At 36.5% G+C, this 69,740-nt stretch overlaps 10 protein-coding genes and 2 pseudogenes across 11 annotated transcripts; 7 read left to right on the top strand and 5 right to left on the bottom strand.

Moving 5' to 3' along the window:
* Positions 1-6,914: 6,914 nt before the first annotated feature.
* LOC125220692 (protein SRC2-like) lies at positions 6,915-7,391 on the bottom strand. Its single transcript, XM_048122842.1, has one exon. It carries the CDS (start codon positions 7,389-7,391, stop codon positions 6,915-6,917), a length of 477 nt encoding a protein of 158 aa, XP_047978799.1.
* A 3,741-nt stretch (positions 7,392-11,132) lies between these two features.
* On the top strand, positions 11,133-15,374 carry LOC125224184 (chaperone protein dnaJ A7A, chloroplastic-like). The gene is made up of 8 exons (XM_048127545.2): positions 11,133-11,251; positions 11,640-11,754; positions 12,684-12,816; positions 12,888-12,945; positions 13,607-13,649; positions 14,014-14,062; positions 14,159-14,239; positions 14,359-15,374. The coding sequence occupies exons 2-8, from the start codon at positions 11,648-11,650 to the stop codon at positions 15,199-15,201; spliced, it is 1,314 nt and encodes a 437-aa protein (XP_047983502.1). The 5' UTR covers positions 11,133-11,251; positions 11,640-11,647; the 3' UTR covers positions 15,202-15,374.
* LOC125224185 (thaumatin-like protein) lies at positions 14,851-16,511 on the bottom strand (annotated as a pseudogene). Its single transcript, XR_016134650.1, has 2 exons — positions 16,335-16,511; positions 14,851-16,239 (listed from the first exon to the last, which is right to left on the bottom strand). The product of XR_016134650.1 is annotated as a thaumatin-like protein (transcript).
* A 3,412-nt stretch (positions 16,512-19,923) lies between these two features.
* LOC125224186 (cold shock protein 2 pseudogene) lies at positions 19,924-20,861 on the top strand (annotated as a pseudogene).
* A 308-nt stretch (positions 20,862-21,169) lies between these two features.
* On the bottom strand, positions 21,170-24,545 carry LOC125224183 (S-locus lectin protein kinase family protein). The gene has a single exon (XM_048127544.2). The coding sequence runs from the start codon at positions 23,869-23,871 to the stop codon at positions 21,277-21,279; it is 2,595 nt and encodes an 864-aa protein (XP_047983501.1). The 5' UTR covers positions 23,872-24,545; the 3' UTR covers positions 21,170-21,276.
* Positions 24,546-27,173: 2,628 nt separating this feature from the next.
* Positions 27,174-28,305, top strand: LOC125185280 (peamaclein). Its single transcript, XM_048081791.1, has 2 exons — positions 27,174-27,266; positions 27,865-28,305. The coding sequence occupies exon 2, from the start codon at positions 27,891-27,893 to the stop codon at positions 28,155-28,157; it is 267 nt and encodes an 88-aa protein (XP_047937748.1). The 5' UTR covers positions 27,174-27,266; positions 27,865-27,890; the 3' UTR covers positions 28,158-28,305.
* A 471-nt stretch (positions 28,306-28,776) lies between these two features.
* On the top strand, positions 28,777-31,490 carry LOC125222677 (Ribosomal protein S18). Its single transcript, XM_048125419.2, has 6 exons — positions 28,777-28,932; positions 29,021-29,128; positions 29,455-29,765; positions 30,200-30,295; positions 30,871-30,930; positions 31,015-31,490. The coding sequence occupies exons 2-6, from the start codon at positions 29,026-29,028 to the stop codon at positions 31,207-31,209; spliced, it is 765 nt and encodes a 254-aa protein (XP_047981376.1). The 5' UTR covers positions 28,777-28,932; positions 29,021-29,025; the 3' UTR covers positions 31,210-31,490.
* A 103-nt stretch (positions 31,491-31,593) lies between these two features.
* On the bottom strand, positions 31,594-33,871 carry ACD11 (Glycolipid transfer protein (GLTP) family protein). The gene is made up of 4 exons (XM_048125420.2): positions 33,559-33,871; positions 32,803-32,975; positions 32,132-32,277; positions 31,594-31,893 (listed from the first exon to the last, which is right to left on the bottom strand). Exons 1-4 carry the CDS (start codon positions 33,751-33,753, stop codon positions 31,787-31,789), a joined length of 621 nt encoding a protein of 206 aa, XP_047981377.1. The 5' UTR covers positions 33,754-33,871; the 3' UTR covers positions 31,594-31,786.
* A 3,128-nt stretch (positions 33,872-36,999) lies between these two features.
* LOC125219556 (uncharacterized) lies at positions 37,000-40,156 on the bottom strand. Its single transcript, XM_048121566.2, has 7 exons — positions 39,520-40,156; positions 39,314-39,416; positions 38,773-39,236; positions 38,588-38,690; positions 37,734-38,494; positions 37,440-37,544; positions 37,000-37,282 (listed from the first exon to the last, which is right to left on the bottom strand). The coding sequence occupies exons 1-7, from the start codon at positions 40,033-40,035 to the stop codon at positions 37,238-37,240; spliced, it is 2,097 nt and encodes a 698-aa protein (XP_047977523.1). The 5' UTR covers positions 40,036-40,156; the 3' UTR covers positions 37,000-37,237.
* A 1,092-nt stretch (positions 40,157-41,248) lies between these two features.
* LOC125221765 (Ribonuclease II/R family protein) lies at positions 41,249-46,608 on the top strand. Its single transcript, XM_048124005.2, has 7 exons — positions 41,249-41,684; positions 42,090-42,433; positions 42,521-42,574; positions 42,673-42,741; positions 43,389-45,614; positions 45,753-45,824; positions 45,938-46,608. Exons 1-7 carry the CDS (start codon positions 41,558-41,560, stop codon positions 46,271-46,273), a joined length of 3,228 nt encoding a protein of 1,075 aa, XP_047979962.2. The 5' UTR covers positions 41,249-41,557; the 3' UTR covers positions 46,274-46,608.
* Positions 46,609-47,452: 844 nt separating this feature from the next.
* LOC125224165 (uncharacterized) lies at positions 47,453-49,861 on the top strand. The gene is made up of 2 exons (XM_048127524.2): positions 47,453-47,778; positions 48,621-49,861. Exons 1-2 carry the CDS (start codon positions 47,539-47,541, stop codon positions 49,773-49,775), a joined length of 1,395 nt encoding a protein of 464 aa, XP_047983481.1. The 5' UTR covers positions 47,453-47,538; the 3' UTR covers positions 49,776-49,861.
* A 2,618-nt stretch (positions 49,862-52,479) lies between these two features.
* LOC125224178 (Histone H3 K4-specific methyltransferase SET7/9 family protein) lies at positions 52,480-55,207 on the top strand. Its single transcript, XM_048127537.2, has 3 exons — positions 52,480-53,467; positions 54,277-54,505; positions 54,661-55,207. The coding sequence occupies exons 1-3, from the start codon at positions 52,611-52,613 to the stop codon at positions 54,823-54,825; spliced, it is 1,251 nt and encodes a 416-aa protein (XP_047983494.2). The 5' UTR covers positions 52,480-52,610; the 3' UTR covers positions 54,826-55,207.
* Positions 55,208-69,740: the final 14,533 nt, after the last annotated feature.

The raw sequence follows: 69,740 nt of genomic DNA, 5'->3' as shown, positions 1-69,740 counted from the left end.
GTATCCACATAAAATCAAATATTCTAAACTCAGCTTATCATGTACGAGTGAAAAGGGCTTTTTTTTAATAAAAATTTGCAATATAAACTTTACAATCATCCATCTTATATTTACCTAAGTCGAGAATTCTCCAAGAAGAATTGGACAAAACCAGCAAACAGTGTATGCAACTGCCGACAACCTTGATAATGTGATAAGCATTTTTTGCCCCTCTCAAATATAAGTCTCTCAACCACAAACCAACCATATAATATTAATTTATTTTTGTGAATAATATCTAACTACTACTCCATAACCCATTTAACAAAACAAGTGGGAGTAGGGATTTGGTCGGTATTTTTGTTGTCTCGTCTAATCAGTGGCAAAATTGAACTATAAATATTTTCTATATTTATTTAAAGATTATATTGATAGGAATTTTTGCATAATGATTTTATATAAAAGTTAAATAAATTTTAAAATTCTATGAAAGAATTCTTTTAAAAAATAAATGTAGGCGAAAGTTCCGTGGGCTCTTTATTTGGGTCAGCCTATGAATATTTCTTGTTCGACATGAGATTAATCTTATGACTAATTCATTTCTCGTTCTTTACTAAAATAAGACTTTTGGAGATACGTTAATTTTTTATAAATTGAGTTTGAGTTTTGTTTATTTTTTTTTAAATTCTCTGTTGAGAAAATTGTAAAATATTTTCTTGAAGCCTCTGACGTCATATGTCTGATTATGTCATTAAGTATTATTGTAATTCGTACTGGTGAAAATGATGTAGGGTTCAATGTTGGCAACTTGCTCATCCACCACTGAGACAACATGTTTAAGACAACCTTATGCTAATCAAAATTTGATGGACCCCTTATCTTAATTTTAAGATCTCACAATCTTACTTTTTGGTAGGACAAAATACCCCATGCATCATAGTACTTGCCATAGACTAGTTGTTGGATCATAATGCAAAGTAAGAATCTTTAATTTTGAATCAACACATTCTTCTTGAAACCTTCCCAAGTCACATCTACAACAAAATTTAATCACCGAATTGATCGACAAATGTTTCGTCGAAATCTAGTAAAGAATAGTCGAAACAACTTTATACAACGTGACAGATTCAAAGACAACACACAACACACAACCGACACGACAGGCAGGCAGACAACATTAATGGATAGAAAAGGAAAGGAAACTACTGCATTATTGAGAAGTGAGTTCTAAGCCACTCATAGGCATGTCTATAATTAATAGTAGGATTTGAATGATTATTCTTAATTAATTAAAGTAGGAAATGGTTATTCTTAATTAATCAAAGTAGGAAATAATGAGGTATAACTAAACCTTGGTAAAGAAACCATCAACTGTAAATCACATATATAAATCTAGCATTATTGACGATCCGATCTTTCAAGTTTCCTCTTGGTAGACTTAGGCACAAAACACACCCCACACATTTTAAATAACATTGCTTGTAAGATTCCTAGAACTATGTCAAGTTGTTTGATACCTAATTAACGAGTGTGAGGTGCTTTTATACGTTAGGAGTAAGTCATTTTGTCTTCGATGAGAATACATCAATCCGAGAGCACTAGTTGTAGCGTGATCTATCTTGCTCGATTGGCTTAAAATTGATTTGTTTTATTATGTTCTTTGTAATTTCCATTTCGTTCTGACTTGTTCATTTTCTTCAGTTGTAATAGTCAGAGTACCATATGTATACATTATACAGTTTGAGTTTCTTTTCTATATTTCCAACATATATTTATATGTCACTGTTAGAAATACAAGGACAAAATCTTGAGTCGTATACATGTGACTAGCTATTTAAATCGAAGCAAAGAAACAAAATACAGTACTAGCCAGAAAAAAAAAATCACAACTCATAAAAAACAAACTAATTGTTGAGTCGAGGAAAACCTTTTTCTCAAAAACTATATACGCTCCGAATAATGTTTATTAGTTAACATACTACTGTCCAAAAGATAAAATGACTCATTCTAGCACGCAGAAGCATCTCAAACTTACCCAGCATAGACGAAGTAGAACGTAATTCCAATAATTGAGCAAACAAACTTCTAAAAAATGAAAAAAGATAGCTTCCTTTGTGATAATATTGTTATAGTCATCGACTCTTCCAACACTCATATAACATTGAATTAGAAATTGAACTACATGCATGTGACATGGTTTCCATTCAGTTGTGACAGTTGCATGCAAGAGAACAAATATTATCTGTGTCTCTATAAGCATGACGTGATGTCCATTAATAAAAGAGATCACAAGAAAGAGGTGTTAGTTGTTTTCAGCTTTCGCATTGGAAAGTGTTTCATCACTTTGCATCACCAAAACTATGAAACTTCAGATTCTAAGCTCTTTAACTAACATTGCTTGCCAATTGGAGTTCAATTTCAAAACAAAGTCACGAGGGCATCCGTAGTATAGTAAGTAATTCATTTTCAGCCACAATTAATTCACTAATTTTATCATTTTTAGTTTTATTTTATTTTAAAAAAAATTCAGCCACGAGGGAATTTCAAAAAATGGAAACACGTCGATGGGTCCGCGATTTGTACCTGTGTTGTGAATGGCCTGACCACATCAACCTTTTATATGGAGAAAAGAGTACACCACAACTTCGCAAAAGAGCAATAGAAGACAAAGACCATCTAATATAAAAAAACACACAATAATAGCATGTCCGTCTATCTTCTTTAGCAAAAGTATTGATCTGCAGTATATTCAAAAAAAAAAAACAAAGGAAAAAAAAGAATATTAAGATGACACATAATAAACCAAAACTTTAAACTACGCCAAGTTTCGAGCATTTAAATAAATGGTCAATACTTGCCAACTTTCAAGTAATTTTTTTTGCACGTGATTAAGTAAACTAGAGGGTGTTTGAAAAATTAAGATAAAAGGTGTTATATTTTACTTGAAAACCAAATACATTAACAAAATATATAATTAGCCAAAACCATGAATTTTAACATGACTAGAATTATGGCCCAAAGTTTTAAAACCCGAATGGACTATTGATTGAACATATAGATTCGAGAAAAATGATGGCCCAAGATTTATTATGCTACTGTATTTCTGAATAAAGTTTTTGTGATTTTTTGTTGATTTGATTTCGATATCTTTAGCTTGATTAGATAGAGTTATTTATGATAAATCATAGTATATGGAGTAGTAAAGAGTGATTTATAAAACTATCAATTAATTAGAAAGTAATAAAAAATAAATTATATTATTACCTACTCAAATAAAGACTAATTTACGAATAGATTGCGTGACAGACTTGGTTTCAGATTTTAATATTTAAGTGAAATTATTACATAAATAGTCATAATCCTATTTAGTATCTTTTGAATATTTACAATAATTTCGGTACAATAAGGGCTGGGTTAGGTATGGATTGGGGCATTTAATCTATTCTAAACCTATGTTTTGTACTATGGATAATTTTTGGGAAAGCCCGACGGGCCTATCGAATTTTATCTAGGCCCGGCGTAAACAGTGCCAAATTCCACTGTTACTCTTGGGAAAAAAGTCCACCAAAAATTATTGGATTATTCACTGTTTTAATAGGTTTCCTCTTTACCTTTCAATTTTTTCCCCTCCAATCTCTCTCTCTGCCATCAGCGCCTTCAATTTCTTCCACTCCACTCTCTCTCTGCCATCAACAAACCATATTTGTTCTGTCTCTTGAGCACTCCTCTCCGTCAACATCTATTCCATGAACCTTGGACCTCTATTCCATGGCCGCCGTCGTTCGCCACCTAGCGATAGTGGCGGCGCCCGACGTCGTTTGGTTTCGGACTCTACGCCCTCTGTATTATGCTGGAAAACATTGCAGGGGAGGGATTGGTGGAGTACTTGCTGTAAATCTAGATCCAAATTCATAATAATTTCTGCAATTTAGTCTTCTTGTAGTGGATTTCTGTATGTTTGGGGCATATTTGTTCTTCCGATTTTTGTATTTTGGTTTTTTTTTTGTTTTATCAAATTATGGATGAATTTCTAGGTTTGGTGTCGATGTGGTATCGATTTCTATTTATTCAGATCATGAAACTCTCAATTTTGGAATTAGATTCTTGATTTTGGACTCAAACTCATCTTCAATACATAGATTTTCGATTCTGGAAGTATTCGTCGATTTTTGAATTGTTGATGACATTCAAAATAATCAATATTTCTGGAAAATTATCCATGCTACAAAACAATACTAACATAAAAATCTAATCCAAGTTCTATCCTGCTTTAGGCCCGAAATTTTATCCCAGGTTCACTATCATGGTATATTCCAGTCCATGCTACAAAACGAGCCCTAACTATTTTGCATATTAAAATATTTTAAACTATAAATAAAACTAAATTTGTCATGTATCATCAACATGCATCAACTAACACTATGTGAATTTTTAAAATAAATTAAAAAATAGACACCTTAACGGTTACCAACTTAGTCAAACTTGAAGAGTTGACCTGTCTTTTCTTGACTTGAAACTCTGAAAGCATATCGATCGATAACACAATTGGCTGCTGGAGTTTCTAACTAAAATATCAAGGTACGAATCTCATACTATATATAGTTTAATCATAATATCAAGTTAAATTATAAACAATGTTATTATATTTTTCGATAATGTGAATCAAATATGTGTATATATTGAAAAAGTTGAATTAATTATAAATACGAGATACTGTGAGAAATATAGTTTAAGTGAGATTAAAATTGTAGATATGGGTCTAATAAAACTCTAATTTCTCCTTTTTAAAAGATTACCTATAGTTAATTCATCCATCTCTCATTAATTGTACACCATTTGATTCGACTCAGGTTTTAAGAAATATAGTAGTAGTAGAAAGTAAGTGAAAAAAAGGTAAAATGTGAGTCCTACTTTTATACTCCATATGTTCCATGGTAGTTAAGTCGTATTTGTTTTTAGTTTGTCTTAAGATAGTTGAGTCATTTTCTCTTTTGGTAAAAACTTTATTCCCTATCGTACTTTACTCTTTCTTCACCTTTTTTACTTTATTTTCTTTATTTGAATATTTAATAAATTAATTTCTTAAATTTCGTGCACAAATTATAAGAACTGCTTCCGTAACTTTAGTACGGAGGAAATATATTAATTTTATAATAAAATATATATATTATGAGTTCTAATTTTCATTTCCAAAAGTATAAAGATGAACTAAAACTAAAACTATCATTTTCATAATCGACCGTAATATTTCACCTCTGTGTATAGATCGATACACAAAAATTTATTTAAAGCATATATTTTGTGATCGAGAAATCAGAATTCAGAAGTAATTGTTCGATTTTGAATAATTGACCATAATTAATATATTTTCTTTAACAATCTCAGAATATATTTTATTAGAAGTCTACTTGGAATCTAGCTTAACCACAAATTTCTTGAGATTGATCTGATAACGATATAAACAATTATATACGTGTACGGAGAAAAGTCTAAATATAAACTTAAGACTTCCAAAATTTTATTTAATGCAACAAAAACCAATTAAGTTGGATCATTTGTGTCATTCCTCTTAGGTTCATTAATATTTTATTTAAGCCTACTAGTATTATTTTGAGTTACAACTTACTACAATCTAATGCTAGTAGTATTAATTAATTTAGTTCAAAATTCTAGTTAGAATATTACTATGTCATACAGAAAACATTTTGTAGTATCAACCTTCAAACGGTTTGCAAAAAATCATCAAGAAATTTAAAATTTTGTTGTAACATTATTTCTATATACACATAACTATTGATCCCTACCAACCGATTTCATTTTTCGTTTTCTGAAAATTTTTTATGTTAATTAGAGTCAGAAACTCAATGATTGATGTCTATCTATAGCGATTGCCAGCTAATTATCAACTTAATTTTCCTTTTCGAACAAAAAGAATCAAATTGTGGTCCATAATTAATTAATATTATACTAACTCGGTGACAAAATGATTGAAATATTTTAGCTAAACGTAGATATAAAAAAAAAGAAAAAAAAAGAAGAGAGATAAAAGGTATACAAAAATGGGAAAAGTGGTGAATCATAGTACTAAAGATGCAAAAGTAGCTCATTTTTATTGACTAGCAAAATTAATTAATTAATAATACAATTAATTATGGACGAAAGTATATTTGCTTAGATGCAATTGACCTATACAACATCAAAACTGTCTAAAGATTATTAATTGAGTGGCTCTCTCTAACCAAGTATTGTACTACAAATTAGTGAGTGACAAACACAAAAGTTATTAAGCTCATTAAAACTCATCACTCGAATTAATTCCATCACTCTGACGTCTTTTGATTTGTATAATCCATTCTCGCATATATAATTCATACTCTCCAATTAATTCCTTCACTCTAACATCTTTTGATTTATATAATCCATTCTTACATAAATAATTCATACTCTCGAATTAATTCCATCACTCTAACATCTTTTGATTTGTATAATCCATTCTCACATATATCATTCATACTCTCAAATTAATTCCATCACTCTAACATCTTTTAATTTGTATAATCCATTCTCACATATATCAATCATACACTCATAAATATGTGGTTTCGAGCAGGCTTGACCGACCCATGGTTAGTCAATAAGTCATCATGATATATGATCAGAACGGAAAAATGTAATATCATGATGAAATATCTACCAAATAGTAAAACTAAAAGCTTCCTTAGCACAAACAACGACACGCGATGAAAATAAGCGGCGACGACCTTCTTCAACCGTCGAATTTCAACCTCTTCCCCTTTCCCGATATTTACATTCATCAACATTCTACTTTCCTATCTAACTTTAGTAAAGTATTTCGATCAAATGATCAATAAAATACGAGACTGAAACGCAAAAACAAAGCCCCAAATTCCTATCTACGAACTTCTTCACCGCAATCAAGCGAGATTCAAGCCGGCGATGCTCTCAGCCAGCAGCAGCTCATCGATCGTGATCCTCTCCCCAAATTTGTACGAAAATCTCAGCATCCCCTGCGAATTGACGCAGCCTTTCTGCACCGGAAAACAGACGACGGCGCTGCCGCCGCTGCTCCGGGCGAAGTCGAAGAGCTCCTTGACCGGCGTGTGGATCTCGCCGACGTAGCGGTCGCCGAGCTTCCGCTTGCAGTAGAGCTTGACGACGAGCATGGTGTTGCAGTTCTCCAACATCGACTCGCTGATTGCGAAGCGCATCGTGTAATTCCACGCCGGATTCGTCTCGCCGTGCTTGTCCGTCGGCGAGCGCTTCTCGATTCCGTTGGCGGCGCCGCCGCCGCTGAGGGAGACGCGCGCGTGGACCTTCATCTTGCCGAGCACGCGCACGTTTTCGAGATCGGTGGCGGAAATTAGGGTGATTACGAATTTTCTGCAGTCCATATTTGGGGGAAATTGAGATCAGTGTGTGTGGGTGTGTGTTTTATAGTGTTTGTTTATTTGAAGGTGGAAGGAAATAGGAGTATAATAAGTAGGAGACTTGTGGAGGTTGGATAGGACTCAGTATGCATGGTACAATGAAGCAACCAAGAAGAAGAGGGAGTGATTAATATATACATATATTTTGAAAATGAAATATTATATTATTAGCTTCTTTTTTTTTTAATTGTTATTATCTGTGTAAAAAACGACGACTTTGGTTGATTCTAAAAAATGTCTCATATCCGTTTATTAATTAATTTTATAATGAAATGTGAGTGTAATGAACTGGTGGAAAGTGAGGTCCATTTATCAAAAATGAAAAACTGGAAAACATTTCATGGACGGAGGGAGTATTGTTTTGGACATCGCAAAAAGACGTTGTTATGTAGACAATCGCAAGACATAAAAAGCTGAAACCGAAATCTCAAAGAAGATCGCTCAATGAAATAACATTGTTTTAGATACCCTTAAATTAAATGATCAATTTTAGCAGATATAGTCTATGGAAATTTTTTTTAGGTCCAAAAAATGAAATAGCAATAATGTCTAAAATGCTGTAAAATGACATCTAATATGATTATCATTTAGAAATTATTTATGATATTTAAATTCACCGGGAATAAGAAATGTTAAACTTCAATTATCAAGGAATTATGTTTCGCTCTAAAAAATAGAGGGTTGAACAAAATGATATTGAGATGGTTATGTGCATAGTCGTACTATCAAAAATCTCTTGCTGGCTACGAAAAATGGATTTAGGATCAAACTATAAATCTCTGATTAGAGATTTTGAATCTTGATGCCTCATTTTTTTTGACTTTATAAACATGTAATTTACACTTACTTTATAGCCAATAAATTCTCTGACACTCATTGACATATCACACAATAAAATGCAGGAAAAAGTCATGGTTTTCTCTATTTTTTTATTGTAAATATTTTAGAACAAAAGTCAATATGAAGTTAATATCTACAAGAAGTAGAATGACATGTGTATATTTCGATCTTTGTCTTCTACTTTCATTTGTATTTAAATATTTCATTCCAAGTACTAGGATATATTAATGGTGCATCTTCATCTTAATTATTTTCAAACATTGCCCTATTATTAAATATGCAAACAATATTATATGAGTTTCGTCAAAGTTTAATTTCTAAAACCAAAATGCTGCACATTTAATTGTTGGATTATTTTCTTAATTTGTTAGTGAGTATATTCTTATCTTCTGTTGATAACCAAATTGCTAGAGGCTTCAAAGATTAACCAGTAGTGAAATTGCATAAATAAATAGTAAATAATAAAGAAATTTGTCTGCAAAAAATGAGTTTGAGAAGAAATATAATCATATGGAGTAGTATATACTAGTACTATACTAATATAAGCGGAAAAAATAGGTTTAATAAGAGTAATACTTATAATTTTTTCTGCATCCACTACATTAATAATGACATCATAATTCATGACGAAGCATGATATAATTACTATCATAGGAGTAATTAAAAGTAAATTAAAATCTCGACAACAAGATTTGTCTTATTGCAATTAACTAAAGCAAAGAATTGTCAACTTGTGGAATAAAATAACAAAATTAATTAATTACATATCGAGACGAAGACCTTGAACAGTCTTGGTCTTAGCATCAAAGTACATTCGCAGTAATTTACTCATAGGAGGTTAATTTGTTAGATAACACAAAAATAAATCATTTCTTGTTAATTTTTTAAAGTTTTTGGATTGTTGCAATTATCGTTGGAATTTATGATTAAAAGCCAAACTTGCGTGGATTAATTAATTAATGTCACTTTCTTGGATTGAGGTGGTGATAAAGTGCAAACTTATATATTGTACAAACCAAAAACTCATTAACACAGCTTCAACACAGTTTCAATACAATATCAACACAGTGTAAAATTTCAAGATTTTAATGTCAACACAGTATCAACACAATATCAATACAATATCAATACAACATCAATCATTGACTATCATTGAAATTCTGTTGGCATTTTCCTGTTGATGCTTTTTTGTGATTTGTTGACATTTTTCAATGGTCCAAATCATAGTTGAATTTGTAAAATATTTAGAGTTTTCATTTGATTACATTCCTCCTTGAATATATACGCGTTCACTGAATAAGTTGCTGCCAGAAAAATTGCGAAATTTTCCATTATTCAAATTACCTGAAAATCAGCGTATTTCTGTTGATAATTTCAAACAATAAGCATTTGAATAGTAGTATAATGTTTTCACACGTTCGTCAACTTCAGTTTATAGTAGTACATTAAGACAGATTCACAATAAATGCTAGTCGCCGTTGGTAAGGAGATTCATTCAACAAGTCAACCCAAATTCAAAGTTTAAAAATAAAAAACTGCAAGAAATATAGGATATGATGTGGAAATTAAGACAAACTAGCATTAAGTTGGGTCGAGAAAACCCTCTTTCCGTCAGATAAATTACATATTTGTTGGTGCTATCAGATTGACACACTGTCTTTAGCGTGCAAGCACCTCAAACTCACCATACACCAACGACGAACTTAATTGGATTCTGATAGTCGAACAAACCAATGCTTCTAGTGATGGATGCAATTGCACGTAGAAATACGATTGTGGTGTGTAAATATATATGTCTCTTTTCTAAAGCTCACGCTTAGAAGGACTTGAAAAGGCTTCATCATCATGGCGCCTCATCAACACATCAACTTTTACAACAGCTAAAAGACCAAAACCTTCGACCAACAAACATTTTATGACCGTTACCAAAAAACACTTCAAAGAGAAGATAGAATTAATTATGCAAGTGAATACGTTGAATTACCGACGATCACTAGTAGTGTTTGGCGCATAAACAAAGCCCTATAAACACTTCCAACATTATCGATGGATTAGTAATACCTACTTATGCTTATCTTTGCAAATGTAGCATAGTGTATTATATAAACAGCTCATGTTATCTTGATCCTATTCCATATAATATGGTGTTGGCCTGTTGGGAGTGTGTATAAAATATATGTAAGCGTGGGTGTTTGGTTCTTTTGAAGTAAGTGGGAAGAATCTCGAATCTTCATGTATGATGAACTAGTATAGTCAATTAATTGGCTTCTTGTCTTAATCTTAATGCATGATGAACTAATTATTCAAACAAATTGGCTTCTTCTCTCATACTACTATTCAAACCACATGGTTCTCCTATCTGGATCAATTAGGAATTCGCGCCACACACACAAAACATGATTCACACATAAATATATAGATACGTTAAAATTTAATTCAATTTAAGTTCACACTACATGATAATAACCCAACACATGATTCACACATATAACAAATGCGTCACAAACTGATAATAATATGACTCAATTTAAGTTCACACTACATGATAATAATAAAAATATACACAGTAAAAGTCTTATTCCACAGAATTATACAAAAGTAATACTACTAAAATAAACTATAACTCAGCAAAATAAAAATTAAATAAATCCACACAATCATAGTACTAACATAAATCATAACCCACAAATAAATTTAAATAAATTAATTAATAAAAATACTCCAACATTAATGATACACATGTTAAGCAACATAACCTGAATTTTCATCTTAAAGATTCGGAGCATCCATGAATCCGAACCGACCCATTTTCTAGAATCTTGAACCGGGTCGGATCCAGACCCGCTCCGTGAGTATATAAGAAAATGAAAACGATTAGCCCTATGCTGAAGCTCCCGTTTCTGGTTAAGCCAACTTCTTCTCTACAAGCTTCTGGTTTTCTCCAATTTCCTCACCTCTTCGACGCGGTATATCCACTCAAAAAGGTGAATAAAAATTCAATCTTTCATTTCCAATCTCCTAATTTATCAGAGCTCAGTGAATTTCCCCGTTGAATTCTTCATATGTGTTTTGAGATATCGAACTAATTTTAGTTAGGTTGCCTAATTCAGTGAGCTTGGATTCCATTACTGTTTTCTCTAAATGATTTTGTGAGATGTTTGAATCGGAGTTGGAAAATGGCCGCTAAGGTCTGGTGTCTCAAAAAAGATTCTATGAGGGCATGTGATGTTTGTTTTTCAATTAAGGTTTTATCTTTTTCTGCTTTTGGAATTAGGGATGGGTGAGAATGGGAAAGAAAATACGATAGAGTGATAAAGTTTAATTTTTTTTGCTTAATTGAGGTTTTCGTTGTTGTTTGGTCCAAATGAGCAGGGCATTGGATGGCTGGCATTACTTGTGGAAGTATGCGGGTTGTGATGTGGGGAGTTCAGCCTCAGCTCGTATTCGGATCCTCTGCTGTAGTTCGAGCATCGTTGTCGACTCATTGGTAGGTTGTTTAATTGTTAATTTTGGAAAATTTAGGTTTAATGTATTTAGTGCCATCTTTAGTTCGTTGAGTAACTGCAGTTCGTGGTGCTTAAGGTTTTTACGATGTTTGAGCTCAAGCATTTTTTGGTTATTGATGCTTGTTTAGAGGCATCTTTTATCGGTTAAATAGCTGCAGTTGGTTATGCTAGTATTTTATGATCCTGGCATAAGAATTTGGTTATTGATGCTTTTATTTGTTTGTGCTGGGAAAAATTTGGTGCTCATTAATGGCTTCCCCCTTTCTTTTTGTCCTAAAGCTAGTAGTACTTGCTTTAAGTGCACTCGTTTTTTATTCTCATTTTCGTTAGCATGTTGAGGTTTAGGATAAGACTAATTAATAGAATGTGAGACGTAGAATCCTCAGATCCCCACTTCCAAATGGATGATTAGTAATAGGTCATAGTTATACTCCCTGTTTTGCAATAAATATTGTTTTTGTCTTACTAATACCTTTCCGTGTCACTTTTCCTTTCTTTCCCTATGCACACGCCTGTCACGCTATTGACACATGTATGTTTTTGTCTGAGCTCACTTTTGACAATGCCGTGTTTATTATTTTCCCTCTTTTACTTTGCTGTGCCTTGCAAATGTGCACCCTAACCGCCCATCGTCCAACGACCATGAGCATCAATATGTTTTGTCTCTTTCTCTTTCTCTTTCTCTTTCATTTAGTTTAGTCACATCACAAGGATACTGGAACATTCTCCGATCTCTTTTGTGCTGATTATATGTTTTTGACGTTTTGTGGAGTTCTTTCTATCATTGCCTGTACATTCATAAATTAGTATTTTAGGCTCCGATTTTTCCTCTCATTGCTCAAATTACCATAAAGGACATGATATCCTGTTCGCAGAATCTCTCGTTCACCTTGTTCTCTATTGTGTGCAGTTTGTCCAAAAGGGCCCCATCGCTAAGTTCAACAATTTTCTCTCAGAAACCCTTGGGTGAACTTTTTGGTTCAGCATCATACATCAAACCACGCCAGAGTAGAGGCGCGCGCCTTGTTGTTCGAGCTGAAAAAGTGAGTTTGCAACTGTATCTGGTTTATGTATCCCCACACATATACTCACGAGTGACTTTTTTTCCGTGCAGGATTTCTACTCTGTCCTTGGTGTCTCTAAAAATGCAAACAAGTCTGAGATCAAAAGTGGTTAGTGTTAGCTGGACTCTTTTTTGCTTATCCGTAAAATCTGTTGCCCGAGCACTGAGAAGAATATATTGATTCAATATTGAATATGGTTCAATAATGTTCTGCGTCACATTTAAGCATGTTTTTCTATTTTTTTTTACCTCCACCATTTGCGTAAGGCATTGATTAATCTTACCTAAATCAGTTGATCGACAACCTAATTTAGTCTAGTTGTGCTAATCGGTCTTGCCCAAATGACTTAATCGACGAATTAATTTCAGTCAATTTACTCTGTTTACATCAGATTTCTAATTCCTGCCATGTATCACTTCTCTGCCGACTTCTCATTTTGGGAATTAACGTAAAGATGTTTCCTTTGAACATTGTGCATCATCACTGTATTATCCTCTCAATTTAGTAGTAAATGTTTTTATAACACGTTCCTTCATTATTTGCAATCCTCCACATTTAGAAATCTTCGCGTTTTGAGTTTTTGAAAATCTGAATGATAAATGTGCATCCTCCTAATACCTGTTTTAATTAGTCAAATCTGCATCCTAGTAATGCCATCGAACTAGTCGATATTTTTTCTTAAACTACGCTTACTGCTTCTATGTTGGAGATTATTCTTATGCAGCATAGGCTTTGATCTATATCTCATTTGTTTCACTTTCTTTTTCAGCATATCGAAAGCTTGCTCGGAACTATCACCCTGATGTGAACAAGTAAGTCATGATGCAACCTTTGGTTTTTATTGGCTTCTAGCCTTCCATTACTTCCTTCCTTCTCTTTGTATATTTATTACTCGTATTTATAAGTTTCTTTGGTGTTCATGTTCAAATTAGCATTTCTTTTACTTGTTCGTATTTTCTGGGACCTTTTCGAGGAATGAGCTATGAAACTGATATGTAAATAAAATACTAAAATTGCTGGCATTAAATATTTAAGCTGATATTAAGAACCATTAACATGGCAATTTTGTTGCTGAAGGATGTTTGTTTTGTGGTTGTTATGTTTGAGGTTTTCTTTAATGATACAAAACTTCAAAAACTTGAAACATTATTCTTAAGATATACATCTGAACTACAGAGAACCGGGAGCGGAAGACAAGTTTAAGGAGATCAGTAATGCTTACGAGGTAGGAATCCGATCCTTATAAAATATACTATGCACTTCACATTTTTTTCTTGAGCATTTGATGTGTAAATTTTCTAAATCATGATTTCTGTGACAGGTTTTATCAGATGATGAGAAACGTTCCATATATGACAAGTATGGTGAGGCTGGGCTTAAAGGTGCCGGCATGGGAATGGGGGTAAGTCGAGGAACGGAAAATAATGATAGGGCGAAATGTCTCAATGTTTTTATTTGTCGGTAACTTGATGGTTTGTTCATGTTACAATTATTCTAACATTTGTCTACTTTCAATGGCAGGATTTCAACAACCCATTTGATATATTCGAGTCGTTATTCGAAGGCATGGGTGGTATGGGTGGTATGGGAGGAAGGGGATCCCGCAGCCGAGCCACTGAAGGCGAAGATCAGGTCTACAATTTGATCCTCAACTTCAAAGATGCAGTGTTTGGCATTGAGAAGGAGATTGAAATAACCCGTCTCGAGAGCTGCAGCACCTGTAATGGTTCGGGGGCGAAACCGGGAACAACTCCAACCAAGTGCAGCACTTGCGGAGGCCAAGGGCAAGTTGTAGCATCCACGAGGACGCCACTAGGTGTCTTCCAACAGGTCATGACTTGTTCGACTTGTGGCGGAGAGGGAGAAGTGTCAACTCCTTGCAACACATGTGGGGGCGAAGGCCGAGTAAGAAAGTCGAAGCGTATCAGCTTGAAAGTTCCGGCCGGGGTGGATTCTGGAAGCCGTTTGAGGGTGCGTAACGAGGGAAATGCCGGACGTAAAGGGGGACCCCCGGGAGATCTCTTTGTCACCATTGATGTCCTCCCCGACCCCGTTCTGAGAAGGGACGACACCAACATTCTCTATACGTGCAAGGTTTCTTATATAGATGCCATCTTAGGAACGACGACCCAGGTGCCAACCGTCGATGGAATGGTGGACCTCAAAATTCCGTCGGGCACGCAACCGGGGACGACCTTGGTCATGGCAAAGAAAGGCGTTCCGCTTCTCAACAAGAGGAACATGAGGGGCGACCAGCTCGTGAAAGTGCAAGTCGAGATCCCGAAGCGACTGAGTGGCGACGAGAGGAAGCTCATCGAGCAACTCGCTGGCCTGAAGAAGGAGAAGGCTCCCAGTGTGAGGTAACTATATTTGCAATATTTATCAAACTTTAGTGATAGATGTTGTATTTGTAGAATTATAGCCATTTATAAGGCACATTGCTACCTCAGTGAATCTACATGAGAAAAAAGAATTCTTGAAATTTTGGCATTAGTTTGGTGTTTTGCCATTGGAATAAGGTATTCCTACTTCGAATCTCTCCCTTTTACTTTTACATCAATTGTATTGTGATGGAATTGGGCTTGGCCTGTTGTATGGTGGCCCGGCCCGAGCTTGCTGAGCCATTCGAACAAAGCTCATTGGGCCAAAAATTAGTTTGGTGTGCTACCTTCTCTTTTTGTTGGTAATAAGAGTCTCGTTTCACTTTTTATTATAAATAGTAAGTTCACTATATATATAATCGGAAAAGATTGTACTAGTTATTTGGAGGAGCAGAAGGAGACAACGTAATCTGTGGCCACGCACGCCAAAATACTGCTAGGATCGTCGTAGGGGTAGCTGTACGCAATCGGGCAGGCTTTCTTAAAGATCGTCGAATACGAATGTCGGTCGGCAGGTCACCGGATTCGCATACGCCCCTTTGCAGCAATACTTGTCCTTTTTGAAAACGTCGCACGCGCTCCTGCATCCCACCACACGCCCCCCGCTCCTTCGGGCAGCTCGGCCTGACGTTGCCGCCGTTGCAGCCCGCGGCGCTGCAATTGCCTTGGCTGCCGTTTATCGGCATCACCGTCACCGGCAAGTTGAAGCCTTCGGTTAGGCTGACGTCGTAGAAGTCCAGCGAAGCCAGGGTGAACTCTGCTAGCGACGCTGGAGTGTCGCCGGTGGCATCGCCGCACTTGAGGTTGGAGCCGCAGCTGCCGGTCTCACACCAGCCGTTGCCGCTGCGGTTGAACTTGCGGCCGGACCAGTTCACGGGGGCGGTGAAGGTGTGGCTTTTGCCGGTTTTTAGGGCAAAGCCGCTGCCGCTGAAATTTTCGCCTGGATATACCGCCGGCCATATCGTTTCCCGGCAGTAGTTGACGATGGTGAAAACTCTTGCACCATCGGAAGGTTTTGGCCCTGCAAAAAATCATTCGAATTAATTAGAAAAAATCTCTCGAGAAAAAGAAAATATTAAATCAAAAAATGTAGCTGTACATATACATAAATATTACCTGATGTGAAAAGAATTGAAACAAAAAATAATGGAAAATAAAGAATTTTGAAGAGTTCCATAATTTCTCCAAATTTTGTTTCTACAGTTAGGATGTGTGAAGATTAATGTGGACGATAAACATAATTCATTTATGAACTGAATTTATAGGTGAAAAAAATTATAGTACATGTACTAAAGAATGAGAAGCACTAGAAGTTGTGAAAATATTTATTAAAATAGAATAATTTTTTTACTAATAGTGGTGCATCGAAGTTTAGCATATATTCAAAGTTATATAATATTTTCTATTCTTTCGACATTCTTATGAGTTTTAATGAGCATTATTGAACTTAGTCCGCCTAAAAAAAGTGAAGGTGCTTAGCACTAATTCTTGAAAATTCACAATTCGTGTAAATTAATTTTATGTTAATCGATGAATACAATTAAAAGTCCATATCTGATTGGATAGACAACACATAACCTAAGCATAATATTAAACGGATGAGACGACATATCAGTCATCACGCTACTTGATTGGACAATTAATCAAGTACGCATGCCGTCTCCAACTATTTACACCATACTCAAACTCATTTTGAGTATATGTCACACTAAAAAGTAATTTTATTCCAATCATTTACACCAAATTCAAAATTTACACCATTTTAGGTTATTGTCTTACAAAATTTTTGCAGTAACACCATATTTGGTGTTGTTTCACAAAAAACATAAAAAATGAGTTTGAGTTTGGTGTATGGTTGGAGAAGATTTCTACACCAAAATTCATTTATGGAGTACGGTTGGAGACGGTCTCATGTTAAGAAAATTTCTCAAACTCGAATACAAATCCGACATTATACATTCAAACCTCAACACAACATGCATAAGACATGGTGAATTCTCTTTAGTGGCGTTTTTTATACATGAGAACAATGACACTAAAGTCTAGACAACGAAACTCTCGTTTGTGACGTCTTGAAGATTGCACGAAATAATCTTTTGATTGCTTAAGATTACTTGTCCGAACTTGAATTATTCTTAGACAATCATACAACTTTTTAAACAAACACCACAAGAAAGGGGTGTTAGGCCATCCGCCACGCTGTCTCTTATCCGTCTCTTAACCGTCTCATCTCTTCACTATTCATGGGTCCCACTGTACTTTTCAGCTCATCTCTTAACTAAGAGACAGCACCTGCATCCCTCCATCTCTTAACCATCTCTTAACTATTCATTCAATTTCATTTTTTATTTTTAATTCCAACAAATTCAATTAATAAAAACACACTTCATTAAAATAAAATAAATATTACAATTTAAAAGCCTAAAAAATTAAAAAAATACATAATTTAAAATCCTAAAAAATAAAAAAAAATACATAATTAAAATACTCTAAATTAAACTATAAAAACTACTCCGCCGGCGAATCATCATCCCCCGAAGTCGGCGGTGCACCTATACCAAGTTGAGCTCTCATATACTCAATTCCGGCCATATGGGCTGAAACTTGGCCAGGAGTCATTTTTGAAAGGTCCGCCATCGTGGCGACCAGGTACATGGACATTAGGGTGTGCGAGCCCATGCCCGTGCCGGAGCCCGAGCCCTCGCCCGCCTGGCTTGATTCGCCGCGGCCCCTCCCTCTCCCTCTCCCTCTCCCCCTCGCTCTAGCCGCCTTCGCCGCCTTGGTCCCTTGCGGCCGACGTCGTGTACCGGAAGAAGACCCCCTGCATCATTGGTTGGCGTGCCCTCACGTGAGGTGTTGCCTTCACCGCCATCACTAGACGAGTAGTGGCCACGCGCCGTGCGCTTCGTGCGTTTCAAGCCCGACTCGACACCGCCAGCCCACCTTTCAAGGTGGTGGACTTGCGACCAAACATCGACAAGCTTGAAATCTTTGCAGACGTCGTCTTTGAAGACCCGCAACGCCGCTCTCAGAATGTCGACTCCACTGGCTCCTCTCTGATAATTCGCCTTTCTCCCCTGTATATCGCGCAAAAATTTTTGACATCTCTGTCGCATCGGTCCCAATGACTGCGGAGCATCTTCACGTTGCGGGGAACGGTATTCTTCGGCCTTCGTGCGTTGTAAACTTCAGTGACTTTTAGCCAAAAACACTTGTGGGTTTGTTGATTCCCGACGACAGGATCGTACGAGACGCTGATCCAAGCGTCGTACAGAGCCAACGTCTCGGCTTGGCTGTATGGATGACGGCTGCCGTCTCCCACAGCCTCTGCCTCCACTTCCTCCTCTTCCTCCTCTTACTTCTCGGCATTGACGCCGAGCCTGAGGCTGATCTTGCCGGAGCCGGAGCCTCCACCAATTGGCCAGTCGGGCAAACTGCGTTCAGGCGCCAAAAAATTCTCCGGAATTTGGGATAATCCCGGCGATTGCCCGTACCTCGGGGGGGGGGGGGGGGAGGGACGATAGTATGCATCCACATCAAAATGTGGTGTTTGGTACGCCGGCGGGGTGGTCGAGCCTTGGGTGCCCGGCGACGAACCGGGAGTACCCAAACAGTTGTACATGCTCGCCCAATCGTCGAACGAGTTCAAGTCGAACCCGCCGGAGCGCCGCCTACTGGAGCCGCCGCCGCCGCTGGAGTTTCCATCGCCGGACATTTTTTCAAACAATTTGAGAGTAGTGTTTGTGTGTAAAATGGTGAATGGAGTATATTTATAGAAGAATAAAAGAAAAAAAAATTTAAAAATTCGACCGTTTTGTTCCCAACGGTCATTTGACCGTTTGAATTTTTTTTTTTTTATTAAATTCGAATTTTTCGAATTTATAAAAAAAAAATTATTAGGTCATAATTACGACGCCCACTCGCGGGCCGGCGAGTGGGCGTCACGCAATGCTCCAGCGCGCGCCACGTGTCGCGCGACGAGATGTCTCGTCTCGTCGAGACGAGACGAGCCTCGCAACGCTGTCTCGATGCTGGCTCGTCTCGTCGAGACGAGACCGAGCCTACATCGAGTCAGCGATGCGGATGCTCTTAGGCAAACCGGACCCCAACATGTTCATAACACAGCATAAAACTATATTTTGTCTAAAAGTGATACATCCTCAACATAAAAAACATTAACAAGAGGATGAATTCGCCAATTAGAACAAGTCACCCGCCTACTATACACTTTTAGATAGCAAAACAGAAAACGTACATATAGACGATCCAAAAGTGCCAATCTCGACCAAAAACATTCATAGAGACAATCCAAAGAGGCTAGTCTCTGCCGAAAACATACATGGAGTCACGGAGATAAGACTCTAAAGTGACCAATCCCCCCACATGAAACATATACAAGGCCGACCCAAATTCAAAATGGTCAATCAGCACAAAAAACATACAAAAAAACAATCCAAAATGTTCTATTCCTACCGAAAACATAGATAGAAACGACTCTAAAGTGATCAAATCTCCACATATAAACAATATGTATGTGTATAACAAATTAATTTGAAAAAAAAAAGCAAAAGCAAAAAAGAGAAAAAATCAAAAAGAAAAAAAAGAGAGAGAATGCTTGATGTTAACGCAGTGTGTCGATCATGTAGGTCCATAATTAAAGCTTGAAGATGGATCATCTTCACAGATTAACACGTCAATTTTCCACAGCCAATCGAAAATCCTAATTATTTCATTTCACTTCAAAAATGGATAAATCTCTCCCAATCATCTTCATCCATAAAATGATTAAAATCTCATCTCTCCGCAGCTCACCTCAGCCATCGCTTAATTGATTCAATTCCTTTCTCATTTTCATGAATTGATTCTCCGATTAATGGCGGACGCGGCGAGATCGGCGGGGACCGTGAAGTGGTTCAGCGGCCAGAAAGGCTTCGGATTCGTCTCGCCGGACGCCGGCGGCGACGATCTCTTCGTGCACCAGACCGAGATCCGATCCGAGGGTTTCCGCACGCTGCGCGAGGGCCAGCGGGTGGAATTCGCCGTCGATTGCCGCGACGACGGCCGGAGCAAAGCCGTCGACGTCGCGATCGTCGCTAGGGATCTGAAATCCGGCGGCCGCGGACGCGGCAGAGGGAGAGGTAGGTTCGGTGATGGAGTGGAGTGCTATAACTGCGGGAGGATCGGCCACTTGGCTAGGGATTGCTATGGCGACGGCGGCGGTGGAGGTGGAGAATCTGGAGATGGTGGTTACCGTGGCTATGGACGCGGCGGCGACGATGGGGGAGGAGATAGTGGTTATCGTGGCTATGGACGCCGCGGGGGAGGCAGAGGTGGCGATGGGGGAGATGGTGGTTACCGTGGCTACGGACGCGGCGGTAGCGGAAGAGGTCGCGGCGGCGGTGGTGGAAGAGAGTGTTACAATTGTGGCGAAGAAGGGCACTTTGCGAGGGATTGCCAAAGTTGATTTTGTTGCAATTTTACTTTGAATTTGGGTGGAAACTTACATAAATCTTTCATTTGATTTCGATTTTAATAATTTCTTGTTGTACGGTTATACCAATGTATTTTTTTATCTCCAATTTCTGATTATGTATTCAACTTGTATCAAATTATTGATTTAATACAATTTTACAACCAATCAAATTCCTGAGTCTCTGACATAGTTAACATCTTACTTACATCACACTATCAAATTATTGATTACATTGGTAAACATCTTACTAACATGACACGATGAACAACCGATGAATATTGACGTCTTACTTAAGTAACACCATGAAACTACTAATTTGGTACTATGATTTTATAACCATCAAAATTCTAGAGTCTCGATTATTGACAATTTACTTATGTGACATTAACGTCAATGAAAATGAAGTAATATTGGACATAGAAACCGACTTACTAAATGATTTCATTTGCTAGGTAGCTTGAGAATTAATCTAGCAAAATCACACAAAAATAATACACTCTCTCTTATACATGTATATGCAACAAGAAACAAATTTACATCTTAGAAATGTGAATAACAAATATATAAATATGTAAGCTATATTCTTTATCTTGGACCAGAGATATTCTGGGATGAGATGAAAGAAAAAGCTGCAGTAGACATAGATACATTGCTACCATGTGAAACATTTGCATCTGGAAACACCATAACGTCACTAAGCGCTCCGGATTCCGGTGCAACAGATGACTCGACGAACCTTCGGCCGTAGAATCGCAAAAAGTTGAGCGCTTCGATCTCGACGGCGCCCAACGGTGTTTTTCCCTCGAGCATACCAACCACGCTCGTCATGGACGGCCTGAGCCCTGGCTCCTCCTGAACACAACACAACGCCACACGCACCAATTTCTCCACGTCCTGGCTCGTCACTCTACCAACTAATCTCGGGTCGACTAGCTCCGAATACCTCCCTTGCTCGTGCATCTCTAATGCGTAGAGTGGGAAGTAAACGAACTCGCATGGTGCGGTTCCTTGGGAGGAGTTGTCCTCGTCGAGGCTATGGCTCCTCGCCCTCGTCATACAATTTTTCCTCCCGCTAACAATTTCTAGTAGCACCATTCCGTAACTATACACATCAGTCTTGTCTGAGACTGTGGAGCTCGTAAGCCACTCCGGCGCCAGGTAGCCCCGAGTGCCTCTCATGGTCGTGAAGAGACTGGAGTCTTCACGACTGAGAAGCTTAGCAAGGCCAAAATCAGACAGTTTCGCCTGATTTTGGTCGTGCAGGAGTATGTTCTCTGGCTTCACGTCGCAATGAATGATCTTGTGCTCACACCCGCTGTGCAAGTAGGCGAGCCCCCGCGCGGCCCCGAGCGCGATCTCGACCCGCTCCTCCCACTCGAGAGGCGGGCCATTCCCGAACAGGGTCTTATCGAGCGAGCCGCGGTTCATATACTCGTACACCAAGAGCCATTGCCTCCTTTGAGTGCAATAGCCTCTCAATTTCACCAAATTGAGATGATGAATGCTTCCAATCACACCAATCTCAGTGCAAAAGTCACTCTTACCTCTCACTCCCAAATTAGTAATCCTCTTCACAGCAACAAGTGATTTGTCTTTAAGCATGCCTTTGTATACCGTTCCAAACCCACCGGTTCCAATCTTCGTCTTGAAATTCTCCGTTGCTCGTTCAATCTCCTCGTAGTCGAACCTCAGGGGTAGACCAGGGATTGAGAATTCGAGATCATCGAACGACATGGACTTCGAATAGGTCTTCGAATTGTTCACGAAGTCGACCTCGATTCGGCTATACTTTCTACACAGAAGAATGCCAATAACAAACAAAACAAAGAGTCCACTAGTAGGTAGTAGCACCACTGCAACTAAAGGTAGCCCCTCTTCATGGTCCGAACCACCAAAACCCGGCGGTGCGGATCGCACAACAACCTTGACGTACCCCACGCGGCTGCTCGTGGCCCTCATCATCATTGATCCGACCGCACCTTCAAGCCTGTAACACGAACCGGACGAATTTTCAAAGAAGAATCCCAAGCAAGAACAATCTTCTGAACAGAGGTTTTTACAATGCGACACATCCACCCCATAATTCTGAGGCGCGACGAACTCGTTCGCAAAGTAGTCTACACCGTGGCCGAGCTGCAAGTAGTTTGAATTCGAAGAATTTGAACTCTCCGGCAGATCAGACTGGCCGCAGGAAACATGTAACGAGTAAGCACTGTCAGATGGAACGCAAAAGGTCGAATTATTTGGAGTTGCTCGAAAGCCAGTGGGGCATGTGCAGACAGGACTGTCTGCAGATGCCCCACGGCTACACAATCCGTTCGTCCCACAGACGACCGGGACACGACACTTTTCAACAGGCATGACGAAATCCTTCTTCTGAGTTGCTCCTGAGTAGCTTAAGATGGAGAACTGGCCAGACTGGTCAATCCTGGCTAGTCTGAAGCCAGTGTCCGGTGGCAGACTCAGTCTGACCACAACGGAAGATCCGTCGTGGTCAGACAGGTAGACTCCCGACTGGTTCATCTCCATGAACCCGACCATCGCAAAGGAGTTCACATACACCGACACGTCCATCGACATCTTCCAATACGTCAGATTCCTCCACTGCAAGACGGCGTCAGAATCCGTCAGGACAAGTTTGTATCCGCCTGTCGATAGATCGTCGGCCGATATAGAACTCGAGAGAGTTGTCCCTATATGCAACCTCTGTCCCATCACAACCGTGTCTGTGGGAGAATTGAAGCTCTCCCACAGAGACGCGTTGAATTGGTCAAGGACCATGAGGTTTCCAGTCTCTGTCAACTGCAGGGCAAAGACTGGGGATTTGAAGGCCGGAGTGGACCACTTGACGCTCCCATGTTCGTCGGCCACGGCAAGGCCGTTTCTCGTTAGCATCATGCTCCCGGACTTCGACACGGGCGCGTCGTGGTTGGCGGACCAGGTGACAACGTTGGACGCGGCGTGGATGACGCAGAAGTAGAACCGGAGCTGCTGAGCCCCGGGGTTGAACATGGCGGCCTTGAACGTTCCATTCCGGGAGACGAGGAACGCGCCGGAGGAGTCGATGAATTTGAGATGTGTGGCTGTGAAATTTGGATATATGAACTCCGGGAAGAGAGCGGCGGATGCAAGAGAGAGATGGAGAGAGAGAAGAAGGAAGATGAGAGAGAGATCCATCATAATGAATGAACACAAGAATCAAAATCAAGAAGATCATAACTCAACTCATCTGTCTCCATCACAGAGTTGACTTATGGATTAGTTTTTCATTCTGTATCTTATAAAATCGGTTTTAGTATTAATTTCAAGAAATGTGAAAGAGAAAGATGAAGTGAATAGAAGCATAAAATAGAGGGATTTCGGCGAGGAGTGACGCAAACGTGGTGTAAATTAATCAAGAAAAGCTGCAACATGTCAACGGTAAGAGGGATGGGGAGTGTTAATTAGTTTAGTATTTATTGCAGCCGCCTGTCCAATAATGGGATGAGCTGACTTTGAACTGTATGTATCTTCTCTTGTGTGAGAGACAGAGAGACAGAGAGAGAAGCATAAAAAGATGAGATTTTTGGTCTAAACTAACAGAGAGTGCAAGATTAAAAAAATCCCGGATCGTTCAGACAAAGCATCAAACAGCTAGAGGGCGTGATACCTGTCTTGTTGTTGTGTGACTGTTTACCAAACTGAATAATGGAATGAGAAATTTATTTGAATATTGGAGTATATACCATGAATAGAACAAAGATGCTCTGCATTGCATCATACTACTGGGATTAGTGAGATACTGAGATTAATGAAACAATGCAAAAGTCTGAGATAGAAGATCTTGTGTGGTGGACTGGTGGGAGCTATTGTACGGAAAATGGGGAAAAAATGTACTGCATCAATGTGCAATTTCTTTACTAATTTACATATAATTCACATATGTTAATAGGTTTAGATTTTCAACAAACTCTTTTCAACATTTTAAACTAAGGAATTTGAAAAAATTACAAGACAATAACTTGACATTTTATATAATTTATTACTCTCAATAGCTTATAATGTTATAAATTATAATATAGTACTCCCTCCGTGTCGCCAAAAAGTAGTTAATATGGTAACAGTTGTCGTGTCAAACCACAAGTATCATAAAAATGGGATTACCGGGGTGTGGTGTATCACTGAATAGAGGCTAGAGCTAATGTTTAGAGCATCCGCAATGGTGCTTAGGCCAGCAATAGGCCAGCAATAGGCCAGCCATTCTCTCCCCTGCGACGTCAGCAACACTAAAAAATCTACCTGCCACATCAGATTTAGGCCAGCCATAGGCTAGCCGCAATAAAAATAATTCAAAATATACTACATTTACGGAATTAAAATTACGATTAAAATACGGAATTAAATTTACGAGACATATACGGGAAAATTCAATAATTTTATTTAAATTAAAAAAAGTACATTAACTAAAAATCATAAAAATAACATAATAAAAAAAATCTGGGCTTCCACACACGAGCCACCTTGAATCTGTTATAGTTTGCCGCTAGCCGAACGGGAAATTTAGAGATAGCGAAAATCGCGTTTATATAGTTTTTCAAAAATAAAAAAAAAAGAATTAAATTTTTTTTTTAAAAAAAAGAATTAAAAAAATTAAAAAAAAGAATTAAAAAAAAAACAAAATTCGGCGCTGGCCGATCGCTGGCCGATCGGGCCGCCACAATGGCGGCCAGCGCATCGGCCAGCGCCGAGCGATCGGCCAGCCCACCCCGATCGGCTCGCCGATTTCACGCTGGCCGACTCCAATGGTTCGGCTAGCCGATTGGCCAGCGCGACGAATCGGCTAGCCGGTCGCTAGCCGCCCATTGCGGATGCTATTAATGGGAAGTTGAGAATATTCTTCTTCACTACATTGGAGCCACCATAAAGGACTTCAAAGAATAGATCAAAGGGCAACTTGGTCATAAAGACGGTCATCAAGAAATGGTAAGAGATTCGTCAAGGAAATAATGTCGTCATAGTGGTTTTATTGCATTAAAAAAATTATACTCCCTCCGTCCCAAGATAAGTGACTTGTATTCCTTTTTGGGGTGTCCTACTATAAGTGACCTATTTCCATTTTTAGCAAAAAGTCAACTCTCTTACTTTATTCTCCACCTACTTTATTCTCTCTTCTCTCCTCTACTTCTCCCTCTCTCATACTTTACTCTCTCCACTTTAACTTATTTAAATACCATTCCTTAAACCCCGTGCTCAAAAGAAGTAGGTCACTTATCTTGGGATGGAGGAAGTATAAAAAAAGGCATATTCGGAATGAAATAGTAATTCCACAAAACCTACAAGTTGAAGAGAGAATGGTAAGAAAGTGCTTAAAGAATCTAAAACTACCTAACAATGATGGTTGAAATTTATAACATTTCCCTTTCAGTACATGTTTTCATTACTAATTTACTATGAATTAGATTATGAATGTTTATAGTATAGGGAACAAGGTAATGTGCATTTAAACACAAGAATAGCCTTTAGGAAAGGTGGGTTTTAGATATTTTTTAAAAAAATAATTAATAATGGTTTTAACCCTAAGATGACTTGAACACTTGGTGTTCGATCTGATGGATGCAAGGAGAAGCATCTTATTAACTGAACTGTGGTTCATTGTCTTTGGATGAGTTAGGGGGTATGACATTTATAGTAAATAAGTATGTTAATATGTCTTAAATCTGTATTGTTTGCCGCTAGCCAAACAGGGGTCCTGACGCTATGCTATGTTTCTGTTTTTGGGTCCTAATTGTTATATTGGGCCTAGCCCGTCTCGCGTGCCTATTTATATAGAAGCAGAACACATGAATCTGTAATCCGAAAACAATCTGAATACAATTTGTTCTAATTTTCTGCCTGTGGACGTAGTCAATACAACGTTGGTGAATCACGTGTCTCTTTACGTTTCTATTTGTCTCGATTACACAATTACTCTATTATGTCACAATAAAGTACTACTCCCTCTGTTCCACTTTAGGAGTCCCGGTTGAGTTCGGCACGGGTTTTAAGAAATACAAAGTAAAGTTGGTGAAAAAAAATAGTGGAATGTGAGTCCTACTTTTATATATTAGTTTTATAATAAAATGTGAGTGGAAAAGGGTTAGTGGAATGTGGGGCCTATTACCAATTATGGAATATTTCAACCGGAATTCCTAAAGTGGGACACCCAAAATTAGTAAACCGGGACTCCTAAAGTGGGACGGAGGGAGTAGTACGCAATCAAGTTGGAATGATCCAAAATGATAAAAAGAAGCTTATCAAAGTTAGGACAAAGGGAGTATTCAAAAGGAGAGACATGGTTTGGTAAGGTAACCATCTAGAGACAACATTTTCTAGAGGAATGTCGAAACGGTTTGAGATTACGTGAGCTTAAAGAAGACAGATGTCCAAAGCCAAGACAAAACAGTTAGTTATTACGTTTCAATGTCTTCAAATTTCATCAAGATTGCTCTCTATAAATAACCAACAATATCACTATGAAATTTCATATCTTCATAGCATATCTCTCTCTGCGTTTATTTAGCTCTTCTCCCTCTCGTTGTTATAATTAATTAAATCAGGTGCATGCCTACAAATATATATTCATGTTAATTATTTTTCTTATTTGCCTTTTTATCTCTTTCCTTCATGAAATCGGGTGCATGCCTACATATTAGTACGTTTCAATGTCTCCAAATTTGATCAAGATTGCTCTCTATAAATACCAACAATATCACTATTGAATTTCATCTCTTCATTGTATATATAAATAAGGTGCATGCCTACTATATTCATGACTTTTTTCTTATTTTCTTTTCCACTCTTTCCTTATTTTTGTGCTAGCTTGATTTCGTCTTGGTAAAGAGGGATAGACGTAGAATATTGTTTGAATGATCGAATTTGAAATTTTGAGATAATAATTTTCTTTTCTTTTTTGTGATGATAGGAGTTTTTGCATAACGATTCACATAAAATACTCGATGATTCGACTATGCTATATGAATAACAAGTAATTTTTTTTAGCTTAGTAGGAGCATTAGCTCTTTGTTAGATCAATGTGTGTCTGCTAATGCTCATAAATTATTTAAGCACATACAAATGGAAATGGAAAAGGGAAAAGAAAAAAAAAATGTGTTTTTATAGTATTCGTGAAATGCTAACCAAGTGACTTGTTTCTAGGCAATCGAAGCAAATTTAGGGCAAACATGAAACCTACAATTATTGCATTGGCCACCATTTTCCTCGTCCTAACCACCGCATTTGCGGACAAGGACGTCCATGGGTCGGGCTTTTGCGACTCCAAGTGCGCTGTTCGATGCTCAAAGGCTGGGCGACAAGACCGTTGCCTCAAGTATTGTGGGATATGTTGCGAGAAGTGTAATTGTGTCCCTTCGGGAACTTATGGAAACAAAGACGAGTGCCCTTGTTATAGGGACATAAAGAACTCTAAGGGCAATCCTAAGTGCCCTTAACTTATTAATATATGGAGTATTAGAAAATTTCAATATAAATGTTGAATGGTGGTAATTATAGGCCTATTAGTGCCTAAATTATGCATAAGAATAAGTTTTTGCATTTCAAGACATTTAAATAAAATTCTCTATAAGTAATTGGTATTTATTTATTAGAGCATTTTCAGAAATGGGATGTATGAGTTACTTTGAATTCATACGTATATTTGAGATTTGAACTTTCACCATATGCAGGTGTTACTCATACCAACAATATGCTATCTTTTTCTATATTATCTATCTTATAAAAACTTCACAATTAAGTTATATCAGTACAATAACAACAACTTAAGAATCTTTGTTGAGAAAAATGGATAAAAGCAGTGATATAAAATTTATAAAATTAGTAATATCAATGATAAAGATTTTAAAAATAAACTAAATTAATAAAAGAAAAAAAAATATTAATAATACTAATTCAAATTAAATTAGAACACAGAGTGCATGTTTGATAAAGTAGATAACATGTTTGATAAAGTAGATAACGCCACCTATAAATGAAATTATATAAATAAAAATACCATCCCTGGATCAATTTAATCAATCTCTTTATACATAACCAAAAGCAAAAATATTAATGAGTCATCCGGCCCGTATCCGGTGGGGTCAAATAGCTAACGGGTCGGATCTAAATCCATTTTCACAGCTTCAGCTGCTGAAGAACCAATCTCTAATTCTCACTCTCCCAATCCTTAAACCCTAATAATCCCCACTCTTCTTCGTTCATCAATTTCAGGTACTAATTGAAATGCAATTCTTTCACAAAATTGTTCAATTGATTCCATTTTTGATTTGTTGGACTTAAAAAATTTGTCCATGTGCAGGGAAAATGAGACTCCTTCGAAGCGCCCTGCGGTCTGCCAACGCCGCCTTGTCTCATCAATCCCAGACCCCTCGTGTTGTTCGAGCGTTTTCTGCTAACGCGTCTCCTCGTAAACATTTCTCAGCTTAAATGTGCTTTTGTCGATTTGATTTCTTGCTAGCGTTGTTAATTGTTGGTTGTGGAAATTGTGCTGTATTTGATGATTTCATGTGGAAAATTAGAGCAGCTTGAAACTCAGTAGGATAATAGAATAAGAAGATCAAAATAAATTAAGAAAGGAACATGATTTCTGCTTTTAGTATTGTATAGAATGTCTGACACTGTGCCTCTTCTATGATTTGTTTTCATTATTCCAATATAGGTGTTGAATTGATTGGTTTTTGTGAATCTGTTGATTATTGTTTTTGTAAAGTTTGATTTGTAATGCTTTAACAGTTAATGATGATTGGAGTGGATCAAACTGGTTTGGTTCATTTGGGGATTCTCAGCAAGACAATTCGGGTGATGGGAATGCGTCTAGTATGGCCGCCTTTTACAAGAAGCTTGAGAATGCTGAGAGGAAACATGATAGATTTGGGTTGCAAGGAGGTTTTGGTGACAGTATGAATTCATTGGCTGACGGGATGGAATATAAATTAAAGCAAGCGGCTTCCTACTTTGAGTTTGATCCACTCGAAGTGACTAGAGATGATTATACTTTCAGGCCTGATGTTAATTTCCAGAGTGGGATGTCTTATGATACCAAGGTATAAACTGTAAAGTGTGACCTGGTTGGTGCTATAGTTTGTATTTTGTAGTTCATACTTGTGTTTGATTGTCTGAACTACTATATACTTTTATGACAACTAGTATTTGTGACATCGCTCCCTCTAGTAATCCTGTCAGAGTTAAATCCTATTTCTGAAGACTGCATATTGTAAACAAGGTTAATGCAGCAATGCCTTTTTTATTCTCCGGATCTACTTTTTAGTTCAATTGCATTATTGTTTCCATGGGTATATATAGATTTGTATACTTTTTGTAATTATAGGATTGTATACTATATCTTTTGTTATTGAAGTTAGTTCCAGCAATCATCTGGCCTCGTTTGAAACAGTCTGACCTGCATATCTTGAGTTACTGATTCTTCCTCAGTTTATGACGCAGTTTTGCTTTAATAGCTTGCCTTTGTAATCTACAGGATCTTGATTTGAGAAAGCCTGGAGTGCGCAAGCCTACCAAAAGGATGGAGTTTGAAACAACGACTGAGGAAGTATTGCGAGAAGCTGATTTCAGGGTAAGTATATGTGCATCTGTCTAACAGTACCTTTATTTAAAGGCATAGTTCTCTGTTCAATTTATGTTGCATTATGGCATTTAGGAGATTCATTCTTCTAAAACTTTAAATACAAGTATAAACATTTTCAATAAAAGTATCTTGGCATATAAGAGTTGATATTGATTTAACTTTGATTATCTTCTGCAAATCCAATTGGCTCCACTTCTCAAAGTATGCATATGGATCACCCTTTTCATCTTTTCAAAAAATATTCGCACTTTTGCTGTTAATAACCCGAAGCATTTTCCTGAGCATTATGCTCTAAACATTCTTTGGGTACCGTCTTAATGTATTTGTAAAAAGCCTTGAAGAGCTGATTCTGTACATAAAAAACAGTTCTGTTAATTTAGATTATACCATCCAAATTTTTTAACCAAATGAGATTATTGCAATTGGCCATTCCTCAACTTTGAATATTGCTTAATTATGAGTTGTGCGACTGTGCAAACAGAAATTGCTGATACTCTTGTTACATTTTGTGTGAAAAAGTCGCTTGAACTTTCTTACTCACTGCTTGCTTGATTTCTCGGCAGAACGTGAAATTCCTTGCAAAGTTCATCACCGAAGCTGGTATTATCAACAAGAGGAGCAAGGTAAGAAACTGTAACACCACTCAACGATCCTGTGCTGTTAAATGACACGTGCTAGTTCTTAGTTGATGATTGTGTGTTGAGCAGACTGGAATCAGTGCTAAGGCTCAGAGGAAAGTTGCTCGTGAGATCAAGACGGCTCGCGCATTTGGATTGATGCCTTTCACCACAATGGGAACAAAACAGTTCAGGTACGGGGATACAATGGAAGACATGGACCGTGATTTCGAATTCGAGTCCACGTACGATCATAATTTTGTCGAGGAGGGGGCAGATGCCTGAAGCCTTCCCTGCTGCTATCACTGGTCCTTTTTTTTGGGAGAACAGCGACTTTCTCAACAGCCCTTGCTTTTGGCAGAGATGATCAGTTGCTTGAGATTACAATGTTGTTCCTTTTGTATGAAACTCTCTTACAAAAATTTCAAGCATTAGTTGTTACAGCAGACTAGCTTTTGTAAGCATTTACCAGCAACAAACCTAGTTGATGAACTACTTTTGTCTAGTTTCTGTGCTGTAATTCTTGAAATTCTTTTGGGAAATAATTTGTGAGATTGAAATATTCATTTCTAATTTTTATATTTTTTTGAATAACTAGCAGACCTAAGGAAAGGATAAGAGTGGTTTTCATAACTATACTTTTACCAAACAAAATTTCCAATTTGAAACTAAAGAATGAAACATCTGATTTTGATTTAACCAAAAGACCCCAATCAGTGTCCATGGTAATATCTCCAATACAACGAAGTAATGAAGTACTCTTATGTTTGACATATTGAAGATACAAATGGGATTAGATCAGTAAATACAGACATTAAGATAAATAGATCAGATGTTCAGAATTATACAAATCCCTCCATTTTCACCAATCAGTTCCCAATCCTCTCGAGATGAAGAGCTGGTCAATGTACTTAACGACTAGAGCTGCCGAGGCTACGAAGTTCTGCATCTGTATTCTTGCTGAAGTTTCTGAAAGAAGAAAAAATACTTTAGGACATTTTGAAAAGATAAAAGTCATGCAATTGGGAATTATATCGAAATAATTGGTTCTTTCATGTTCATGATTGTTAGCCGAATGGCTTATGTCGGCTGATCAGTCAACTTAGGATTCTTGGCGTGTGCTCTGGATGCGTGAGAAGACAAATGTATGTTCTTTGCTAACATATGAATTAATGAAATAAGAGATCTGTAGAAACGTAAAACTCACCATCTTCGTTCAGTTTGTTTAACAGCTGTGCCTTTGTCGGAAGGGCGTACATTCCTGCAGCTACAGCTTTTCTAATGGCCCATCCATGATATGGAGCAAAGACTTGTGAGTAAGCTTTTGAAGCTGGATCCTTTAGGGAATTTCCCCTATAGACATCAAGGTTTGAAGCATTACAAGATGAGTCATTGCACTACGCAGAGATCAATGAGAAACCAACAGTATCGTTAAACTAAAGGATTGCTTTCTAAAATAACAAGCTGTGAGGTTCTGATCATTGTTAAAACACTTGAAATTCACAATATGTACGGATAGACACTGAGATACAAGGGATCATTGGGATCACAAATCCATAACCCAAGAGTCCAAGACACATACATGCTACATCACAATTTTTATGCTTGATGCAAAAATATTGCATTTTATGGTTCACGTTCAGATGCAGTTCATTCATGCAGAATTGTGATTCCGGTGTTTCAGTGTGATTCTAATGCAATGTAGCTCGTTTACTAAATCTCTTATAGAGTGTGAATATTTGAGCAGCTGATTATAGTAGGCTTCTATCTAAGACTGCTAGATACATGATCCAAAAATGATCCACAAATATGAGAATGATCACATAGAAAACACAGCACAAACACCATGAACCAACTACTGACAGGAAGAGGACATACTGTATAGAAATGATGTGCTCAAACAAAACCTTGACCATGTCAATTCCACGCTTCACTCTCAAAAGATTCCTCGTGTGGCTCCCTGGCTTCCGCACACAATCGGATTTAACATCATCATCCATCATCAGCGGCAGCACAGAAATTGATTTTGATGCCCCCGCAAGATCATTCACCTTAAACGAATTGTACAAGGAAATATCAGGCAACCACATTGAACAATGGCAATCAAACCATATCAATCACATGTCACCTCTCATATATCACAAAGCTTCAAGGAGTTGTACAAGAAAATACATACTTAGGATGCAAGATAGATCAAACCATGCATTTGTAACGAACTAGAACTACACATGATTATCGTGCACACGGACGCTATATCCTGCACTATGACATGACCATAATTGCAAAACACACCAACACATATACTGTTACAGATAATGGCACAAATCAAACAGCTAACAAAAAATATTCAGACTCACTAAACAGAGAAAAATTAGGCATTCAACATTAACAATTCACTTGAAATTCCAGTAAAATCACATTAATGTGTTGATCGAAATTCATCAATCAATCACAATCAATTCACCAATCAAATTATGAACACAATAACACTAACAATCAGGCAAATACGACTAGTCAGATTTCCACAAACAAAATCACAATTATAAAAAACAAAACAGATCGTTCGATTTTCAATCTCACCACAACAAACTGAAGCATAAAACAACAGCTAAAATTAAATAAAATTTGAATTACTTTGGCGACATAATCGAGCTCGGCGAACTTGAAAGCGATGCCGAGACAACGGAAGAGAGGAGAGACGAGAGAGCAGGCGTTGGAGAAGGGGGAGAGTTCGAGGCGGGCTTCTTCTCCTTCGGGGAATTGATCTAATCTGATGCTCAATTCCTTGAAGGCCTCCGCCATCTTCTTCAGAGGTTTATCTTCGTCCATTGTTTGATCGGCGGAAGGTGGAAGAGAGGGCGGCGGAGGTGGACGGTACGGCGTCGGTTTGATGCACTTCTGATTTCTAGAGATTTCTCATAACTATTTATTTATTTTTTAGAAAATTGAAAGCATTAACTAAAATATTAAATTAACCAATTATAATTGACAATTTTTTTCTTCATTAAACCTTCCATAAAATTAAATATTACTCCATATCCCTTCCTTAACATGGTGAGAGAAGCAAGGAATAAAGTTGATAGAATTGAAAGTGGAAAAGTAAACAATTATTTTACTACTTTACTGTATTTGATACTACATGATTAAATGGAGTATTTGATTTTGTTATAAGACGGGGAGAGTAGAATCGAATAAAGTTGAAAGAATTGAAAGTGGAATAGTAAACAATTACTACTGCTATTTTATTTTTACTGCTGCTACAGGATAAATGGATTATTTGATTTTTGTTTCTGTTGCAGTGTTTTAACGAAAACTAGTATCACCCACGTACATTGCACGATCCATTTTCTTTGATTTTAACTTATTTTATACTGTAAAATAATTTTATAAATTTAACACGATCCATTTTCTTTTATTTAAACTTATTTTATAATGTAAAATAATTTTATAAATTCATAAAAATATTATTGTATGAAATCTGAAATCATAAATATATAAAATAAAAAATAATTATTAAAAAATATAAAATCAAACAAAGAAAAAAAAATAACACACAAATATATTGATTGGTGATATTGGCAAAAATATACATACATATTATTATTAATATTATGATAGTTTAATAAATTATTTATATCTATTTTATGATTAGTCAACAATATCAATAACTTAATAAAATGTAAATTTAAATGAAAGATATTTGAAGTGTATTGGCGTGGTCCATTGTGAATTATTTTCTTTTATATAATAATTGTAGGTATAATTTTATAATTCAATCACTAATCACTATTAATATAACGATAATTCACGATCATGACTAAAAAATTGAAATAATTTTTTTTGCATTCAATTTGACCTTCCATTCGATTTGACTTCCAAATTGGCCGTTTGAGCATTGGGAGATATCCCTCCATAACTATAGAGTATAGACTCATTCCCATAAATCTCTCCATTTTCTGTATTGTCATGTCTAGACCTGTATTTCCAAGAGAATTCATTCTTCCTTCCTCACGATATACCACAATTATTTGTGTCATGAATTTCGCTCCCTCCAAGCCAATGAAATCAATCTCACCCATCTACATAATGATTTAAATTGGTACTCGGATGGTAAATGCCATTATTTTTTGTAAGACTTCAACTTCAATGCGTAAAATAACATATTTTCTAGATATTTACGTAAAATAATTAAAATATTAAATATATAACTATTCAATACGTACATCTTTTGTAATTAAAATAAATTTAACATACCATTTGGCTTGTAACTTTTATTTTTAGGATTTATGTACACTATGCTCCATGATGCCGCACAAACGAAAATTCATCTTTCCGATTTGCATCACCTCTTCTTCCAATAGATATAGCTGACTGACCATTTCTCATCGGAGAAAGAGAACCATCGCCTTTCGGCTCGACGACCGCCACAGCATTACACCTCTTTCTGACGCCGAGTTCGTATCCCCATTTTTCTTATCCTCCTCGCTTGCGACCGCTGCTTCGCCACCGCGTTAATGATTTGCAGTGATCACGTCGTTTCCCAATTATCTCATCGAGATCATCATCTCCAGCATGTTTTAGCAAACCTGGCTTTTCCTCCCATTAAAACGGCACCGCCACATGCGTCATAGGGGAAGATTGATACAAGAATTGTTTTGGGAAGAGTATTTATAGGGAGTTTGCATGCATTGTTTCATGCTAAGAGTGTCTTTAATTCAAATGACTCCTCACTTTTCATATTCCTATATAAATTTCTCATTTCTATATTAATCCCTATGTTAATGAGTATTGATTGAAAACAAAAAATTACTGATTATAACACTAAGCAGTGGATAGTTAATGTCATTTCAATCAATAAACAACCAATAGCCAACAACAGCTACTTAGCCACTCTTCAATCTGTTAATGTTAACTCACAAACTCCTAGCAAGTTTGGAACAACAACAAATTATCATGACAAAAGCAATCAATTAGAAACATATAGTCACAAACTGTAAATCAACAAAAAAATTCAGGAACATACTTTACTCAATGGTGGCATTGACAAAGCGCACTGCTCACCAACCCCATCCTTCTTATCAACCTTCCACTTCTTAACTCCATGTCGATGATCCTCCTCCACGGTATCACGCATCTTCCTCTTCTTTTTACCCTCTACATTCTCAAACTTCCATGACTCGTTAATTATACTTCCATGAAACCTCCCACTCATTATAATACCTTCCACTCACTTTCCTTTAATTTACACTCATTATAAAACCTCCCACCCACTTTCCTTTTAATTTTAAATTTTAAACTAAATGGGCATTCTTTTCACATATATAACCACGCCTATTAAGTTGAATAAATATATTCAAACAAAGTTTTAATTAAAATATAGTACTAATATTTAATATAAAATGATAGTTTTGTAAATATCCCAAAAACTCCCCTTTTATATATTATATAGATATCACTACCGAATGAATCTCAAAGGTGATAAATGTTTCAAATTATACTTAAAAATGATATGTAAAATATTTTCAAAAGAAATTCTTTGATTTTTGAAAGAAAATTTTAAAGGAAGAAAATCAGATTGTGTAGAAATTGCAATGTGTTTCTCATGTAATCCAATAAATTACTCTATTAGTAATTCCGAAGCAGTTGTCATATTTGAAGGATGACACTAAATTTTAAGAAATAACGGTCTTAAATGAAGAGATAAAAACTATTGAAGCAATGATAAAAATAGAGAAATGGTGTTTGAATTGTTGATGTGCAATTTCAGTAATGCCACAACAAAATAGAAGAGGAAAAAAAACTATGGAATGCTGATTATTGAGCAACGAGGGGCGGGGTGGTGACGACAGACTGGTCGAGGGCGCCATTCACAGCCTACTATCGTAACTTCAATGCACAAACCTCCAGCTCCAACGGAGGCTACAGAGTTTATTACTGTGTATTCGTGTTCATACGCTTCTTACCTTCCTAAGCAGAACCAAAGCTAGTCCTAAATCCATATAGAAATCGAGCTTCCCAGAAATATCCGCACTTCATTATCACACAAAAATAAGCAGCAACGAGAATGCAGGACGATTAAGAAAGTAAATGTTCTATATACAGCAAGAAAAGGCTTCTGTCAATGGACTGTAGTATGAGATCTCTTTCATTATATAAAACACACAACATATGTATGTAACGCTTCCGGAATCCCATGGCTATCACATAATATCACACCAATGCCTCAATTGGATAAAGAAATCAAAGGCAAACAATGCATACATTGTCTCAGCAAACGCGCATTAATTCTTGTAGCTTCTCTGCTGCTATCCCTTTATTGATTGTTAGGAGCAAAAGTTACCTTGGGCTGCAGCAAGACCTGAATTTGATGAATACCAATTAGAAACTTGTTTGTGTGCAGCTACTTCGTGATATACGCAGAATTTTGCTTGGATGAAAATAAAGTTAAACAATTGCCATTTATAGTTACTGATAACATATGAAATATTAGATCTATCTTGGAAGGATATACATACTGGGATTCTGCAATGGACACTAAGTTTGTTGTTCAATTCACCAAGACGCTCCTTTGCCAGGGTTTCTGCTTCGATCGTCCTATCACATGCTTCTTTAATAATAGCCTTCATAAAAACAAAGGAAGGTACACTTCAATTTTCAATAATGGAGAAAGAGAAGGTTGTGTTAAGCTACTTATATACCAATCACAGAGTAAAATAGTTATATAGTAAAATAAACTCATTTTAACTGTTGAATGTATAATAATAGCCTTCACCAAGATATATGTACAAAAAACTAAAAGAATAACTTACTGTATTGGGTCGAATGCTAGCAGAATCATCTTTTCCAGCGATGGATTTCTCCAATAAAAGACGGACATTTGCTAGTTCTTTCATTAACTGTGATGCAACTTCTTCCGCATCATGCAACTGGTTCCTTGAAAACTCAAATGCCCTTTCAGCATGAAGACGAAAAGAAGCACAGTTCAAGCAATCACATAGCCCTCTGCACCCTTGGCGATTTCTCTTGAGTATTCCCTTGAAAGGCTTGTTGTTAGGAGAAACCAAGGCACCCAAATGATCCAACGTGTTGACCGGGGACGAGGGTTGCTTCAAGTTAACTATTTCACTTGTATCAGTATTGCCACTATGAAGTTCTAATTCTACACTCAAGCACGTGTCGTGTTTCTCAGCTGACCTAGGCTCTTCAGGAGTATGTTGCTTGGTCTGAATGCAATTGACAACCGACGATGGTTCCGAGACTAACATACTCTCTTTTGACCCAAGATCTAGTGGTAACTTTGCCAGACCACTTTGACTTTGCCCAGTTTCTTCATTCACCGTGCCTATATCAGGAAGAGTTGCAGAATTAACCGACCTCAGATTACTATTACTATCAGGAGACGAACCATCTGCAGCAGTTTGAATTCTAGCTTCATCGTGTATTCTTTCGCATGTTTTTTCTTTCAGATTATTGTTCACAAAACAGCGTTCAGCAGTGGCGGAAGGAGCTGGCTGTCTATCTTCTTCCAAAACAAACCGATGCAATTTTTTTGGCGGCTTTGCTGCAGTACCTATACAAGAGCGATTAATACATGATGAAAAACCTAGAGACATGAGTATATCTTCTCGGGTCAAGTGATATTTCTTGCATATTTTTTACTTACAGGAATCAGCTTTCGATATGTCCATCAGAAACGGAAGCAATCTCCTGTAACTGACTGACCTAGAATTCCTGAAGAACCTTAGTCGGGAACACGGATTCAAAGCCTGGATGAAAGCAAACTGACATTAAGGAAGCTCATTGGAAATGAAGGAGATAATTATTGTCCTTTCACCAAAGAAAACATACCGCTTTGTCCATCAAACTATCGCCACCTTTGGTATTTGGACACCTTTTCAAGGAGCCATTGATGCTCTTCTCACTGCCAACAATGAAAGTTTGGTCCTTCTTAGCATCCGATGATTCCCTGCCACAACCAACCTCTGTTTTAGCGAGGATACAAGGGTCGGGAGGGGTCGTCTGAATCCTTTCCTCCACTGATGCATCGACTCCATTCACATCACTATGACGACCTTCTTCCTCCACTTCCAGCAGCCTAATAGCTTCTGCAGTCCGATTGAGTTCATTATCCACGCCACTCAAATCCCACTTAACGGTGGAGACTTTTCTTGAATCATTAAACCGAGGAGCAACACACTCAGTTTTGACTGCACAACTATCATCAGCAATAGACCTCGGTTCAAAACCGACACCATCCAACTTCGGAGACCTAGATTTACTTCCAGCATCTACTAATTCAAATTTGGACACACCTACATCATAAAAGGTAATTAAATCTAGCATTCTAGACAATGAATTTTAGTAAAACTAGAGCAGAGCAAGTGCTTACTAGATGAATCATTGACAATATCCATCAAATGCGGAAGCAATCTTTTATAGCTGAATGAATTGGGATTCTTGAAAACCTTCCTCGTCTGACAACCATTAATACCCTAGAAATCAAACCAAGAATTTCCATTACCACTTTTTATCCAATACAAAAACGGCAAGAAATCAGAATAAAAGGCGTGTAATCTGATGAAGAGCAATTTGTACCTTTTTCAATTTAGGAGGAGACGCATTTCCAGGAATCGCCCGATCTTTCAATTTCAGATCACTTACCCCATCAATTTCAGATTTCTCAAGCTCAAAATCCTTCGCATCGTCGACATCCGGGACCGTGCTCGGAGCGAAGCCCTTCAACAGATTGCTCTGCTCTTCGTTTTTGTCCTCGATTGAGTCGACGGCTGGACTGAAAACCCTCTTATGCCGGAGATCTTTGGTGAGCAGAGCGCGCGGGGCACTGAGGCAGTTCGCGTCCAGAAACGATTCCATCGCGGGGACGGGTTTTCTGGTGAGCGGGTCGGGTCTGGAGAATCCGGAGCGGTGCTGGTGGGAGAATATGCGGGACCTGCTGCGCGTGAAGACGGTGGCGAGTGGATTGGGATTGGGATTGGGATTGGGGGATGGTCGGGTGCTCTTCTGTCTCTTGTGAGAGTGGATCTTGGCGGGTGTTATTCTCCAAGACTCATCTAATGATGTCATTCTCCTCTTGATTCTTTGATTTTTCATGCGGTTTTTACGCTCAGCTCTACGAAGCTGGGATTAGGGTTTCAGAGAAGAGGAGAGAAGTGATTTTTGGAGGGAATATTGGCGGGAAAATTGATTGGAGTGTCTCTCTATCATTTTTGCCTCGTATACTTCGCGCTCCTATGGAACACCGCAATTAATGATGTTAACTGTTTTTATTGTAAGATGAAATCATCCATTTATTCTAAAAATTATCAATTCACTTGGAAGTAGGGTATATAAGTTTATTTCTTTGAACATCTCATTTTGGAATAAGATTTCTTAGGCAAAAAATGTTTTAAAAGTGTGGTATGAGCTTACCCTATGATTACAGGGTTGTGGGTAAAACTTATCCTCCCTTCCTTTAAATAGAATATGCATTATTGTCTTTTTTAAAAAAATATACACTTTTCAATTTTGGAAAATCTTTTCTCTATAATGAGGTGTGACTCATTCTCCACTAACAGTACTTCAATGACTTCTGCTCGTAAGGGCAGCACAGTTGGTTCCGAAGGGGCAGATTTGCAAGAATGCTTCAATGACTTTTTCTTTATATCTCACTTACTCATACTTTACTAATTATTTATTAAAACTCATGTCAACCTACATAGTATTATATGGCTTGTCTCCTAGTTGCGTATTAGAAGGCTAATAGTAACACTGTCATGTGCCTAATTTTAACAATTTTTGGTGTCTTCATGCTCGAAGAAGCATCGTGAGCATATGTAATTTATGAGACGACATATGACTTTGTGTTAAGTTGTTCACTCTTGGTCATTCGCTTCCAAATTCTAACTCAATGGAGAAGATTGATCTCATGTACCTTATTTAAGGTAAAAAGTTGTTAGACATCTTTACTACGTCGTTAAGCTATCGATAGAAAAATTGAACAAAGTAGTGTTAAATTTTCAAATTTTGATAATCTCAAAAGTTGATATTAGATTATCAAATTTTGAATTTATTTTATGCCATTTTAGTTTGGATTTTCAATTAATTCAAATCGGATCAAATTATAAAATTTTAGAATTTTGGATATATGATCGGATGATGCAAAAATTCAATTTGAAATCAATTCTCATGCCTTGTATCCCCGCATCTCCACCGCACGTCCGCTCCACACCAAAAAAAAAATTTGTAAAAATGAAAAATAAAAGTAAAAAAAGTAGAGCAAAAGCCAAAAGCCAAAACCCAAGAAGAAGAAAAGTCGGCGTCTTGCTTCACCGACCAATCATCACTTCTCTCTCTCTCACCTCACCCACCTTTCCCCTCTCTCTCTCTCTCTCTAAAATTTATATACCTATCCCCTCTACCTTCGCTTCTCAATTCAATATCAGTGAGTATATACGTTACTGATACCTAACCCTCATTAATTTCCTTTAACCCTTTTCAATTCATCTCTTCCTTTCGCTTTAGGGTTCTTCCGCGAATTTTTTGTTTAAAGCGGAAAATCCATCTCCCTAGTTTTGTTTTCCCAGATTTGGTCTAGTTTTAGTTTTTAATTTATTAATTTGTGCCGTCGGTGATTATGGGGAGTTTAATTGCGGAATCAAGTGCTGTTTCTTCCCACACGAATGATTTTTTAGTGGATAGTGATATGAAAGATAGCAGGAAGAAGAAGCGCCGAGCTAGGAAATCTAAGCAATCGCCGTCAGGTAATCGGGTTTTTGAATCTCTTCTTATTGTGTCGTCTATGGAGATGTTCTTCACTGTATAGTACTTCTATTAAAGATTTCATTTTTATGAGATTAACTAGAAAATTGGCTGAATTTGGAATCTTGTCGTAATGCTGCCGTCAAAGATGTTTATAGCTATCGAATTCCGCTTCTTTTATTTTCTGTTTTAGACCAATTAGGTTGTAAATTTTATTATATTAGGTTATGAAAGCATACGAAATAGTAGTACTATTATATAAGAAACCACTGTGTGTTAGTATTACTTATCACTGCCAAGAAATCCCAGCATGTTTTCATATTCTTTGTGTTTATGTTTTCGTAGATTTGAGAAAATTAGTCTGTCTGCTGTTTTGATGCTTATGATACTTGTGGTTTTTTATGCAGTGGGTGAGGCCGATCTGGATGCATCTAGCTCACAGAATGCTAACGCTTCATCGCATAATATGGTGTCAGATGGGCATCATCAACCGCCTCAAGAAAGTAATGTAGGCACTGGATTGATTGCCTCAAAACATGTAGATGAACTAGCTACGGATGGAAATCTTATGAATCAGCGATCAGTTCCTCCTACAGGCGAGGAACCGTTATCTCTCAGTCCAGTGCCTGAGCCTGCTTCTAGTGAAGAGCCTGTTGGACCTGTGTTGATTGCACGGCCGATTGATTCCCTGGCGCGTCGGACATATTTTCCTCCTCATTGGTCCACGGATGCTACGGATAAAGCACTAAAGGTTGGTTGTGTTTAATGCATGTAAGGTTTTTTCAGGACAGCCGTGTTATCCCCTCCTGTCATAATGGTACTACTTTTCTTTGTGCAGAAAGGGGAGTTGTTGAAGGCTGAGTTTCGTGTCAATGCTCATAATAGGCTTGAGGTTTGTTCTACAACTTGCTTTGGTTCTGTTCACTGTGATTGTATGCAGTTGATCATGACATGTGAGGTGTTGAGCTTTTATTTATTTTTTAATGTTAGGCCTATTGCAAGATCGATGGCGTCCAAACAGATATTCTCATTGGCAACGTGGTGGCTCAAAATAGAGCTGTAAGTGTTCCTTAATTTGATTTGCGCCTATCTGAAAACTCCTGCTAGAATGAATATATATTCTCTTCTTTACCCTTTTCTCCATATATGTCATGAAATTGTCTCTGCAGAAATTTAATACTAGATGTCACTTTCTATGTGAATTCTTCTTCATGATTTACATGTTAATTCGTCTTCTGATCCATTTTTTCTTTCTACATTGAGTAAACTATTTTAATTGTATGAAGGAGCTGTTTGTCTACCCTGTGATACTGAAACTTGTATCTGTAAAATTTGAACTTACCTAATAAATAACTTTAGTGATTGCTATTCTCTGCAAAGAGGAGGCTTGTAGTTTCTGCTAAAATCGTACTGGGCTATTGGTTGGCTTTGTGACTAAGATTCTGTTTTGCTCTAAAATCAAATTGAAGTTGCCTAGGACTCTAGGAAAAAAGTTTTCTGCCTTATTTTGTGATCATTATACAGCAATTATGATGTGCATTTGTTATATCTCATCAGTATTATTATTGCATGTGCTTTTTTGCATTCAAAGTGCTACTAGTTGTATGTGCTTTTTTGTAGTCAAAGTGCTACTAGTTGCCACGTGTTTCCAAAATTTCCTTAACCTGTAATAATCATTCCAATTTCTTGACTTCAACTTGTTGTAGATTGATGGAGATACTGTTGCTATTGCCATTGATTCACCATCATTGTGGCCGAGAATGAAGGGGTCAGTTGAAACTACGAATAATGCTGAACCAGACAACAATTTACATGATGGTCGTAGGCATACCCAAGATCGTTCTAGCGGAAAATGTAATTTAGATGTGGAGCCCCAGAATGGCTTTTCCAGTAACAATGGATTTGTTGCTAAAGGCGGTGCCTCTCAGGACGATGAGTCTTGTCCTGGGGAAACCTCGCATAACTATAGCAATAAAAATGAAGTGTTGAGCGAAGGCTATGTCGGTGGCTCTCAAGTATCTACATCTGATTCTTCCATGCAGTCTTGTCTTGGTGATGCCCATGATTCAAGGATTTCATTGGTGAAGTTGTGTGCCTTAACAGGTTTGTATCCGTCAAAAAGACCAACTGGTTCAGTTGTTGCTATCATTGAAAGGTCTATTCGAAGGGACTATATCGTTGGTTTCTTGAGTGTGAAGCAGTGGCTTTACAGTAGAGCGTGTAAAAAAAAGAACTCCAGGAAGAACAAATATCAACCGGAACTCAGTCAAGGGTATGTTTTATTGACGCCAACTGATCCAAAACTCACCAAAATGACGGTCTCCATCATAAACCTGCCAGCAAGCATCAGGAAACGTTTGGAAGCTGGTGATTTGACAATCGAGTCCGATCTAGTTGCTGCCAAAGTGGTTAGTTGGGCTGAAGAAAGTTATATCCCAGATGCTTGTGTTGTTCAAGTTTTTGGAAGAGGTAGTGATGCTGAAGCTCAGATTGCTGCAATTTTATTTGAAAATGCAATTGATGCTTCTGAATTTTCTTCTGAAGTAATCTCGTGTCTTCCACACATCCCTTGGGAAATACCAGAGGCAGAATTGCAAAGCCGAAGAGACTTAAGAAATTTGTGTATTTTCACTATAGATCCTTCAACCGCTACTGATCTCGATGATGCATTGTCAGTAGAAATATTGCAAGATGGTAATTTCAGGGTGGGGGTTCATATAGCTGATGTTTCCTATTTTGTTCTACCCGATACAGCTCTAGACACTGATGCCCTGATTCGATCCACCAGTGTTTACTTATTGCTGCGTAAATTGCCAATGCTGCCCCCTATGCTTTCAGATGATGTAGCATCCCTCAACCCTGGAGTGGATAGGCTTGCATTCTCTATTATTTGGGACATGAATTCTAGTGGTGAAATTCTAGAGCATTGGATTGGCCGCACCATCATACGGTCTTGTTGCAAGCTCTCGTATGAGCATGCTCAAGAAATTATCGATGGTGTGTTTGATGTTCGTAATTGTAGTCAAACAGTGAAGCCTTGGCCTAATTTATATGGTCAATTTGAATGGTCTGACATAATTGAATCTGTGAAAAGGCTTCACGAGATCTCAAGACTATTAAGGAGGAATAGGTTTGATGATGGGGCTTTGTCTCTTGAAAGCCCAAAAGTTGTTTATTTGTTTGATGAAGAAGGCGTACCATATGATACTGTGTTTTCTGAGCGCAAGGACTCAAACAGTCTTGTCGAAGAGTTTATGCTCTTGGCCAATAGAACAGCTGCGGAAGTGATTACAAGAGCATATCCATCTTCTGCTCTACTGAGAAGGCACCCCAAACCTAATCCTCGTAAACTTAGAGACTTCCAGGCCTTTTGTAACAAACATGGTCTAAAACTGGATGTTTCTTCATCTGCCCAACTCCATCGTTCATTGGAGCATATCAGGGGGGAAGTTGGGGATGACTCGGTTTTGTGTGATATCCTTATGTCTTATGCTGCAAGGCCAATGCAACTAGCCTCGTACTTTTGCAGCGGAGAACTCGAGGACAGTAATGATCATGGTCACTACGCGCTCGCAGTTCCTTTATACACGCACTTCACTTCTCCTCTGCGTCGTTACCCTGACATTGTGGTACACCGCACGTTGGCTGCAGCTCTAGAAGCTGAAGAGGTTTACTTGAATAGGATAAAAGTGCTGAGAAACATAGCCAAAGAGGAAAAACTGGGGAGATGCTTCACTGGCGTACACTTCGACAAAGATGAAATAGAAACAGCTGAAGCTCGAGATGCTTTGTTTGCTGAAGCAGCAAGATATGGGATTCCACAAAGTCTTTCTGATGTGGCTGCTCATTGTAATGAGCGAAAGCGAGCTGCCAGACATGTCAAGGATGCTACTGACAAGCTCTACATGTGGCTTTTGCTTAGAAAGAAGCAGGTATAATTTTCTCTCACATGTCATCCATTTTTAAGTTAGCTACATTTCACCTTTCTTTCCCTCGTAATCTTTTGTTGCATTCCTGATCGTTTTTGTGCACTGACTGCTTGATCTATTCCATCTATTGCTTCTTGGCAGATACTTATTTCTGAAGCCAGAGTTTTAGGTCTTGGACCGAGATTTATGTCTATATACATTACCAAGCTGGCTGTAAGTTCTTCTTGGCATTTCGCCTCGTCTTACTCTCGTGTTTATATAATAGACATCTACTTGAGAAGTTTGTCTATCTGGGTTGCTAATCTTCACCTGCTACTTTCTGGCAGATTGAACGACGTATATACTATGATGAAGTTGACGGGATAACAGCAGAGTGGCTGGACGCCACATCAACCCTGGTGCTCAGCCAATCGCACAAGCGTTCAAACAAGAAAAGCAGTCCAGGAAGGAGCAGCAAGACATTTGACGAGGTTGCTCTGCTGGTGAACCCTGTCGAGGGAGAGTCACAGACATACGGAGATGCTACAGATTGTGAGCCTGTTTTCTTCCCCCTCACTCTGCATCTCCTATCAACGATTCCTGTTGCATTGCACGCTGTTGGCGGGGACGATGGCCCCATTGACATCGAGGCAAGGATGTACGTTAGTTCGTATTTTCACTAACAGCATCGTCGTCGTCCTCCTGGAAATAAGGCGTTGTCATGGAGCTGTAGGCTAGGGTCGGCGGTGAAGGTGAAAGTCGAACGACGGAGAGGTGTATATAAGGTAAAGGGGAGTGTGGTTGTTCATCAAGTGGCTATGTTTTAGTTATATGCCATTTGGTGTGTTGCCGGAGTTTGTTTTGAGTCTACCTGAGTTAATATGGAGCCATGGATGTTTTATTATATTTCTGTTTTATTATATAAATAATAGTAAATCTACTGCGTACACTATATTTGTGATTGTAACTTTCTGATTATTTTTGATAAATTCCATAATTTTCTGTAAGTTAATCATAACTATTTGTGTTTTGGGATTTATGAACCTCAATCTGGCTTCAGATAGCGTTTAATGTTGATTAATAGTACTGACATTAAAGTCTACTCAGAGTATTAGATGATAATTGTTTTTAGTATTGATGTTTTGTCAATGTAGAAAAATCTGTCTGCAATGCTACCACCAATTTCACCAAAAAATAGCAATTATTACTTCCGTCTTTGAAAATTTGTCCCATTTTTTCATTTCCGTTCGTCCCCTAAAATTTGTTCCATTTCACTTTTACCATTTTTGGTTGCGGACCTCATATTCCACTAATTCATTCATACTCATATTTTATTATAAAATTAATATATATAAGTAGGATCTACATTCTACTAACTTTTTCAACTCACTTTTCATTACATTTCTTAAAACTCATGTCGGATTAAAGTGGGACAAATTTTGAGGAACGGAAGTAGTAAAAATTATAAAGTTTTTAGTTATTACAAATTTACAATAGTGAATAGGATTTGAAATTTGTACAATTCACTACAAAATCTAATTGAAATGATATTTTCTCGTATTCAAAAAAGTTGCTGTTATTATAAAATAAAAGTACTCCTCAATTCCATTATAAATGAAGCATTTCTTATATAGCATAGAATTTTATGTAATTCTATTTTATGAGCTAAATAGAAAAATAATGAAGTAAGAGAAAATGATATAGAGATGCTAATATTTTATTTTTAGAAAATGTGTTAATTAGATAAATACATCCAAAAAAAAGAAAATGTATCTTTGTTTTGATTGGATAAAATACAACTTAATTTGTAAAATGTTTTTTTTTTTTTTTCAATTCAAATCCGAATGATGACTGAAGCATCAGTAATTAACATGAAGATTCCCCAAATGAGAGAAAATATGAAGAGAGAAAGGTAAGCCCCAAATTTATAGGTCAAATTCATAGATTGATGCTGATGCTCCACTCCAGTTCATCTTCTTCCCACAAAATGCTGAGACCGCAATTGCTCAAACCCCTCACTTTTAACCAAATACTGTCCAATAACAAAGCCGTAAAGTTGGGAATCTCTGCAGCTAAGAGGAGGATTCCCCAAATCATGGCCTCCTCGATTTCCACTACTCAGCAGCAGCAGCAGCCCGTTTCAGCTCAAGTCGATTCGTCTCAGAACTCACCCACACGCCCTCTGCAGGTCTCTCCCCTTCCCTTTTTCGTTCTAATTGCGTGTCCGAATTGACATTTTGAGCTTTGGAAAATCCAGGAAAATGTGCGAATTTATGGCTGCTTTACGAATTCACTAATTTGCTAGATTTGTTCTGAGATATCGACCAGTTTGTATTGTTTTTTTGTTTTAATTTTGTTGATTGAAAGAAAAAGGTTCACTTTTTTGAGGCATGATTCTCAATATCCAGCTTATAATGTGGTTTTTAGAACTTAGGAGAGATGTTAGATTCAGATTTATGAGTGGAGATTCCTATATGACCAAGAAAGCATCAGTGGAGATTCATATATTCGCGATTATATGTCCTACTTTTTGACTGCTCGGGTTTCAAGAAACTTAGTTGAAGAAGTTAGTGGAATGTGAGACTCATTTGTGACTTAGTCTACTTACTATATGTAGTAAAAGTGAAACAGGACCGAGTTATGCTGGATGGACCAAAATGGCCAAATCGGATGTGTAATCGGAAACACGCTTTAGATGGATAGTGATGATTTACTTTTGCTTGGAGTCTTAAGTGTCTTTGACTACGAATTTGGGGATTCCATATAACATAATCCCTCCGTCCCGGTTAAGATGTCTGTTGGGTGGCACGTGATTTTATGAGCAATTGTTAGGACAGATGGGAAAAGAAAGTGAGATAGATGGAGTTTTGATGTTATGAATTGTAAAAGCTCACTTGTGTTTGAGTTGGTTTATTATGGTTGAAGGCTTTTTATTGTTTGCATCTTTCAATACCTTTGGATTATCTAGTGTTGTTGATCTTGAGTATCCTTATCGCGTATTGATTTCCCTTTTCCGGCTCATTTTTTCAGATTGCAAAGCGGTTGGAGAAGTTCAAAACGACAATTTTCACGCAAATGAGCAGCCTTGCGATCAAGCACGGTGCTATCAATCTCGGACAGGGCTTCCCCAATTTCGATGGTCCGGAATTTGTGAAAGAAGCTGCTATCGAGGCCATTCGAGCTGGTAAAAATCAGTATGCTCGTGGATATGGGGTTCCCGACTTGAACTCGGCTGTGGCTGATCGTTTCAAGCTGGACACTGGTCTCGTGGTTGATCCGGAGAAGGAAGTTACTGTCACCTCAGGATGCACGGAAGCAATTGCTGCAACGATTCTAGGGCTCATAAACCCCGGGGATGAGGTTGTGGTATTTGCCCCATTCTACGACTCCTATGAAGCTACCCTGTCGATGGCTGGCGCGAAAATTAAGTCCATCACCCTAAAGCCCCCGAACTTCTCGATCCCGATTGACGAACTGAAGTCTGCTGTCACGAAGGACACTCGCGCCATCCTGATGAACACTCCACACAACCCGACAGGGAAAATGTTTACGAGGGAGGAGCTCGAAGCCATTTCCTCGTTATGTGCAGAGCATGACGTGCTCGTGTTCTCCGACGAAGTGTACGACAAGCTGGCCTTCGAGATGGACCATATCTCCATCGCCTCGCTCCCCGGAATGTATGAGCGGACCGTGACTCTGAATTCGCTCGGAAAGACATTCTCGCTGACCGGGTGGAAGATCGGGTGGGCGATAGCTCCCCCGCACCTCACATGGGGGGTGCGGCAGGCGCACGCATTCCTCACGTTCGCGACGTCCACGCCGATGCAGCACGCGGCGGCCGCCGCCCTCCGGGCGCCCGAGTCGTACTACGAGGAGCTGAGGCGCGACTACGCCACGAAGAAGAAGATCCTGGTGGACGGCCTCGAGTCCGTGGGCTTCACGGTCTTCCCGTCGAGCGGGACCTACTTCGTGGTGGTGGACCACACGCCGTTCGGGATGGAAAACGACGTTGCCTTCTGCGAGCATCTGATCAAGGAAGTCGGCGTCGTTGCCATCCCGACGAGCGTGTTCTACCTTGATCCCGAGGAGGGGAAGAATCTGGTGAGGTTTACCTTCTGCAAAGATGAAGAGACTCTTCGAAGCGCGGTGGTGAGGATGAAGGAGAAGCTGTTGCTGAAGAAATGATAAATAATGGCATTAATGTTTTATAAGTATTAATCTTGTTACCATTGAATTCTTTATTGAATCAAATTTTATTTTTAAACAAGAAATCCTTTTTTTCTTTCTCCAAAACCATTCATAATTCGTGAAATACTGTATAGTAAGCTGTAAAAATAAATTCATCTACCTCTACTTACTCACATTACATGACAACTTAATTTTTAAAATAAATTTTCGTCCCAAATGAATTAACTATAATTGGTAAACACTTTATTACCAAATTTACTACAACAAGAAAACGTATAGCAATTTCCTTATACTACTAGAAAAATATACATAATTACTCTCTCCGTTTTTTAAAAATAGCAACTATTTCCATTTTGGGCCGTTTCCTTAAAAATAAAAAATTTAGAATTATTTTCCGACACATTAGAACGTTTTGCTTTATGAGGTAATAGTACTTTACATTATATGCTATTAATAATTATATAATTTATATATTTTTTAAATAGTTGATTAGTTGTATTATATATACTACATAGTTTTGCAATTTGTCGTTTTTTCTAAATATTATACACATGAAATATGCATAAAAACTTTATATAATAAGTAAGTACTCAAATTAATGTGCATATAGCATGACTTTATATAATAAGGCAAGTACTCAAATTAAATTATGTGCATATAGCATGTTAACTTTATAAATAAGTTAAGTACACTCAGTTAGATCCTTTCAAAATTTTCAATCAATGTGCAATGAACTCAATTGATTTTAGGGAACATTCATTTTAACCAAGAGTGCACATATGGTTAAAAGAGGAAAAAAAAAGTGCACTTATTTGTTAGATTCAAATTTCAAATTGTGATCTATTGTCAATTTATCATTGCCTAGATTCATAATTCACTACCCAGTCCACTATTAAGAGTATGAAGAGTAATATACATGTAAAAAAAATTGATGGACCGTGGATCTCAATTTTATGATGAATATGAATAAAATAAATTAATAAAGTGAAAAATACTAAATGAGACAATTAATAATTGACATGCTAAAATGCCAAAGGGACAAACTGTCTTTTAACTCACAAAAAATTGTTCAAATTCTAATTTTTCTAATAATATTTTAAAACAAAATATTAAATTACAAAGTTCCAATATTTTCAACTATCTCATTTGTACACAAAACTAGATTCTTTGGTGAGGTTTATATTTGTGAAATTTCATTAAAATAAATATTTTTTCATTTCCTTTATTTTCTTATTCTAATTAAATAATATTGTTTTGAGCATCACACAAGGTGTCGTTTTGCACACGAAAGAAACAACGGAGAAAAGTTGAAACTTAGTGGTTTAATTAATTTATCATCAATCATTACGAAACTAGCCAAAATTTGACCATGATTCAATATATAAATGACTATTATCTCACTTGCAAAATGAAACATATATTCGCGAAATGGACGGAATATCATATTAAATATTATTTTCTTATATATAAAAATATTTTTCTAATATAATGTAGTTCCTCGGACTATTTTTTTGGTTTTCCAAGATATTTCTCTGATCGACAATTAAAGGACTAATCATCATCCTAATCGTCATCACACTAAGCGATAGTGAACTGACCAAATAGGCGATAGTGAACTGACCAAATAGTTTGCTCCATTCACATTGACACTATTAACAATTTTTATGGGTTACAAATTTTACTGTATATTTAGTAAGTTGGAAAAGGGAAAAAAAAGTTAATACTGGATGATTATGTGAAGACTATATAGCGTTGCATTTTGTCGTTATTTATAAAATTTTATCTACATCACATGAAATGTGCTATAAAAATGTGAACTTTATAAATAACAATGCATGTATATTCTACTGGTCAATTTGACTACTCTAAAAATGTATACTACGTACTTGCTAAATTGGGTTCAAATGTAATAAGTGCATACAAATCTACATTGAACTCAATTGATTTTCAGAATTCAAATTTTAAATTTCACTTTTCGTTTCCTCCACTAATAAAATTCGTATCTTTGTTATTTAAAATTTACAATAAAAATTTCATTTAAATGTTATTATACTCCGGAGATGATAAATATATTACTTACTATATTAGTTCATTTCATTCATATTCCATTATAAAAGTAAATATATAAAAACGGTACAAAGTAAGATTCTTCTTATCAAAATAAAGAGATTACTATTTTCCTATATACTTTTGAGGCAAATTGAAGCATCCAATCCGTAATAAAACTACAAAAATCAGGAAAAAAAGCTAGGAGTATAAAATTTTTGGATTTATTCTTAATTTTCCCACAACAAAAAAATATAGGTGGCTTAAGAGTAAATTTTTAATATATTGTTGATATTTTTCAAAATTGAAAATAAGCCAAAATTTACATAATTTCATGATTTTTCCTTAGCACTATAATTTATCTTAAATTAATCGTCACAATAAAACTACGCCGCCAAGAAAAAATGAAAAGCAAAATAAAAAAAATACGCAAAGTAAATAAATAATAATATTCGGTAAAAATATCTGGTTCTCATTTCTCATCGTCTTCTTCATCCCCCCATCCGACGGCGGAGAATCTCGAACCAATCTGAACCGTAGATCTTCAATCAACGGTCACAATCAAACGCAGATGGCCCCACCATATTCCTCCTCTTCAAAAAACCCGGACCAGTCTGATCATTTCCGCAGCTTCAAACTCTTTCTTCTCTCTCTCTCTCTAAAATTTCAGACACACTCTTCCTCTCTCACCCACGCAACAACAAACTCTCTTCTACGCTAATCTCTGCTTCCCCCGGAGATGATACCGGCGCCGAATCCCATCCAACGGCGGAGCTCGGCCTAAAAATGGACGGTCAGAAAAGCCAGCTGAAGCTCACTAGAACCAACTCCTCCCTTCTCCGCTCCTCCCCCACCGTCCGTTCATCGATTCAGAGCCTTTCGTCAGTGAGCGAGATTGATTCCGATCAAGAAATAGCAGACCTCGAGGAGCAGAAGCCTCACCGAAATCCACGCCCACCACCTGTTCGACCTAATCCCCTCCCGTTTCTCGCCTTTCTCCTCCTTCTTCTCTACGCTTTTCTCAACTGGGACGGCGCCTCCACCTCGGAGAGTCTCCTCCTTGCCTTAATCCTCGTCGCGGCGTTGCTCTTCCTCGTTTCGAGAAACAGGGTTTTGATTGGGAGAAGCTTCGTTTTGTGTAAGGGGCTCTGTGATGGGAGATTGGGGCTTTCGTGTTGCTGTTTTACCTCGAAGAGTCAAGCCAAGCCGGTGCAGTGGTTCATCGGTGAGCCGAATTCGGAGGAATTGGAGGAGAATGAAGAGGTTGTTGTGGTGAGGGAAGGTGTGGAGTGTTACACCAATGGCGATTTCTACGAGGGTGAGTTTCACAATGGGAAGTGCAATGGGAGTGGGGTTTATAGCTTCGTTGTGAACGGGAAATACGAAGGGGATTGGGTTGATGGGAGGTATGATGGGTATGGGATTGAGAGCTGGGCGAAGGGGAGTAAGTATAGAGGGCAGTATAAGCAAGGGCTGCGCCATGGATACGGGGTGTACAAGTTTTATACGGGGGATTCGTATGCCGGAGAGTGGTGTAATGGGCAGAGCCATGGCGTTGGAGTGCAGACTTGCGCGGATGGGAGCTGTTACGTTGGGGAGTTCAAGTATGGTGTTAAGCATGGCCTTGGATGCTACCATTTCAGGTTAAAGATTCGATTTTTATTGTGTCCTTTTTCCATATTTGAAGTTCTTGAGTATGTTTGGAGGATTTTGTGTGTGCAATTTGATGGGTTTGTGATGATTGAATGAGATGGGATTAAATGAGATAATAATCTGTTGTTTCCCAAAATAGAAAAAAATCTTTCAGGTTAAAGATGTGATTTTGTTATATATCCTTTTTTCATATTCTCAATTCTTGAAATTTGTTTGTAGGCTTTATTGTGTGCAATTTGATGGCTTTGTGTTGATTGAATGAGATGTGATTGAATGAGATAATGATCTGTTTTTCCCAAAATGGAAAATTATTTCTGGCTAAAGATTTGATTTTTGTGATATCCCTTTTCCCTATTCTTAGTTCATGAATTTGTTTGCAGGCTTTTATGTGTGGAATTTGATGGTTTTGTGTTGCTTGAATGAGACATGATTAAATGAGATAATGTCCCAAAATGGAAAAATCTGTGCTTGATGTGTGTGTTTAATGTTTACCTTATAGATTCATTTGGTCTCATGAGTCAATTGTATAGAATTAGTTGGATTTGATGCTCAATTGGGAATTAGATGTCTAAATTTTGTATATTACTCCAAAAATTTGTTTTGCAACTTGTGATTAATGATGTTGAATAGTGCACAAGTTGTTATACAGCTTTGATGTCTCTGTCTTCACCAGTCTTCACCAGTCAATCAGTTGAGGAAATTTCACCAGAAATCAACCACCACTTTTCTTGAACATCTGTTTCTGTTTCACCTCTTGCTTGATTGATCTTAAGTCTAAATCAAGCTCTTGCTTCTGTAGGAATGGAGATAGATATGGTGGGGAGTATTTCGGAGACAAAATCCACGGCTTCGGAGCTTACCACTTCGCCAACGGCCACTGCTACGAGGGGTCGTGGCACGAGGGGCGCAAGCAGGGCTACGGAACGTACACGTTCAGAAACGGAATGAACAGGTCCGGCGAGTGGGACTGTGGCAGCCTCACAACGCCCCTCCCCCCTATATCAGACGCAGTTCTTCGCGCCGTCCAGGTATATATTGAGAATTTGGACGAGGGTTACATTTACACACACACTCTCTACTTACATAAAATCTCGTGCTGGATTGGAAATGTGTCAATTACTGTGAGACGAGAGGGAGTATTCTGCACAATGTTGATGTTTTACCTCTTCTTGTGCGATGGCAGGCTGCAAGAAAGACGGCAGAAAGTGCGATCCACCTGCGGCGCGTGGACGAGAAGGTGGAGACGGCCGTGGCTGCTGCGAACAAGGCGGCCACGGCTGCAAGAGTTGCTGCTGTGAAGGCAGTTCAGAATAGGACCAATCGAAAGTTTTGCGACACTAACTGTTAAATACCTGGCCCGCGACCGGGCTCCTATTAAAGGGGCAATGAAAGAAATCGCCACCCCGATAAGCCGGAGGGAGGCGTGCTCCGAGTAGGTCGACCATACATCAATCTGTACATAGGATCCATGTATACATCATCCTTCCATGGAGAAAAAAATGAATCATTTTTCATGGAAGATCAAATCTTTTTTGGCTCCCTTTTTCTCTACTTTTGAGTGGGTCAAACTGAATGGATGAGGCCCATGATTTTGTTGTGTTTGAGTCCAAAATTCATGATCCCAGCCTGTTGTCTGTTTGTTATTGGATGAATATCTTATCTATAATGTCAGTTCTTGTTTGCTGGTTTTCTTGTTCATGCTTGGAAAACCAGTAAAGGTTTAAATCAAATCTATTTGTCAGAATCTTGCATAGACCATGTTATATCCATTTCTTGCCAGAACGAGTTCTTTATTGGATAAGGCAAAGATATAGGAGTAGTTTCTTTCTTGTAGTCATATATATGAACATGGATTGTTTAGGTATTTTATATTTAAACATATTTATGAATGAATATTAACTAATTCAAAATGAATTACTCAGTATACCTCATGTTTCTTCTTTCTTCTTATCGTATATTCTATTCGTCTCAGAATAATAAGAGTTTCCAATTGACTAACTACGAGTATTAAGACTATGTAAAAGAAAATTAGTGAAAATTTAGTGGAACACGCATCTCACTTTTATAGCACTATTAGTTTTATAGGGAAATATGAGATATATATATATATATATATATAGGGATGTACTAAGATGACAACCCTCTTTATTGTAACACCATACCACTATTTTAGGCCGTTGGATCTGAAAATCGTGTGTTTGTCATGCTGCCACGTGTAAAAACACGGAGGGGTAAAATAGGAAATTTATAATTTTACGTTACCAGATTGCAGTGCTGTTCATTGAATATTGCAGTCTTACCACAACAATATTGCAGTTTACCACGACTGCAATATCTAATATAGTAGACTGCAATATCTAATACAGTAGAATGCAAACCCGTGTTTTTTCACGAAACTTAATCCTAGGCGTCCATTGATGAGATTTAACGGACTATATTGGTGGTATGATGTTATTTTAACTATGGTGGCACCCTAGTGCACCCCTATATATATATAACACGGGTTTGCAGTCTACTGTATTAGATATTGCAGTCTACTGTATTAGATATTGCAGTCGTGGTAAACTGCAATATTGTTGTGGTAAGACTGCAATATTCAATGAACAACACTGCAATCTGGTAACGTAAAATTATAAATTTCCTATTTTACCCCTCCGTGTTTTTACACGTGGTAGCATGACAAACACACGATTTTCAGATCCAATGGCCTAAAATAGTGATATGGTGTTACAATAAAGAGGGTTGTCATCTTAGTACATCCCTATAGAGTTGTGATCAATGTCGAACCAATTTTAAAGACCGAACTAGAGACCAAATCTGGGCCATTAGATCTAGTTTTTTTGATGAGATGTGCTGCTGTGAAAATTTTTTCTGCTTCATTACTAGCCCATTTTACTTCATTGTATAGGTTTATTACTTCATTATGTACGTAATACCTTGAAACTACAACATGTTTTTACTTGCTTCCAGTAGGTTTTGAAATGATTCAACATATGCTTCATTCAAATTCATTGACGTGAGTTTTTGCTTGATTAACATTTAAATATGCAATTTATTCAAGTAAGTTTATTACTTCATTCAGAAACGTTATTACTTCATTGGATAAGATGTTTACTTCATTCCAGTAGGACTTCAAATGCTTGTACACATACTTCATTCCAATAATTTATTATATTATTCCATGTGTTTATTAAACCATATTAGCGCCATGGCGGTGGTGATAGATATTGTAGAGAGAAAGAACGGCACGCGACGAGATTTACGTACTGAAATGAAGTAAAAACCTACTGGAATGAAGTAAAAACCTATTAGAATGAAATAAAAACCTACTAGAATGAAGTAATATATTCTGGACGAAGTTAAATCTTCGTAACATATTAGTATGACTTATTTACCTTCGGATGAATTAAAATAGGCTCGTGATGAAGGCGAAAATAATTTATAAATTTCTGTATCTTATCCATAAAAAACTAGATCTAAAAGCCCTAATTTGATAGGGTTCGGTGGTTCGGTCTTTAAGAGTGGATTTGTGGATAATGGGACTCTCCCTATATATATATATATATATATATAGAGAGAGAGAGAGAGAGAGAGTTGTGATCAATGTCGAACCAATTTTAAAGACCGAACTAGAGACCAAATCTGGGCCATTAGATCTAGTTTTTTTTATGAGATGTGCTGCTGTGAAAATTTTTTCGGCTTCATTACAAGCCCATTTTACTTCATTATATAGGTCTATTACTTCATTCTGTACGTAATACCTTGAAACTACAACATGTTTTTACTTGCTTCCAATAGGTTTTGAAATGATTCAACATATGCTTCATTCAAATTCATTGACGTGAGTTTTTGCTTGATTAACATTTAAAAATGCAATTTATTCAAGTGAGTTTATTACTTCATTCATAAACGTTATTACTTCATTGGATAAGATTTTTACTTCATTCCCGTAGGACTTCAAATGCTTCTACACATACTTCATTCCAATAATTTATTACATTATTCCATGTGTTTATTAAACCATATTAGCGCCATGGCGTTGGTGATAGATATTGTAGAGAGAAAGAACGACACGCGACAGCGAAACCACATTTACGTACTGGAATGAAGTAAAAACCTACTGGAATGAAGTAAAAACCTATTAGAATGAAGTAAAAACCTACTAGAATGAAGTGATATATTCTGGAACGAAGTTAAATCTTCGTAACCTGTTAGTATGACTTATTTACCTTCAGATGAATTAAAATAGGCTCGTGATGAAGGTGAAAATAATTTATAAATTTCTGTATCTTATCCATAAAAAACTAGATCTAAAAGCCCTAATTTTGTAGGGTTCGGTGGTTCGGTCTTTAAGAGTGAATTTGTGGATAATGAGACTCTATATATATATATAAAGTTGTGATCAATGTCGAACCAATTTTAAAGACCGAACTAGAGACCAAATCTGGGCCATTAGATCTAGTGTTTTTGATGAGATGTGCTGCTGTGTAAATTTTTTCTGCTTCATTACAAGCCCATTTTACTTCATTGTATAGGTATATTACTTCATTCCGTACGTAATACCTTGAAACTACAACATGTTTTTACTTGCTTCCAGTAGGTTTTGAAATGATTCACCATATGCTTCATTCAAATTCATTGACTTGAGTTTTTACTTGATTAACATTTTAAAATGCAATTTATTCAAGTGGGTTTATTACTTCATTCAGAAACATTATTACTTCATTGGATAAGATTTTTACTTCATTCCAGTAGGATTTCAAATGCTCTACACATACTTCATTCCAATAATTTATTACATTATTCCATGTGTTTATTAAATCATATCAAGCCGTGGAGGTGGTGATAGATATTGTAGAGAGAAGAATGACACGCGACAGCGAAACCGCATTTACGTACTGGAATGAAGTAATAATCCTATTGGAATGAAGTAAAAACCTTCTGGAATGAAGTAATATATTCTGGAATGAAGTTAAATCTTCGTAACATGTTAGTATGCCTTATTTACCTTCAGATGAATTAAAATAGGCTCGTGATGAAGGCGAAAATAATTTATAAATTTGTGTATCTCATCCATAAAAAATTAGATCTAAAAACCCTAATTTGGTATGGTTCGGTGGTTCGGTCTTTAAGAGTGGATTTGTGGATAATGCAACTCTATGTGTGTGTATATATATATATATATATATATATATAGGGAGATGATCAAAATAAGTATGTGTTTAAATCCAAAAATGCAGCCCAAATCTTGGCCCTAGGATTAGATGATCTAATGGTCAATAATTAATCAAAAATACGGTAGGTCATAATTAAGCAGTTTTAGGTCATATTATAAGATTTGGGTTTATGTCATGTTAAGATCATTTTAGGTCATGCTTTGTTAGCATGACCTAAAAATAAACTAACTATGACCTAAAAATGCCCTACGTATGACCGCGTTCTGCGTTTCTGTATTTAAATCTGGTCTTCATAGATCAAATATATATATATATATATATATATATATATATATATATTATATATATAGGGTCTTGTTAGGTTGAGATTATTTAGCTAAATTGAGAAATGAGATGCAATATGGGCCACTAATCCACAAACTAAACAAAATGTCAACAAATACAACATTATATCAACAAGGGGGGTAAAATCGTAATTTCATTAATAAAAAAAATCGTAAAACTCAAAACTGATTTCAAATCAGTTTCTAAAAGTTTCTCAAAAATCTCTCTTCAAAAATCTCAAATCTCTCTCATCTTCATCAAATTCATAGAACTCGAATCTCTTCAAAATCTGCAAAATCTCGCTGATATTCAAAATCTCGCTGATCTAAATAACGAATGAAGAGGAAAATCGGAAAGAATCGGTTGAAAAATCAATTGAAGCTGAGGAACAACAGTCAAAATCGGCAATGCATGAAGCCACTTCTTCAGGTTAAGAAATTGATTCAAATTTTAAGTATATTGCTTTGATTTTGGTGTTTTAATAAACATCTCGATTTCGTTTTTTATGAATTCGATATTTGCTGAATTTTTTTGTTGATTTGCGATTGTAGAATCGGAAAAGATGGCAACGAAAAATGCAGCTGAAAAAAAAGGAAGAGAAGAAGCTTCACCTTCCGGTTAAGGATTTGTTTAAAATTTTAAGATTATTGACATTTTATATACTAGCTGTTGACATAGCTATAATAATATACTGTTGACAGTAATGACAGTAGTGTATGCTTGTTTGAATAGGTATTTACATAATAATATTGACATATTGTATGCTTGTAGAGTGGCTGTAGAAAAAAATACAAATGTATGGCTGTAGTAGTATGTGAACAACTATTGACATAGGGTATGCTTGTTTCAATGGCTGTTAGGATGGCTGTAGAAAATATATGTATAGTTGTAGTAGTGTGTCAATAGGTATTGACATATTCTAAGCTTGTTTAAATAATAGTTGACATAGTAATATTTATATAAACAGAGTATACTTGCCATAAACTTTATTAAAGAATCAACAAGTTATGTTAACTTTAACTATTGACATAATAGTAATAATATAATTGTTCTAACTATATATGAAAAATACCTGTTAATGACAGAGCATACTTAATGCCTGAAATTCTGTTAATTGTGCTTGGTATATCTAATGAAATAACTTTAGTAATATACACACACTTGATGTCAACAGAGTACACTTGTTATTGTCATGATACTTTGTATAATTGATATAGATTTATTATGTTTGATTTTAAACCAGAAAACAGAAGAACATCCAAGCGAAAAAGGAGTACCTCAGTATCTCAGAAAGAGTTAATTATTGTTAACAAAAAGCAAAAGAAAAGTGTAGAGGATGGAAAACAAATTGTTATTGCTGAAAATCTATCTCAAAGGCTTCTAGTGAAAAGGAAGCCGATGTATTTTGTTGATGCAATAAGCAGACTGAATGAGGAACAGATTAATTCTGTGAAGGAGTTGGGTTTCGAGAGTGTCCTACATTTCAAGATTGATTACATTCCTAGCAGATTAGCATTAGTATTATTAAATTTTTTTGAAGAGAATAAGTGCAAGATAAAGCTTAATAATGGTAAAATAATTCATATCACTGAAGAGAATGTGGAGCTTGTATATGGATTCCCAAGAGGTGACATTACTTATTCTAGAGATAAGTGTAAAAGTAATGCAGCTTTCATGAGGAAGATAGCAAAGAAATGTGGTACGAAAAAAGAAAGTGTGAACCATAACGATATTTTAAAGGTTATGTTGAATGATCTTCAAGGAGGAAGGCAGTTTAAGACAATGTTTTTGTTATTGCTAGAATAAACATTGATTGAGCAATCAACATGTGGAATGGTAAAATCTAAGATTGGAGAGATAATTGATGATCTGGATAACGTGACAATGTAAATTGGTGTTCGTATGTAATATCTGTTCTCAAATTTGCAAAACAAAATTGGTCAATCACAGAGAAGAATGCATTTGCTGGACCACTTCCCTTTCCTTATGGTATGTTTTACATTTTGCATTGTTGATTATTAACATTATTACATTAGGTTGTGTGTGTAGTTGATATAGCTCGTACTATAGTTGACATAAGCTGTATTAGTTATTTTAAGTGGCTTTTGTATTGAGTTGACACGATACAATAGTAATTGACATGCATTTTTTAACATATGCAGCTCTGCTACTTAGACAGGGTTATACAAGACAAACGTCCTGTTCCTCGGACATTTCCATTAATGAAAGGATGGAAAAGTGAGTATCTTCAGGCTAGAGAAGATAGAGAGATCAGTGCAGGAGTTTTTGGTTTAGGAAATATAAAGAAGAGATACATTCGAAATGAAGAGCAGCAGCAAGAGAATGAAGAACAAAGTGTTGATGTAGATGGCAGTGGAGTAAGGTCTTCTTCTCAGAACATACTCCCATCAGATATGGTGAAAAATGTCGTAAAATACATCAATCAGATAAATGATGGCAGGACCAATCTTGTTAGATTCCTCAAAGAAGCTTCTTCACAGATCAAGAATAATGATTTATTCGGATTTGTTTGTGACATTGCTAGAAGCACAATTGGAAGCCAAAAATCTCCGGTTGTATCTGTGAGTGACACTTTCCTGCATTTGTCCCAGTCATTTCATATAGACAACAATGTTGCTGTTCATAACTGGAAAGTGGTATTTGACTCAATACGGAATGCTGAAAAAGAAAACGAAACACTTGAAGATTTGAATGAATTTCCAACTTTCAGATTGTGAGATTTCTTCGATAAAGTAAGCACATAATCAACCTATATTTAGATTAGTACATCATTTTATTGATATATGTTTCTCTTAGTTGACAGTGGATTACTCCTACAGTTTAGAAAGTAACATTGTTGAACTAATTTTTGAACAGGCTATAGAAGAAAGAAATAGAGAAAATTTACCTACATCACCAGTTGATAATCCTGAAGAGGTCAGACAGACTGTTGAAGAAGATGAACAAAGCAAGGAGAACATGATGTGTGATGGTGATAATGAATCAAACTCTCCTATCTTGACAGCTGTACTAGGATCTCCACAGACAGCATCCCCATCTCTCCAACAACAAGAAGCCAATGCTTCAGAGCATGTCAACACTCAAGCATCAGTTTTAGGATCTGAGAACAGAGGAAGTGAGATGGAAATTCAAGTAGAAGTTCAAGCTGATAGGGCATCACCAACTACTGAATATCCTGGACATGTCAATACTCAAGAATCAATTATGGAATCTGAGAACAGTGGAACTGAGTTGGAAATGTAAGAAGAAGTTGAAGCTGATAGAGCATCACCAACAACTGAATCTCCTGGACAAGTCAATAATCAATCATCACTTATAGAATTCGAAAAGAGTAGTGAGTTGGAAATTCAAGCAGAAGATGAAGCTGATAGGACATCACCAGCAAATCAATCTCCTGCACATGTCAATATTCAAGCATCAACTATAGGATTTGAGAACATGAGAAGTGAGTTTGAAATTCAAGCAGAAGATGAAGCTGATATAGACTTAAGAACACAAAATGCCTTGCATATATTATCAAAAGCATGTACTGACTTTGAAATCAGCAACAATGAAGAAGCAATCAAGGCAACAAATGCTATTGTTGATATCATAAATGAACATGTACAGTTTATAATGATTATATTAAACTCTTGAATCTTTGTATATAATTTTATATTAGTTATTGACATTGTGGATATCATAGTTGACATAGATAAAAATATAATTGACATGGTATAGCATGGAGTTTCAGGAAGACATGGAGGATGCAACTGCATGCTCAATTGTTGAGTATATGATGAGAGAAGGTATTGAAACACTGTATGACACTCCTCCTGAATCGAACATACAAATACAAGAACATAAAGGGAAAGGGAAGATGCATGAGGAAAAAGAAAAAACTCCTGAAAACACGGAAAGAAGAATGATTGTTTACAAGGTAAAAAAATGAATGAATTATTGTTTACATTGCTTGTAATAGTTGTTAAAATGTAATTGACACGGTTATTGACACGATATGTAGTGCAGTTGACATGATATGTAGTGTAGTTGACATAATCATATTAGTTATTGAAACAGTTAGTGTAATATAGTTGACATGATTTGTAATTGCAACTAACATTAAATTCACTGACAACAGCATCCGAACCTTGTTCCGATCTCTGAGATTCCACTGGCTGAAGTTAGAGATAAACGGAATCGTGCTGAAATGCGTCCTAGCCCAGTGCTACGCTCACCATTTGAAATACGAGCCGTGCATATGAAAACAACCCTGAACCCAGACGAAAGAGATATTTACTACTACATAGTAGAAACTGAAGGAACAAATGAGTATGCATAATTTAATTCTTTGAATAATCTCTACAATCCTTTTATATTTCCATGCAGTTGACATAATTTATGAATGATATTTAAATGTTGTCTGCACGCTTTCATTTCAGTGATTCATGTGTCTACACTAAGGGCTTTGTTTGGGCTAGCAAATGAGTGTTTTCATCTTTGAAACCTCATTCAGAAATCAGTACAGGTGTAATTGATGTATGGGCAGCACACCTGAACTACAAGGAAAGAGAAAGGGAAAAATCTTCACCTCCGCGCCTGTTTTGACAACATCCCCATGCGTGAGTAATCTAAATTTCTGTGTCAACTATTTGGATGACAAATTTCACTAACAAAAAATGTTAAATGCAGTATTTGAATATAACAAATCGGCAGCCTCATTGGGATCCATTACAATCCCAGAACAACTTTGTGTCGCGAATTCAACAGGAGATTAGAACAATAGAAGATTTCGATTGGAGAAAGATTGATTTGGTAACAAATTTATTTTTGTGCAAAGATCTCACAGTTTCACCTACATAGTTTTCGACAGGAGTTGTCAAATTCTTTTCTCTAATTTTATCTAACATACAATACAGGTATTCTTCCCTGTTTTTAAAAGTGGCTATTACTATCTTGTGGTATCCTGGATGAGGATGAACAAAATTGAGATAATTGATAGTGCCAAACCACCTAGAGACAAGAATCCCTTGGAAAAGTATAGCTTTGATGTTGCAATACTGGTATACTTTTTTAAATATAGCTAACATTATGTTTAGATTTTTGTTGACATAATTTATGTATCTTGCTAAAATGCTTTGTATGCAAATTTTAATTTAGTTGTTTATATATTTGCAGAAAGATATGTTTGAGGCATACTTTATAGAGAATAACATGACAGATCTATCATAAAATATAAAGAAGTCTCCTTACAAGGTTATTCCTTAAGATTGGGCCACAAGCACCAATAAAGAAGACAATGGTGTTTATACGATGAGACATATGGAGACATACTTTTGCAGGAAGGGAAGGGATTGGGATATTGGCTTTACTCCACGCGGCTTGAAGATTCTACAGGTACTCAGAGGAAGATATTGCGAAGCAATGCTTACATCAGAGAGCAACAAGAAGTGTATGGATATGATATGTCATGCTAACATCTGGATGAATGCAAACAAGCAAAGATTATCTGCGTTACAGAACAAGTACAAGGAATGGTTTAGCCGTAGAACCAATAAGTAAACAACTATTTTATTTTGATTTGAACAAAGAGTGGTTTGAATATTTGATGTTATCATGTTTTTTAGATGGATGTGTAAAACAATTATCATATATCGATTTGAGCTACGCAACCTGTAATAATATATCAACTATGAAATCAGTAAAGCAACTTCAATAGTAATGTCAACAACTTGAATTTTATGTCAACAACTCAAAAACAATTGTTTTAACTAAAAAAAATGTACAGCTATTTTTCTTCATTTTTTAATTTTAAATATGCACTGGCATCATTATCATAAAAAACATGTTAATAGTTTCCATATAAAAACTCAACATTTTGTCCATACCTTAATTATCAAATGTCAATAACTTTTAGCAAAAATGTGAACAACTTGTCAATAGGCTTCATATAAAATTTTTAGATAACTCAATATTTTGAACATATTCATGAATTATGGTCATACAATACATTTCAGTATAAAACAAATTAAACGTGAAAAACAAAAAAGAAAATATAAATAAACTCTATGTAATGCCAATAACTAAATAATTGTCATGTCAACTGCCTTTTTTCAAATATTAACAATGTCAACTGCCTTTTTTTCTAATAAAATGGATGAAAAAAATATAATTCAAAACCATCTACTCTACAAACTATTCCGCTAAGTCATAAAAAAGCAGAATAATAAATATTTCTACACCAACTACTCTTTCACAAATAGATTACCGCTCAAAGAAATTTCTGCTACTCTCTCATATTCAAACCCTTCGTCTACCCGATTTCATCTCTTTTCCAGGTTTCTAAATCGATTTAGAGTATTAGGAATGTCAACCGGATAAAGAAACACAAGTGATTCAGTTGTATCGTCGACCGTTCCTGGAAAAACGACATCAGAAATGGAGGTCAACAGCAAATCAACACAAAGTACTGAAACGACTAATTCAGGTTAAAGATTTCTTTCGTTTATTAATTGTATGACTTCAATTTCACTTTTGAAAAACACAGTTTGATTATTCAAAAGATTTTATTTTTAGGTTTCATTATTTAATTATCTGATGAGTTCGATTTTTGCTTTTTTAAAACAGCAGCAAAATATTTCTGAGGTTAAGTAGTATGTATTTAAATTTTTATGATTATTGACATTAGAAGATGTCTGTTCATATAGTGGTATTGACATTTTATAAAATAATTTTTAACATAATGTATGCTTGTTTGAATTGTTGTTGATATAGTCATATGGTTCCTATATAATAGATATGTTCTGTACACACAAAAATGAATTCATATGTGAAGTGTCAAAGGATTACAAAGTATGTTAACAGGGTATGATGGCAATTGTCATATGTATGATTGTAGTTGCTATAAATTTTGAAATGATAATATTGTATTGTTGACATTTTGTTGAAATAGTGATATTTAAATTTTATACAATAATTATTGACATAATGTGAGCTTGTTTGAATGGTTGTCAAGATAGTTATATGGTTAACATTATATTACTGTATTGTTGACATTTTTATTGTACTTGCTTTTAAACCAGAAAAAAAGAACACAACAAAAAGAAAAAGAAGTACATCAATTGATGGGGATGAGTTGATTACATCTGAGATTAGAAGTAAAAGAAAAAATGACAAGAGACCATTAATTGCTTCTGAGATTAGAAGCAAAAAACATAATGAAATGTATACAGAGGCTAAGGAACAGAAAAAGAAAAGTAATTTCTTTTCTAAAAGGCTTCTAGTCAAAAGGAAGACGTGGTATTTTATTGAAACACGGAGAAAATTGAATGAGGCCCTGATTAATGCTGTCAAGGACTTGGGTTTTGGGAATGTTTTTCATTTCAACATCGATTACATTCCTACCTATTTGGCATTTGAATTGGTCAAATGTTTTGATGAAAAAGAGTGCAAGATAAAGCTAAATAATAGGAGGAGTGTTAGTATAACAGAGGACGATGTGAAGCTGATATACGGATTTCCGAGAGGTAGGATAAATTACTCCAGAGCTAACTGTAAAAGTAATGCGTCTTTCATGAGAGATATAGCCAAACATTGTAAAATAAAAGAAGGAGGAAATGTTAGCCATAAAGTTGTGGAAGAGCTTATGTTAGAAGATAGTAAAGGAGGGCCATGGTTCAAAAGATTGTTCTTGTTACTATTAGAATCAGGATTGATTGAGCCATCAACATGCGGAACAATAAAATCTAAGATTGGGGAAATAGTTGACGATCTGGACAATATTCGAAATGTCAACTGGTGTTCGTACACATTGTCTATCCTGAAGTTTGCAAAGGAAAATTGGTCAAAGAAAAAGATGAATGCTTTTGCAGGACCACTTCCTTTGCTCATGGTATGTTTTACGTTTCACATTAAAGATTATTAATAGTGAACATAATGTTGACATAATGTTGTATATGTAGTTGATATAGCTTATAATTGTTATTGATATGTATTTTATATGCAGCTCTGCTACATGGATAGAGTTTTACAAGCCAAACGTTCAGTTCCTCGCACATTCCCATTAATGAAAGGCTGGACAAGCACACATCTCCAGGCTAGGGAAGATAGGGAGATAGATGTGGGAATATTTGGTAATGGACTTATCTTAAGAAGATATGTCCGTAATCTGGAGCAGGAGCAGGAGCCTCAACAACAGATTCCACACGTAGTTGACAATGGGGTTGGGTCTTCCCAAAGCGTTGTCCCAAAAGATATCATGCAGAATGTAATGAAATACATTCAAATGATGAACTATGGGAAGACCAATCTAGTAAAAACCCTTGAAGAAGTTCCTACACACGTCAAAACTAATCATCTATTTGGATTAGTGTGTGATATTGCTAGATCTGCAATTGGAAGCCCAACAACTTCTGTTCAATCTGTGGAAGACAAGTGTGTAAAATTGGCAGAGTCATTTCTTCAAGATAAAGATGAGGCATTCGACCAACTGTAAAACAATACGTGAATCACTAGTTACTGTCGAAAAGAAAAAGGAAGCACTTGAAGATTTGACTGAATTTCCAACTTTCAAATGGAGAGATTGCTATAACAAAGTAAGTACATCATTTTTTTTACATACATTTTCTCTAGTTGAAATTAATTTAATATTAATTATAAATTACTATTTCAATAGACTGCTGATGAAGAAGTATATGAAGGACAAGATAATGATGAGCAAGAAGAAGGAGAAGCATCAAAAGAGGAAACAACATGTGGCGTCAATAATGAATCAGTGTCTCCTATATCAACACCTGTACTAGAATCTGATAACAAGGGGAGTGAGATAGAAAATCAGAAAAATCTTGTACATGTACAATTTACAATAATTATCTTAAACTCTAAAGATATTCTGCATATTATAGATAAAAATATAATTGACATAACGTAATATATTTCAGTTGAAACAACTTGAAGATAAGGAGAATGAAGATGACACACATGTTGAAACGGATAGAGAAAATCCACTGGATAAAGAAGACAATATTGTTGAGGTAAGTATAACTAAAATCCATTATATTATTTTTATAAAATGAAAGAAATGTTGTTGACATGACTTGATAGTGTAGTTGATATGATTTATAATAATTATTGACATGGCTTTTACGTGTAGTTGACATAACTTATAAGTGTTGTTGACATAGCCTCTATGAGTAGTTAACATATTATGTACCGTAGTTGACAAGAGAAAGAAACAGAATACATATCCCTACATCGCCAGTTTCTGATCCTAAAGGGATGAGCCAAATCTCGTCTTTTGTTATTTAGAATTAATTCAAATTAATTTAATATTAATTATAAATTACTAATTTAATAGGCTGTTGAAGAAAAAGAAGAAGAAGGAACAAAAGAAGACACAATGGGTGATAACAATACTGAATCAGCCTCTACTATTTCACCACCAGCTGCAAGTTCAATGGATGACGCACATGTTGAAATGAACAAGCAAAACAACAGGAGAAAGGAAAAGAGAAAGAAGAGAATATTGTTAAAGTAAAGTAACTGAAACTAAAATTAAATATTGTATTGTTTTTATGAAATGGCTTGAAAGTGTGGTTGACAGTTGGTTATAATTGTTATTGACATGATTTGTACGTGTAGTTGACATGTCTTATAATTGTTGTTGACATGATTTGTATGTGTAGTTGACATGTCTTATAATTGTTGTTGACATGATTTGTATGTGTAGTTGACATGTCTTATAATTGTTGTTGACATGAATTTTATTTGCTGTTAACATGGATCTGTGTGTAGCAGACATAGTACGTACTGTAAATTTATATAACTCGTATGTGCGGTTGACACGATATGCACCATACTTGACATGATTATACTAGTTGTTGACATGACTAGTATATATAGTTGACATGATTTTTAATTGAAACTAACATGAATTTTATTTGCACTGACAGAAGACTGTTGTTCCATTATCTGAGATTCCTCTGACAGAAGCTAGTGTGAAAGAGTCTGATGATAAAACGCATTCTGACCCATTCCTAGGCTCTCCAGTTGACATAAGAGCTGTAGATACAAAAACATACCTGGAATCTTATGAAAGAACTGTCTACTACTACATACTAGAAACAGAAGGAACAGATGAGTATGCATTATTTAATTATTTCATTGATCTAAAAAGTATTTTTAGTTTTCTATGTAGTAAACATAATTTATGAATATTGTTCATATGTCATTTGTATAACTTCATTTCAGAAATGCATGCGTTTATGAAGATGATTTTACTTGGGCGACCAAGGAATTGTTTTTATCACTGAAGCCACATGTTGAAATTAATGTGAGTGTAATTAACGCGTGGGCTTCACACCTGAACAACAGAGAAAATAAAAGGCCAACAACATCACTTTCACGCTTTTTTATGAGTACATCTTCATGTGTAAGTAATCTTAAATTATATGTAAACTGTTTGATTCAGATGTCTCCCTAACCAAAAATGTTAATTGCAGAACTTCAATGTAACAAATCGGCAGGAAAATTGGGATGCTTCGACAGCAAAGAGAAATTTTATTTCTCAGATAGATAATGAGGTTGAAAGAAGACCAGAACTAGAGAAAAATTGATTTGGTAATAAGATCTAAAAATGATATCTATGTTAGAATATGAACAAGTATTCTATGGATATAATTATATATTTCATGTCATACAGGTCTTCTTCCCAGTTTGTGCAGATAACCATTACTACATTGTAGTATATTGGATGAAGAAAAAC

The sequence above is a fragment of the Salvia hispanica genome, chromosome 1, assembly GCF_029641045.1.
Source record: "Salvia hispanica isolate PSC_SH4W2 chromosome 1, Shi_PSC_v1, whole genome shotgun sequence".
NCBI classification, from domain to species: Eukaryota; Viridiplantae; Streptophyta; class Magnoliopsida; order Lamiales; family Lamiaceae; genus Salvia; species Salvia hispanica.
This window is presented reverse-complemented; position numbering and strand designations above follow the sequence as displayed.

What these genes read in the sequence shown, in the direction of transcription:
- LOC125220692 (XM_048122842.1), bottom strand. Translation starts at nt 7,391, where the DNA reads ATGGACTGCAGAAAATTCGTAATCACCCTAATTTCCGCCACCGATCTC.
- LOC125224184 (XM_048127545.2), top strand. Translation starts at nt 11,648, where the DNA reads ATGGCTGGCATTACTTGTGGAAGTATGCGGGTTGTGATGTGGGGAGTT. An exon ending in GCATCGTTGTCGACTCATTG is followed by an intron (nt 11,755 to 12,683) that starts GTAGGTTGTTTA and finishes TATTGTGTGCAG; the next exon opens with TTTGTCCAAAAGGGCCCCAT. An exon ending in GTGCCGGCATGGGAATGGGG is followed by an intron (nt 14,240 to 14,358) that starts GTAAGTCGAGGA and finishes TTTCAATGGCAG; the next exon opens with GATTTCAACAACCCATTTGA.
- LOC125224183 (XM_048127544.2), bottom strand. Translation starts at nt 23,871, where the DNA reads ATGATGGATCTCTCTCTCATCTTCCTTCTTCTCTCTCTCCATCTCTCT.
- LOC125185280 (XM_048081791.1), top strand. Translation starts at nt 27,891, where the DNA reads ATGAAACCTACAATTATTGCATTGGCCACCATTTTCCTCGTCCTAACC.
- LOC125222677 (XM_048125419.2), top strand. Translation starts at nt 29,026, where the DNA reads ATGAGACTCCTTCGAAGCGCCCTGCGGTCTGCCAACGCCGCCTTGTCT. An exon ending in TTCTGCTAACGCGTCTCCTC is followed by an intron (nt 29,129 to 29,454) that starts GTAAACATTTCT and finishes ATGCTTTAACAG; the next exon opens with TTAATGATGATTGGAGTGGA. An exon ending in TTATCAACAAGAGGAGCAAG is followed by an intron (nt 30,931 to 31,014) that starts GTAAGAAACTGT and finishes TGTGTTGAGCAG; the next exon opens with ACTGGAATCAGTGCTAAGGC.
- ACD11 (XM_048125420.2), bottom strand. Translation starts at nt 33,753, where the DNA reads ATGGACGAAGATAAACCTCTGAAGAAGATGGCGGAGGCCTTCAAGGAA. An exon ending in AGCTCGATTATGTCGCCAAA is followed by an intron (nt 32,976 to 33,558) that starts GTAATTCAAATT and finishes AATTCGTTTAAG; the next exon opens with GTGAATGATCTTGCGGGGGC. An exon ending in AAACAAACTGAACGAAGATG is followed by an intron (nt 31,894 to 32,131) that starts GTGAGTTTTACG and finishes TTCTTCTTTCAG; the next exon opens with AAACTTCAGCAAGAATACAG.
- LOC125219556 (XM_048121566.2), bottom strand. Translation starts at nt 40,035, where the DNA reads ATGAAAAATCAAAGAATCAAGAGGAGAATGACATCATTAGATGAGTCT. An exon ending in CTCCTCCTAAATTGAAAAAG is followed by an intron (nt 39,417 to 39,519) that starts GTACAAATTGCT and finishes TTTGATTTCTAG; the next exon opens with GGTATTAATGGTTGTCAGAC. An exon ending in CATATCGAAAGCTGATTCCT is followed by an intron (nt 38,495 to 38,587) that starts GTAAGTAAAAAA and finishes GCTCTTGTATAG; the next exon opens with GTACTGCAGCAAAGCCGCCA.
- LOC125221765 (XM_048124005.2), top strand. Translation starts at nt 41,558, where the DNA reads ATGGGGAGTTTAATTGCGGAATCAAGTGCTGTTTCTTCCCACACGAAT. An exon ending in CTACGGATAAAGCACTAAAG is followed by an intron (nt 42,434 to 42,520) that starts GTTGGTTGTGTT and finishes TTCTTTGTGCAG; the next exon opens with AAAGGGGAGTTGTTGAAGGC. An exon ending in TATACATTACCAAGCTGGCT is followed by an intron (nt 45,825 to 45,937) that starts GTAAGTTCTTCT and finishes ACTTTCTGGCAG; the next exon opens with ATTGAACGACGTATATACTA.
- LOC125224165 (XM_048127524.2), top strand. Translation starts at nt 47,539, where the DNA reads ATGCTGATGCTCCACTCCAGTTCATCTTCTTCCCACAAAATGCTGAGA. An exon ending in CACCCACACGCCCTCTGCAG is followed by an intron (nt 47,779 to 48,620) that starts GTCTCTCCCCTT and finishes TCATTTTTTCAG; the next exon opens with ATTGCAAAGCGGTTGGAGAA.
- LOC125224178 (XM_048127537.2), top strand. Translation starts at nt 52,611, where the DNA reads ATGGACGGTCAGAAAAGCCAGCTGAAGCTCACTAGAACCAACTCCTCC. An exon ending in CTTGGATGCTACCATTTCAG is followed by an intron (nt 53,468 to 54,276) that starts GTTAAAGATTCG and finishes TTGCTTCTGTAG; the next exon opens with GAATGGAGATAGATATGGTG. An exon ending in CAGTTCTTCGCGCCGTCCAG is followed by an intron (nt 54,506 to 54,660) that starts GTATATATTGAG and finishes GTGCGATGGCAG; the next exon opens with GCTGCAAGAAAGACGGCAGA.